The sequence below is a fragment of the Phyllostomus hastatus genome, unplaced genomic scaffold, assembly GCF_019186645.2.
Source record: "Phyllostomus hastatus isolate PE091 unplaced genomic scaffold, TTU_PhHast_1.1 phas_contig_283, whole genome shotgun sequence".
In the NCBI taxonomy this organism is placed as follows: domain Eukaryota; kingdom Metazoa; phylum Chordata; class Mammalia; order Chiroptera; family Phyllostomidae; genus Phyllostomus; species Phyllostomus hastatus.
The window spans coordinates 18,501,333-18,573,421 of NW_025333833.1; the positions used below are offsets into that span (position 1 = coordinate 18,501,333).

At 42.3% G+C, this 72,089-nt stretch overlaps 1 pseudogene; it reads right to left on the reverse strand.

Moving 5' to 3' along the window:
- Positions 1–9,137: 9,137 nt before the first annotated feature.
- Positions 9,138–40,218, reverse strand: LOC123818317 (annotated as a pseudogene).
- Between the last annotated feature and the right edge of the window lie 31,871 nt (positions 40,219–72,089).

The following is a 72,089-nucleotide window of genomic DNA, read 5'->3' on the forward strand; positions in this document are numbered from 1 at the left end:
CCATTCATTCTGTGACCCAGAGAATTAGGTGACATGAGGATCAAGGAGGCATCATTACATCTTTCATTGTAGTATGTGGGCCTGGTCAACTGGGGCTGGTAGTGTGGGCCACATCTTTTGTTGTTGTTGTTGTTGTTTAATTCTAATGTCTCAGTGCATTAATTGTCCTCTGGATGGGGAGCCAGCATGGAAAACCACGTGGGCTTAGCTGAGGAGGGAGGAGAGGGGACACTGATCGATTGGCCCTGCAGAATGTATGTTAGGAAATGCTGGAGACATAGCCTTTCAAAGGGGACTTTGTGTTTCCAGTATGGAAGTGCTCACTGCAAGTGCCTTATCAGCATGACTTTATAGACAACTATGCTTCTCACATGTGTCTCTTCCCTTCATCATGCAGGACCCTCAGCCTCTCTTCATTGCCTGAGATATGACAGCTGGGCTTGGACTTAGGAGACCTATATTTTAGTCCTAACTCTGTTTTTTTTTCTGGTGTTATTCCCTTGGGTTTCTCCACCTCTCTGGGCCTCAGTGCCCACACCTGTAATGCAGTATAGCAAACCTCACAGAGTTGTGAGGATGAATCTATGAAAACCCTTTTTGGCAATCATAAAATGCTAAAAAAAAACAAGGGATGTGTTTATATCAATTCTGACCTGTAAAAAAACACCCAGAGGTTGGCTTCAGCTGGACTTAGTAACAAGGTGGACCCAGAGGCTGCAAACACCCCTGTGAGATTTACAGCTAGTTTCTTGTGTCAACCTAAGCTCTTTCCTGGAGTCCAGGTTTCTTCAACATTGGGCATCCCTGTTGATGGTTCTTTAAAAGCCTTCACTAAGACTTGATCAACTAAACATTTAGATTTTTTAAAATTGCATTGTAGGAAATTGCAAAGACAGTAAAGTGATATCTAAAATAAAATAAAAAGTTGATTAAAAATGCAAAATTAAAGCCCTGGCTGGCGTAGCTCAGTGGATTGAGCATGGGCTGAGAACCAAAGTGTCGCAGGTTTGATTCCCAGTCAGGGTACATGCCTGGGCTGCAGGCCATGACCCCCAGCAACCGCACATTGATGTTTCTCTCTCTCTCTTTCTCCCTCCCTTCCCTCTCTAAAAATAAATAAATAAAATCTTTTAAAAAAAAGAGTTAAAATGCAAAATTAAAGGAAAAGGAAAGAGAAGAAAAATGGTTTTGCTCATCATGCTTTTGTCCTTAGAAAACCCCAGCAGCCCCTTCCTGCTGTGATTTTTTTTTAATTTGGGTCATAAATTGGGAGAGACAGGATCTTCAGTCAACTCTGAAAATGAACTTGCTATTTTTCTCTCTCATTCATTCATTGTTCCAGTGGCCACTTTCATAAAAAACTCTTCTTAGTAACATAAAAGTATGTTTGTGCTGTGGATGGGGATGTTTTGGGAAAATCTGTATGTTTCTGGTGCTTTTATGTTGACAGAAGAATTTAAGTATCATTTAGTGATAAGACCTTTAGGATTTTCTCTTAATTTCTCATTTCCTCTTTCCTCTTTGAAAGCCTGAGATCTTCCTCAGTCAAGCATAAACAAAGTTGAGTCCCAAAAGGGTGGGCTTGCTCTGACATCTAAGCACCTGGAGAAGAGGTGGGTTCAAAGTGTGGCGGGCAGCCTCTGGTCATGCACTGTGTGCCCCACTCTTCTCCCTTTTCCTCCTCTGCTCTGCCCCCACCTTCTCATTTCATCTCCCCTGCCGAGGGCCTTCTTTTAGGTGGCATCTACAGAGGCTCTGTGCCTTCAGGAAAACGATGCTTCCTTGGGGAACTCTGTGCTAGACTTGGAGAGACTCCTTGCTTATTGTGGTGGTATTGTCACGTGGATGGAGGAATGCCCAAGAGACATTGGGAAGATGCTAACGCTCTTGGGATGGAGTCAGGTCAACTTCCCTTAAAAATAATTAAAAAAATATTTACTCTTGTGCTAAGTTCCCAACCTGGGGCATCATTCTGGGGAAGCTGGTTTTGGCAGTGCTATTCAGCTGAGCCCAAGGGGCTTTGCTTGTAAAGCCTCCTTTACCATGCTCTTGTGGTATTTAAGAGGTCATACTATCATTGGCCAGGCCTATCAGGATGGGAAGGGAGACTTCGTGCAGCTGGATCTCTGCCCAAGGTTGTGTGCTTGTTACTGAATGATGCTGGCCCTCTTGGTCAACTAAAGCTGCCTTTTGTGACTTCATGGGATTTTCCTCAGTGATGCAGCATTTTTCTTTGAAATTTAGGCTAGTGATTAATTCCCAAAGCAGTGTGGGATTTTCATGTGGGTCTTCTCATTTCTTTGAGAGCTGGAAAGAGACATACACCTTCTCCAATCTTTTCTTTCTTTGCACTTAACAAATTGCCTGAATGCAGTGCCTCTCAAAGTTTGTGCCTTTAGCTCAGATTGATGGCCTAAGCATGACACCCATTTGTCCAACTTTCTCTTGAACATTTCCACTTAGATATCCCACATGTAATTTAAATTCCAACTGTCTGAAATTGAATTAATCAGAATTTTCCCCAAATTTGCTTCCTCAAACCCTTCTGTGTTCATTTTCAACTTTCACCCAGTTACTCATGCCAGAAATGTAGGTGTCACCCCTAATTCTTTTCTCCTCTTACTTTGCATCTTATCTGTTATCAAAACCTGAACAGGCCTTGGTCCAACCATGTTTGTCCATTCCCTTTGGTGCTGCAGTGGGACAGACCACAGATTCAAATCACGAACATCAGAATCAAAGGAGAAGGCTTCCCGTCTACCCCTCCCAGTTCCAAGCACAGAGACTGACACAATAGATGCTGAAAAAATGTTTGCTAAATTAGAAGATGGAGAAAGGAAGGGAAGACAAATGAAGCTATTACCAGTTGCTGCCTCCTGAAAAGGCCAGACTAGACACAGGAGAGAAATGAGAAACTTCAGATATGAAGACATCTGGATGAGATGCTTCATCACATTACCAGTAACTTTGTGATCTAACCCAGATCCCAACAGCTATAGTATAAATTCATTTTCATTGCCTCTGTCCTTAAGGAAGAAGAGCCAGCTCCATTTCTTCTCCATGTGGCAGAAGAAGCTTTGGGGATTATTCACCCTTTGTGCAAAGCCTGCTCCCAATCCAAGCAGCAGACCTGAATGCATTTGCTGGGAGAATAGCTGCCCCAGGGCTGGCTCTCTATGCCAGATAATTAGCAGAAAAACAAAATGATGTTGAAGTCTTCACGATAGCTATGTGCATTTCAGCTTTTTGCACACTTTTTCCCTTCACCCTTTTCTGTGTAGCCCCCAAATCCTTAGTAGTAGTTATCCCCTTCCTCCAAATCAGGAAGGAATGAGATAGCAATAAGAGAAGCCAAAAGTCTTAAAGCATCTCCACCCTGTGCAATGTGTTTGAATTCTATTCTCTCTCTGTCTCTACACTAGAACATGACATAGCATGTTTTGCTGATGCTATATCCTAGAACTGCTGGGAAAGGGAAGAAAGCTTGACAGAATGCATTGTTTTAAAAGTACTCCTTCCCCATTTTTACTCTCTTACAAGGAAAAATAAGGTGTCTTTAATTTTACAACCTTTTCTCTTTGTCTGGACTAGCCCAAAAGCTTTGGAAGGGTCCAGATATTTTTGCAGGAGGGTGGCCTTCTGCTTTGAGAGGAAAACACTTTCTGCACATGTTGGCTGCAGAGACCCCTGAATTGCACTAGAATAATTGTGCCAATTGCCACTGAGAGGAAGCCAGCTGGCCACAGCTCTGGCTCTCCTGGTTGGTAGTGGTGGTGATGGGGGTGAGGAAAGGGGTTGGTGTGTGGGGGAATGGGGCATAGGGAGGCAAGAAAGTATTTTAAAGGGAAGGAATAAAAAATAAGCCCCCTTGAAAAGCACAGTGTTGATGGACTAAATTATTTGCTCTGAGACAAAGCAAATATTCAGTCCTGAGCAGGAAAATTATTCTCCTGGATTTGGGGAAATTTTTTCTATTAGCAGGAGAATTTCAAGGTACGGTAGAGAATAAGAAAATTGTTAGGCTTTTAATCCTTTAAAACAAAAGAAAAATACATAGACTTAGCAGCTTGTTTTTCTTTATTGTGACACTAGAATAAGAGTTTGTCAACAATTTTCTTCATCAAGGCTCTTCATCCAATTGACTTAGTGATTAATTGTCTAGGTTTGTAATTAGTTACTCCTGCTGATTTTTAAAAATTGGATAATAATGTTGCATGTCTGCTGAAATAGGTCAGACTACCTTTACTTCATCCAGAAAATGAGTTTCAATAATATAATATGTTACTGACTAAAAGTGAACAGAAAGTTATTAATAATTTAGAACTCTAAAGTTTCTGTCTGCAAAGAATCATGGATCTAGAAATTCAGAGCTGGAAAGGACTTCAAAGATCATCTGTCAGTGAGTCTCATCCAGGGGCACTGGAAATATATATACATATGGTTGTCTTGGATTGACAAATAGCAATGAATAAGGGGTTCAATTGAATTAAGTGTCCTGAAATCATGATTCTGAGCATTCTATATGCTTACATGCTATATGGTTGATATAGTTCCACACAAAAGAGAATTGCCCTCTTCAAAGTGGCGGGAATGCCCCTGTTTAAAAGATTGAGTTCAACTCATTGTTTGAGTTATGAAGATACTAAGGTTTGATATTTTCCAGGTCAATAAAAAGGCAATAAATGAGGCTGATTTATGTGCGTATCTTGAAAGGAATCAAGTTTCTTTTTTTTCTTATGCCAATTTTAATAGTAGCTGCACAGGTGATGTGAAGAGACTTTTTCCAATATATAGAAGGAGAACCAATCAAAATCTGCTTTATGTTCTTGGTACGTGGATATCTACTTTACCCTTTTTCCTCTGAGCACTAGAAATCTTATTTTCCCAACCAACAAAATGGCTTAAAAATGAAAGAAGAGCAATGAAAATTAAAATTATAAAAAATAGATGCACGTATTGAAAGATGGAAGTCCAATGTGAGTTTAAGTTTAGCCTTCATCAAGAATAGCAAAGTCAAATAAGAGAGTTTAGAATATATGAGCCAAAGGTAGGTATGTGATATTAATATGTCATCATTTTGAGTCAGATCACAGTCTCCAAGTCCAGGTAGTTGTATCCTTCTGTATTAAAGATTTTTGCAGATTAAATCTTAAAATTCTTGTTTCAGCAATCATGAAGAATGGAAAAGTTCTCAGAATACTACAAATAGAAAAAGAAAACAGAGAAAAAATAGTTTTAGAAGCCACCTCCAAGGGAAGCTGACATTGGATCTGGCAAAGCCCTTTACCAGTACATTAAACTCATGTTTTATACATGCTTAGAAAATAATGAGGTATTCTCTAGCAGCCAGTATGGATACTGCTATCATAAACTGACCCATTATGGACCAACTACATTGGCAAATTGGTGAGGGTCCATTAGCCTCGCAGGTTTCTGCAACATGTTTGACAAGATCTTCTATGATATCCTAGTATATTAAGCTATATTGCAGTTAAGTGGTTTTCCAGTTGGTTGAATTTATGTATTTAAAGAGTGTTATAAGTGATAATCTGGAAGAAGAGGTCAGTGAAATTTATCTTTGATTTAACCATATTCTGTTCAAAATATATGAGGTCTGTCAGGAAAAGGTCCAGCCATTGTTAATATAACAAGAATGGTTTGTGGGACATCAGTATGAACTGGCAGCCAACGAGAGTGGACTGGAATGTGCGTGTGTGAACAATGACAACTTCACTGTGCTAGTTAGTGGGGTCAGTAGACATTATTGAGTGAGCATGTGTACTGTTTGGTTGTCCCATTCAAAATGACTGAGTAAGTAGAACAATGAATCTACATCCAATTTTGTGTTAAGCTTGAACATTCTTCTGCAGAAACTATTTGGATGATTCAGAAGGCCACAGGTATGGGCAACTGATGATGGGCAGATTCATTGCAACAATGCGCCCATTCATGCATCATGTCTTATGCAGAGTTTTTTGGTGAAACATCAAATCACCCAGGTGACTCAGCCTTCCTACGGTTCAGATTTGGTGCCCTGAGACTTCTGGCTTTCCCAAAATTAAAATGGCCTTTTTGAAAGAGAATAGATTTCAGACGTTGATGAGATCCAGGAAAATACAATGGAGCAGCTGATGGTGACTGAGAGAACTGTGTGGGGTCCCAAGGTACTTAATTTGAAGGGGACTAAGGCATCATTGTCCTATGTATAATGGTTCTTGTATCTTGTATCTTCTTCAATAAATGTCTCTATTTTTCATATTACATGGCTGGATACCTTATGAACAGACCTCATATATCAATACTTTGAAGGGACACAGTGACAAATATGATTTATAATTTCTTTGTATGACATAGAGTCATGTGTCTCTCAGTAGACTGGAAGTTTGGATCAATTCAAAAGGATGAGATTTAACACATATAAATGTTAGTCTGCTGCATTGAAACTCAAAATATCAACCACTCAGCCTCAGAATCAGGAGACCTGATTTTGCACATGTTAATATTAAAAGGGAGAGGGCTTTCTAGGTGAGGGTTTTTTACTGGACCATGAACAGAAGCTGAAACAATAGTGGGATACATTTTCCATAAAAGTCAATATAATCTGAGATGTATCCAGAGAAGCATGTTAGGGTGATGAGAGGCTCAGAAAACCCATCATATAAGGAATAGTTGAAATGACAAAAGACCTTATAATATCTGGGCTAAAGAAGAGGTAACTAAAATAACAAGGTTACCTTCCAATATCTGAGGTTTCCTTGTAAGGAAAGAGAGAAGGTTTACCTTGTAAGAACTTAAGGTAGTAGAATGAAGGCCAATGGGAAGAGGTTATATGGAGACAAATTTTAGTTGCATATAAGGAAAAACTTACTAATAGTTGAGAAGAAATGGGCTTATACCCATGTTCATAGCAACATTACTCACAATAGCCAAAAGGAAGAAGCAACTCAAGTACCCATCAATAGATGAATGGATTATGAAAGTGGGCTATATACATACAGTGGAATATTATTCAGCCTTAAAAATGAAGGAATTTCTGACACATGCTATAACATGGATGAACCTTGAAGACATGCTAAGTGAATAAGCTAGTCACAGAAGGACAAATATAGTATGATTCTACTTACATGAAGTACCTATGTAGTCAAAATTTATAGAGAGACAGAAAGTAGAAAGGTGGTTGCCAGGGGCTGAGAGAAGTGAGAAATGGAAAGATGTTGTTTAACAGGGAAGATGAAACAGTTTTCAAGATGGATGGTGGTGATGATTGTGGAACAATGTGAATGTACTTAGTGCCACAGGGCTGTACACTTAAAAATGGTGGTGATAGTAAACTTTTGTATTATGTATATTTTACTACATGTTAAAGCCAACAAATTAGGGGCTCCATATCTATAAAATCAACCCTAAAAAAAGAAGAAGAAATTGATGGCTATGAGAGGTATTGAATTTCCCATAACTGTAGGTAGCCGAGCAGGGGCAAGGTGGTCTCATGGTGGCTCTAAAGGGACTTTCAGAATTAAAAGAGAGTAATGCCAATGCTTTCAGGACTTCCGTGACTCTACATGGAAACAGAGGCTTACTTCATGCCACAGACTGAGGCAGACTGCATACATTCTTGATATTATATTACATACACAAGAGTGTATTCACACATATCATTCAAATGTAAGACTTTGTTTTATAATGAATATGCATTGCAATATATACTGTTTAATGAATATTTTTTAAAAAATGAATGCCTGTTTAGTCTCCATCCAGGTTCAATACTGGAACATTGCCAGTATCTTAGGAGTCCCAATCACATCTCTTCCCTCCGCCCTGAGATGTTTCTTCTCCAGATTTTGTGTCCTATTCCTTGTCTTTTTTGTCGTTGTTGTTAATAGCTTTAATATCTATTATGCATTCTTAAACAACATAGTTTGATTTTGATTGTTTTGAATGGTAAGTATATCATAAGGTATGTTTTCATTTGTTACTCCCTTCTTTAGTTCATTATGCTTATAAGATTCATTGATGCATGCAGCTAGAATTAATTAATTTTCAATAGATCAGACTGTTCCCTTGTGTGTATATGTCACAGTTATTTATCATTTCTACTGTTGATCAGCATTTGGACTGTTTCCAGCTTTTAGTTTTTAATAGGCACTGCTGCTAGGAATGTTCACATGCATGACCTCTGGTAACCATGTGTGAGAATTTCTCTGGAAAAGTACCGGGGAGTGGAAGCTGTGGGTTGTAGGTACACACATCGCCAAATGTTAAGATAATGCCAAACTGTTTTCCTAGTGAATGTATTAATTTATGTTGCCACCAGCAGTGTACGAGCATTCTCATTGCTCTGCATACTTGTCAGGCTCAGGCTACACTCTTTACCTAAGAATCAGAGAAGGTGCTGAGATTGGTAGCCTGACTCTAATATCTGATCATAAATTGGGAAAATGTACTTGAAATGCACCAATAAAAATTTAGTTTCCAAATCAAAATAGGTTCTTCTTTTTTAACATAAATATTTTATAATTTATTGTAAATACATTTTGCACACCACCACCACCATAAACACTGAACATGGTTTTATGAAAATTAGAACTTTATGATAAAAGTATTTCTTAAACACCAAGATAACGCACTTGTTTTCTTCTTAACCTATCGAGGATAACAGGGGAGACTAGGGTTATAATTTATCCCTAGCAGACATGAAAATTTGGTGTCTTGTTTTACAAATATAGCCTAATGAACCAGAATATTGACAAGCATTTCCATGTACTTCAGATGTACTGCCCAGATGTGGATAGCTAACAAGTTTAAAAGAAATATACGCATTTCTAAATAGAAATGTTACAGGTGCTAGCCAGAAATATTACAGTACAGCTGGTAAATTGTGACCACCAATCCAGAATTCTCAGACCTAAGGAAGTCAACCACAAAAAATTAAGACCTTTGGCATCAGGTGGATGACCTATAGGGTTAGGGGCTGACTTACTGTGTTTATGTACTGTACAACCTCCCATTGCCCTCAGCCTTGGAATTTCATTGCTAGAGAGTGTATAGTTCCAAACACTTGCATTGTCCTTTTCCTCACATGAGACCTCTGATCCTTTCCCAACTCTTGAAATCTTCTGGACTGACCTTCCAGGTTTTCACTCAACAGCACTGGGCCAAATCTCTTTTATGCAGGATCTCATTGTTCTCATGCCTCCTCTATTCACAGAGAGCCAGTGGAAGTCTTGGAGGTAGAAATGAGTTGCCAACTTATTTACCTTTTTCCTCAAGGTCCAAAATGCTGAAACAACTTGGAAAGTAAGGAACATAGTGAAGATGATATGTATCGCTTTTTTCCCAGGGCAGATTTGTTATGCCTTTGTTAAAGAACAAGAAAAGAATCCAAGGCAACTTCAACAGAAGGCTCAAAAGCCAAAAGCCAGCCCATCCCTGTAGCCAGGAACCTTTCCCTGTAGGCTATCCATCTAGCCCAAATAACATCTGATAGCTTCAGTTAAGGTTATTAGAATGAAATCAGTAACCACAGTGAATTTGTAGTAAAATTGGATGTTTCATTCAGGCAAAATTGGATACTTCTTTTGAAGTATCATAATACTGCTCACCCACCAAAGTGGTAAAAATGAGGCATTAAAATAAAGTGACATCTGCAATGCTGAACTGCAAACCATTTCATTGTGTGGACCTTTGCTGTACTCAGGTTGGCCTGGTTTGAGTAGCTGAAGATGGTGATGCTGAACTTTCCCAGTTGTAGACAGACTGGGCCCAGCAGTTCTATGCCCCAGCTTCAGCTTTGGTACCTATCATGGCTTGGTCTGGGGTTCTGATTGTATCTTAAGTATACAAAGGCAGGAAGTGCCATGCACCCTTTGGTTAGCTGGTTGTCCCCACTTTGCCCCTCAATCCTAGGTTTAGAGTGCCTGCTCATCAAATACTGAGGAACTTGTATTCAAAATGTAGTCTTTAAAGAAAGAAATTTCAAAGCAAGACACTGAAATATATCAATGTTACAGTTTGGTGAAGCTTATTGAATGAAGTTGAAATGAACTGGCCTTAAGAGGTTGTTGTGGGCCACACAACATTGTGTAGCTTTGGGCTCTGGAGCTGACGGCCTGAACTTGAACTGTAGCCCAGCCACTTTCCAGCTATGTAACATTGAGCAAGTTGGTTTGTCTCCTGACCTCAGTTGCCTCACCTGTAAAATGGATGGAGTAATAGGACCTACTGTGTGTGTTAGTCTGGGAAGAGGGGTGTTGTGAAGGTGAGGTAATTCACATAAAGTGCTAAGCTCAGTCCCTGGCATTTAGTATTCAATAAATGTTGCGCATATTAGAATCTATGCCTGTGAAGAAATACTTTATGACAGCTTCCTGGATATTATAAACATGAAAATTCTTGGAGAGAAGGGGCAGGACTTGACCTCTTAGGGCTATTTTTTTCCAGCCCCCCACACTGGTAATTTTCAGCAGTGAACATTTAGAATAAGCTCCAGTTTTACTCTCTATCAAACCAGAAGTGACAGCAAAAGGAGACATTTTTTCAGAAAGGAAATTAATCTCCTAAACAGGGTGATTTTACCCTTTTCTTTAAATACTTCTAAACTCATGAGGGAGAAGCACAGCGCACATTATCCATCAGAATGAAGCATCACCCAGCACTGCGGAGTTTCATTGACTTTAAGATTGCCCTCTGAGCTATCGGTGTTTTTTCCTTTCCCAGAGCACACTTAGCAGGAATATTTTTCTTTATATGACCCCATTTCATTTGCATTTTTAAGCTTTCACTGCAGAGTAGAAGCAGTTGTAAATGGTTCCAAGAAGGTGGCTGTGATTTCTTCAAACTCAGCGCTGCCTGCCTGAAGGTTCTGAAATTGAGTGTCAGCTTCCCTAAGAGTAGAAAGATATTACTTCATATTTGCGCACGCAGTTTGTGGCTCTGTTCTTGATTTGATGGTTTCATTTAGCCACAGGCATTTTCCAGCAGTGATTCGTTCTCCCCAATAAAATTAAATACCATCTTCCTCCTCTCCAGCCCACTCCCCTGTTTTTTAATATGACATTTTCTTGTTTAGGCTGAAGGTGAGAAACTGAGTTCTTCTCTGATTCTTTTTCTTGCTCTTTTTTTTTTGACAAGGAGAGGATAGCAAAAAAGGTAAAAGAGGAGAAAAATCTATTCAAAATGTAAATGGAAAGCCACCCCAATATCACTGATCAATTTGAGTTTGTTTAACATTCAATAGCAAGGTATTGAGAGGAAGGCCATAAAGAGAGTATGGAAGGTTTTACAGTGTTGTAGAATGAGGACCAATGGACCAACATTGCTCCATGTTGATTCTTGAGTTCACAATATTTACCCCAATAACCTCAGAGTTACAGACCAGTATGCAGTGAAACCCAGCAGGGCCACTCTATCTGTGGGATTCTGACACCTCTCAAGCCACTTCAGGAGGAGGCTAAGCTGAGTCCAGAAAGGGGTGAGCAAGCAGTTCTTTGTAAGATGAACAAACATCAGGGGAAGAGACTTTGCAGCTTAAAAAGAGAAGGAGGTCTTTGCTTTCATGAAGCCGTTGTTGTTGGAAGATGCAGTGCCTTGGCTGATAGGACCTGTGAACCAAACAAGTTACAACTTAACTCATTTTTCTCAAATCTGGTTTAATATATAGGTATTATTTTACCATACTGATGAGCTGTGTGTCTGAAGTTTATAACTTGGCTGTTTAGAACCCGAAACACAATTTATTTGAAAGTGGTCCTTTAATGGGATCATTGGGTTTCTTGGCCTGCTCACAAAAATCCATTTAAGACATATAATTTTGGCCAAAATGTATTGCTAAGAGTTTTACTGGGACGGGAACAGGAATTCATGTGGTGAGGGAAGAGGAGGTAGAAGAAAGAGTTCCCATTCCTTTTTCCAGAGATAGAATCAAGCTCTGGTGAAATTTTAAAGTAGACCTGGCAAGATTTGGTATCTGCCCTTTCTGCTTATTCCCCCCTAGTTATCAGCATTCTGTGTTGCTCTCACAGCTATCAGGGACGTTATAAAGAAGATTTTTGCTTTGCATAATGGGTGTGTGAGCCAGGTGAGGTTCAAATTCTGTAGGGGAAATAGAGTGCAGAAAAAGAGAATTAGAAATTCAGTCTGGGAACGTCTGATCAAGATGGAGGCATAGATAACATGGATAACCTCCTCTTACAACTACATAAAATGACGACTAAATTGTAGAAAAACCATCACTCAGAACTGTCAGAAACTGAGTTGAATGGAAGTCCAACAACTATAGAATAAAAGAAACCATATCCATTCAGAATGGTAGCGGGGAGGAGACATGGAATAGGCTGGTCCCATATCCACATGTGGTAGATAAAAATTCAGGAGAGATATTTTGGCAGTGGAGGGTCCCAGCCCCACACAAGACCCCAAGCCCAGGGTTCTGGTGCCAGGAAGATAAGTCATCATATCTCCTGGCTACAAAAACTAGCGAGACTGAATCGGTGGAAGAAAATTCTGGAGCCCCAAGCAGTTCCTCTTAAAAAACACATACACAGACTTACCTACTTAGGCTCACTCCCTCTGAGCTCTAGCACCAGGGTAACAGCTTGACAGGGTAACTAGTGGCATATAGAGAGGAACTAAAATATCTGGCATCAAGGCAAGAAGAGCTGAGGGACAACTTTCTTCCAGACAGAAATGTGGTCAGAGGCCTGTGTCCCTTTACTGAGCCCTCTCCCCACAGAGCCACAGAGCTGGCAGGCAGGTACCATATCTGATACTCTATCAACCTGGCAAACACTGTTTGCTCCATCCTGGAGATCCCCTAAGATTCCGTCCCACCCAACTTATGGGCCTACTCAAGCTGTTAACAGAGACTTTTCCATATGAATGGCTGGTCTTAGCTCATGCTTTACAACTTTCAAAATCCTCTCAAACAAGCAACAGCTGGCCTGAGTGAGCCCCCAGCCCCTGTACCTCTTGCTAAGGGGTTCCAGGCCCAGTACTAGTAACAGTCAGCATAGATTTACAGTTGGCTTCCACTGGAAATCTCCAAGCCCAGCAGAAGTAGTGGCCATATCAGATTGCTTTATGGCCAAGGCAGGGTGGCTTTGGGAAAAAGACAGGTGGCAGCTGACTTTGGCCTGAACTACCTGGGAAACCCCAGAGCCTGCTCACCCAGTAGACAACTACAGACCATGTCTAGCACCACCACCCTGCCCCTGCACAGCTGATCCATGGAAGCTATAGGTTGGTGGTCAGTGGTCACAGCAAATCCTTGCAGCTGACTGGCCTGGGTCAATCCCTCCCATTGACCTGCCAACAACAATCAAGGCTCAACTACAGGAGGAGGGTCTACTCTGTACACATGAAGGATGCACCTCAAATACCCAATGTGGGTGATAAGGGGCTGTGTCACTGCCCCCTTCAGGACACCACTACATTAGGCCACACTACCAAGACAGGGAGCCACAGCAGCTCTACCTAATACATAGAAACAAACACAGGGAGGCTCCCAAAATGAGCAGACAAAGAAACATGGCCCAAATGAAAGAACAGATCAGAATTCCTGAAAAAGAACTAAACAAAATGGAGATAAGCAACTAATCAGATGCACAGTTGAAAATACTGTTTATAAGGATACTCAAGGAACTTAATGAGGAACTCAACAGCATAAAAAAGATCCAGTCAGAAACAAAGGATTCACTAATCAATATAAGGAATAATTTACAGGGAAGGACAGTAGTGTGGATGAAGCTGAGAATCAAATCAATGATTTGGAACATAAGGAAGCAAAAGGAACCAATCATAACAACAAGAAGAAAAGAATCCAAACAAATGAGGATAGTGTAAGCAGCCTATGGGACAACTTCAAAAGGTCCAACATTTGCATCGTAGGGGTGCCAGAAAGAGAAGAAAAAGGGCAAGAAATTGGAAATCTACTTGAAAAAATAATAAAAGAAAAAAATCCCTAATTTGGTGAAGGAAATGGACATGCAAGTCCAGGAAGCACAGAGAGTCCCAAACAAGATGGATGCAAAGAGGCCTACTTCAAGACATATCATAATTAAAATGGCAAAGGTTTAAAATAAAGAGAAAATCTTAAAAACAGCAAGAGAAAAGAAGTTAGCTACCTGCAGGGGAGTTCCCTTAAGATTGTCAGATGATTTCTCAAAAGAAAATTTGCAGGCTACAAGAGAGTAGAAGAAATATTCAAAGACATGAAAAACAGGGACCTACAGCCAAGATTGCTCTATCCAGTGAAGATACCATTTAGAATCAAAGAGTAGGTAAAAAGCTTCCCAGACCAAAAAAAAACAACCCCAAAACAAAGAACCTAAATGAGTTCATCTTAAGCAAACCATTATTATATGAAATGTCAAAGGAACTTATTTAAGAACAAGAATATCAAAACTATGAACAATAAAATGGAAATAAATGCATATCTATCAATAGTTGAAACTAAAAAACAAACTAAGCAAACAAGAAGAAAAGACATAGAATCATGGATATAGAGATTGTTTTTATGGTTGCCAGATGGGAGGGGGGTGTGGCGGAGAATGAGTGAAGAGGTGAGGGGATTAAGAAGTACAAATAGGTAGTTACAGAACAGCCATGGGGATGTAAATTATAGTATAGGAAATGGAGTAGCCAAAGAACCTATAGGCATGACCTATGGATATGAACAATGGTGTGGGGATTGCCTGAGGGAGTGGGGGGTGCTGGTTTGCAGGGGGGTATAGGGGAGAAAACTGGGACAACTCTAATAGGATAATCAATAAAATATAATTTTAAAAAAAGAAATTCAGTCTGGCCCTGGCCAGTGTGGCTCAGTTGGTTGGGCATTGTCCTGCAAAGAGAAAGGTCACCAGTTCAATTCCTATCAGGGCACATGCCTGGGTTGCAGGTTTGGTCCCCAGTAGGGGCACGTATGAGAGGCAACCTTCCAATGTTTCTCACATCGATGCTTCTCTCCCCCTCTTTTTCCCTCCCTTCCCTGATCTCTGAAAATAAAATAAATAAAATCTTTGAAAAAAAAAAGAAATTCAGTCTGATTCACTACTTAGTGATTTAGTATCAGGGTTATTCTTAAGTATCCCTTATCCATCCTTAGGGTCTTTGCCAAGCTGACTTGAGTGCCCAGGGTCTAGATAAGTTACTCCACCCTGACCACCAGGCTTCTCCCAACAATAATTAAAAATTTTTGAGGTTTCACATCTCAAATATCTGTTTTTTCAGGTGACTTCTTGCCCTGCTTTTTCCTGTCCTTTGCTATTTCTCTGTGTTTCCTCTCACCTGGCCCTCCTCCTCACCAAAACTTTTATGTCTGTTCTCTGGAATTTCCACATTCAGTACATCCATTCATAACCTAGGACTTCTCACTGACTATTCCCTCCACCTTTTTATCTAAAGATGTCCCTTCCTTCTCAAGGGGAGCTGCTCATTCTTTCACACCTCAGGGTCAGCAGGTGGCATTGGCATCATCTCTGCTCCCCACTTACCTCCCCAAAATAACTCATATAAAAATGCCTGCCCCTTTAAGGCTCATTCTCTTTAGCATTGCCTGCCCTCCCTTAGAGTTACTGAAGAATGTCCACAAGAGCAGGCCAGTATCTTTAACTGAGTGAAGTGAGTCTGTGGGGTCTGGTGTGAATTGGAAGCTGCAAGATATTCTAGCAGGGGTGTCCAATCTGCAGCCCAGTATCCGCATGTAGACTAGGATGACCGTGAATGCAACCCAATACCAAATCATAAATTTACTTAAAACATGAGATTTTTTTGTGATTATGTATTGCAATGTATTTAATGTGTGGCCCAAGATAACTCTTCTAAGTCCAGTGTGGCCCAGGGATGCCAAAAAGTTGGACACCCCCGGAAGGGGGCATAATTATGACTTAACTGTGGAGGTCACAGTGGAGGGAGGAGGCCCATGTTACCAGATCTACATAGTTTTTAAGAGCAGCCTTCCAAAGAATCCAGATTTCTATATCAACCCTCCTAATATTTAAATGATGGGGAATAATTCAACATAAAACAAATAAGGAACAAACCCTGAGGAAGCCAAATAAAATCTAACGGTTGGTCCGACTTGGTCCATAAGCTTCTGATTTGTGATTTCTACTCTATATTTCTTGGACACTATGTACCACTGTCTTAGTCATCCTCTGCCTTTCAGTGAGACACCAGCATGTGGCACACTCTTTCTCTGCCTCTGAATCCCCAGCCTCTTCCTGGGTTACCTGTGTTCATGGGGGTGTCCCAATAACACTCTGACTTCTGCATTCCCAGATCTTCTCACAGACAGTGACCTTCACTTTGCCACTCATATGCAGGACCTCACCCTGAACCTTGTCATCTCTTAGGTCACATCCTAATTTCTGACCATAACTCCCTATGTTTCTACTTTTTCTTTTACTCAATAATTTACGCTATTTCTATCTTTCAAATTGGAGGCTCTCAGACCATTGATCTCTATGTATATTCTTCACATCTGGAAGCCCCTCCTCATTCCTTCTCTAGATTCATGTTACTTCACCCACTGTCTAGCCAATATCACTACTCCATTGGCTTTCTTTCATACTTGTCTGGCAAAATCTCAACCCTGGATCTGATTACCTGATATTCTTCTCTGCCAGTGTTGCTATGGGTTGTAGAGAAGCTCACACAGATCTGCAGACTAATTTCATGGCTGCTTCATGGTTCTCACACACTGCTGGCCCTCCATGGCTACCCTGTAATCATTCTGTGGTTCCTTAGTCCTCTCTCCAGTTCTTTAGACTAGCTTTTTCATGCTTTCTTCACTCCCCTTCTGTCTCCTCAAATGTTTGAGTTGCACAAGTTAAACATTTGGCATTGCTTCCTACTTCACAGAGAAAATAGAAGCTAAAGATGGGAACCATCCCCCTACCCCACCACCAACTCTCCCTTAACTTATTGCCATGAAACCTACAAATTAGCTATAAAAAAAAACTACCTGCATGCCTCCCTCTTTCACTTCTGTTATAATGGAAGAGTAGCATCCCCATCTGTGCTGATCCCTACACTTGTCCTCTGGAGCTCTCCTCTCCTAGTTCTTAGCAGCCTGGTTTGATCAGTATTCCCTCTCTTTTTCCTATAGAGTCACCTTGTCCCTTTCCCTTTTGGCCTCTTCCTACCACCAATTGAATATGTGCAAGTCTTTCATCCTGAATATCCAATTCCTTTCAGGCACCATGGCACCTTTCAGCCACTGCTCTTTTTTTATTTTAAAGAGACATACCCTTGTATATTCTGCTTCTCTGCTTCTTTACTTCCCATTCTCTATTCTGCCCACTGCAATCTGGCTTCTGCCCTTATCACTCTACTGAAAGTGCTGTCAGCAGGGTCATCTATGTCTAATTATGGCTGAAACCAATGGAAACTTTTAAGTCATCACCTTCATTGACCTCCTTGTAGTAGCTGACACTGTTGGTCCTTCCTTGCATGTTGAAAGCTCATTTCCTGGACCTCTATGATCACACACAGCAGCTGAATACCCTACCTCATCAGACTCCTCACTAGGTTACTTCCCTCTTCTCACTCTTAAGTATTAGAGTGGGTTCTGCTGAAGATCCTCTTCTGGTCTTACTCTTCTGCTCCTGAGGTTACAAGTTATCTCGTAACTTATCTGGGGAAACTGAGAAAGAGCAGGAGGGGCAGGGTGCAGATTTTGTGATGGGGAATAGTGGAAATGAGGTTGGTCAAGCATGATGGTGCTAGAAGATGAAGAGACTATTTCTGGAAGGAAATGTTTGGCTTGCTGAAGTTGGCAACAAATGAACAAGTATTGGATCTAGAGTGTCAATGTCAAGTGTTTTAGGTGTTGGAAACTTCTCTTTTGTTTTATAATAAAGTGTATGTCAGGACTTTGTGCTGGGTTCCTTGGATGGAGCTCTTAAACCCTTGGAATTTCCAAAATAATAGAAATGTCTGTGCTGTTCATGATGGGCCCTTAGGATCACAGTTGAATTTATGCTAATAAAGTAACTGTAGTGAGCCTATGTAGGTAGATTTAGGGCTGGGGATGGCCATGCTGGAAAGATCATCCATGCATGGTGGCTTTGAACCACATGACATTGCTCCAGACTTCAGGAGTGGAAGGCAGCTGGAGAATAAGTTTAACTACATGGCCAATCATTTCATTAATGGTGCCTACATAATGCAATGCCAGTGAAAACTGGATACCAAGGTTTGATTGAGCTTCCAGGTTGATGAACACATCAATGTACCATGACAGTGGTGCATTCTGATTCCCTCAGGATAGGACACAAAAGCTTCACATTAAGCACCCTCCCAGGCCTTGCCCTATGCATCTTTTCATTTGACTGGCCCAGGGGTTTGAGTATAGCACATTCTTCAGTTCTGTCAGTTATTCTGAATTATTAAACCTGAGGGAGCTGTGGGAACTCCTAAATGTGCAGCCTGTTGGTCAGAAGTGCAGGTGGCCCAGGACCCCTGAACTTGTGGTGCCGTCTGATGTGAGGGCAGGCTTGTTGGAGACTGTCTGTAACTTGTGAAGTCTGATCTGATTCTGGGTAGTCAGTGTCGGAACTGGACTGCAATACTGCACCTCCCAGGGAGAGGGTGTGGACTCACTGAGGAAGTGAGTGCCTCATCAGTAGAAGAGATCTGTTATCAAATGGAGAGGAATATTGAGGACTAATAGTCACAGGAGATTGGAAAAAAAACTGACTTTATTTGGAAGCCATGTCTCTAGGTTTTTGGGTAGGAAAGCAATAAGGAGATATTTTTAAAAAGCAGAAAGATTATTCACTTAAAGTCTGGTCTTACTTTCCTTTAATAGCTTTTGTGCTTGTGAGTTCTTGGATCTGTCCCTCAAAAGTTCTAGAATACTGTATATTTCCAGGTTAAAAAATATGACTTTTTTCTCTCATCCCCCAGAGAAAGCAGAGAGCAATCACTGGGGACAATAATGACACCACTTATGCTGTGCTCTCTTGTAGTTAAAATTGTGTCATCCATTGTGATCCCTGGTGGGATTTATGGTGGCTTAGATCTCTGTTGGAGAAATGAACTACAGGCAGTAGGCAGGAGGAAAAGGTCTTAGGCTTGGAGCACATTATTTTGGTGAAATGGGAAAAAAAGTCACTTGAGCTTTTTTTCTTATTTTTTTAGCTGTAAAATCTGACTGTCCATATTTTCTGCCCCATCTGCCCCTGATCTCACTGGGCTCTCTTGCATGCTAGGTGATTCTATTCTTAATAATAATATGAACTCTTATAATGTCCTATTATGTGTCACCAAGTCAGCTACTTATAGACCCTTACTAAATTCCTCTCTCCAACGTTTGCAAATCAGAATTGTCTTCATTTTACAGATGAGAAAACTGTAGCTTAAATAGTTTAGTCGTTTTGTAAATGGTACCTACTTAGAGTGCCACAGTGATTGGAGTTCAGGTCTACCCAACTCTATTGTCTAGTGTCTCTTATGGGTGAAACAGGCACTGAAGCTGGAGCTAGAGAAAAATAATGATTAAGACCATTCTTATCCCTAAGGAACTTGCAGTTGAATCAAAGAGACTGACCATTATTTTCTGACCAAGGTCTTTGTTTGGGGCAAGAGATTGTGGAATAAAGATCTTAGTTAAATCTGTGGCCTGTTGTTAAGACTTAAAACACAGGTGGCAAACACAAGGCCCATGGGCTGAATCCAGCTCTCCACTTTGTTTTATCTGGCCTGGCACCTTGTTAGTGGCACCAGTTTGGAGTCAACCATGAGGCTGATGTGGCCCCTGGTGAAAATGAGTTTGACACCCCTGATCACCAAGAAGGTGATCACCAAGATCACCCTTCACCAAGAAGGATCCCTAGCAGCAGCTTGGTTCAGAAACAGCTTGCCTCTCCTTGAGCTTTGCCATGATCATTGCATGTATATAGTTGACCCTTGAATAACATGGATTTGAACTATACAGGTCCACTTATATGTGGATTTTTTTTCTATAAATGCCTGTACTGTTTTCCATCCATCACAGTAGGGACTCTGAGGATGCAGAAGGCTGGTGCATGCATTAATTTACCTTTTGTATAGGGGACTTGAACACCGCAGATTTTGGTAGCTGCAGGGATCCTAGAACAAATTCCCCACAGACATCAGGGATGCCAAGGGACAACTTAGGTTTTGGGAGTCAAAAGTTACACAGTTGACCCTTGAGAAACGTGGGCTTTTTCAGTTTAGCTGCGCAGTTCAAACCTACATTGTTCAAGGGTCAGAGGGCAGTTGAGGATCTGCATACACAGAGGGCCAACTTAAGTCATGAGGTGTTTGGTAGATGTTGTTAAGGGTCAACTGTACTTGAATTTGAACTGTTTTGTCTTTCTTTTGTAACCATGCCAAATCCCACTCATAATAGTCCATGTAGATGGAAGACAATACTGGTTTTAAAATTTCCAGGTCAGGAGACAGAAAGTAATATTTACTGACATTTACTACATTGAGAGACTTCATACACTTTAAAATTTTTTAATCCTTTTAGAGATCAAGATTCCGAAGCTCTGTGTTCAGCTTCCCTAAAATTTTACAGCTTTTAAGAATGAATCCATGAGTCAACCTGACTCGAAGGAAATGCTAGTCACTCATCTCAAGGTTTTCCTTTTTTATAATGCCTGGATAGTAATCCTATAATGTCAATGGCACTTTTAACTTTTGCAAGCATTTTCCACTGTTCTGTTCTCATTAAATCTAAAAGCCCCAGCTTTACGAGGACGTAGGGACCCATGTCTCCATTTGATTGAGGAAACTGAAGTGGATGTATATGTAGTGTTTAGTGACTTGGGAGAGACCACTAAACTACTAAGAGGACAATACAAGTCTTTCTACCCCAACAACTTTAAAGAGGACCTCCTGTTTCAATTAAAGATGAAAGAGAGGAAGAGAGCACCTAAAAACCTAGAGGAGCCAGTCACTGCACTAGGCATTTTTAATTTACTTATTACAACAACCATTTAAGTTGAGGGTGAGTGTCCTCACTTTGTTGATGAGAACTGAGGCAGAGAGGTTACAAATGGTCCCCAAGTCCCACAGTAAGTTCAGGTCTGCCCTTTTATTCCAGCACACTGTCTCACATATCTAATTTTTTTCTATAGGATCTTCTAGTTGGACATGGTAAAAAACCTGTTCAAGTCTAACTCATCTTTAAAAAAACATCTAACCCTCCCTTAGCCCCATACACTCTTCTCAGCACCATCTCACCTGCTCTTTCACAGGTAAGCCTCCTGACAGGTGAATATACTTGGGTAGCCTGCCCCTTCCACTCCTGAGTTCACTACCATCGTGTTTCTCCTTTAGCTCCCATGTGAAATGGGTCTTGTTAATGACCTCTGGACCACCTTGTTGCTGTCTGGTAGTTGACTTTTGCCATGTTTCCTTAACTTTGCCGACTTCAACACTAATCCTGTTTCTGAAAACTCAGTCTTCTGTTGGTTTCTGGGCCACCAGTCTTGTCCTTATCTCGCATCTCTTTGACTGTGCCCTCTCACTCTCTTTGTAGGTTCTCTTATGTAACCTTTAAGAGTGTGTGTCCTCTGCTTGCATTGATTTATCCAACCAATAATTATTTCATGTTTACCATGTGTCAGGTCTTGTGCTAGGTGCTGGGGATCAGAGCCAAGTGAGCAGTGGTCTGCAGTGTGGGAAGTCTGCCATGCTCTGGTCCCTCTGTGCTGACCGCCCAGCCGGTTCACTGCCCCCTCTTCTGTCTGCACAAGTGCTGCACTTTCCGGAACTCAGTGAGCTTTCTCTTGCCTCTGGGCTTTTCCAGGGGTAGTTCCCTCAGCTAGCAATGTCCTCTGCAACTCTTTGTTTGCTTAGCTTTTTACCATCTTTTAGGATGTGGCTCATGCATCATCTCCTCTAAGAAGTCTTTTCTGACTCACCAGGTGGGCCTGGAGCCCGCCTCTGTACTCAAGTTCATCGCAGAACATACGTACAGCATAACTGAGCTTGTCTCATATTCTGTCCACTCTGTGATGACAAGAGTCAGGTCTTAGGCTCCTTTGTATGCCCAGCACCTAACACAGTTCTTGATATGTAGCTCTTTGCAGAATGAATGAATCAAGTTTGCCATGACTGCTTCCTGCCCCTTTCCAACCTGGATTCCTGTACCTCCTCCACCTACATTATTCACTGTTGTCCACCTTGATTGCACTTTAGATTCAATTTTCAAAAAAGAAAAGACTTGAACCCTATCCCATTTCATTTGAATTAAACTATCCAGTGGTGGGACACAGACATTCCCATTATTTAAACACCCCCCCCAGGTGATTCTTGTAAATAGAAAATTATCACATGCAGGACATGTCTTGGTATTTTAGTGACTTGTGCAATGCTTTGCACACAGTAGGTATTCAATAAAGATTTCTATAATAATTGAGTGGATGCCTAACAGCCTAACTTTTACAAATTCAATTTAAGCCAAATGTTTGAGCACCCACACCCAGAAAGCTGATTTTCTAGCAAGTTTTGCTTTGGAAATATTTACCTTCCAAAATGTGTTACTTAGTTTTTAGTCCTCATTTTACAAAATAAAATTTTCAAAGCCCAAATTGGCTGTTCATTTGTGTAACTAAGTGACACGTAGTTTTTGTTTTAACCTCCAGAAAAACAGTAGTCAAAGAGGTGGGGTTTGAGTAAAAAAAGGAGGATATAGAGATTCCTCGCTTTCATTATATACGAATTCATAAAATTTGCCATGGTTTCTGGTAAATGCTGGCAAAAGCTTGTTTGGCCCTGGGCCCTAAAAGCACTAAGATACTTCCTTTCTGATGTTTCTAGACTTTCTTTGGCAGCAGGAGAGCAAGACATAGTCAAGTCTGTCAGGACTTGAGTAGGGCAGAGACAGGGTGGGTGCAGGGGACTGGTGACGCCACCCAGCTCTCTTCATCTTATTTTCACAGGTCATAGCTGGACTTGCCAACTCTTTGAAAGCAAGGTCTCATTGATCTCTATTGCACTGTGACTCAAAACTCTGAGGGCAGACATTTGTACACCTTCCCCTTACTTTCTATTGCTGCCCCTGCCCCCAAATTCATAGGACAGCGCTCAGATATCTGGAGGCTTAATCACTGTCACTAACTGCAACAGGTGCAACATGTACTCTCCAGGGCAAGTTCATGACCATAAACTTATGTAACCTTCACAGGAACACTACAAGAAGGTTTTACTCCATTTTATAGACAGCAAACTGAGCCTCAGAGAAGTTCAGTGACAGTGGTCAGCTACTCAGTGTCTGGATGCACGAGCATCCTGACTTTCCAGCTGGGATCACTGCACTCCCATGAAGGTGACCGACCTGAGCTGGGGCAAGACAGCGGGGCTCAGGCTACTGTCCAGGAGACAATTTTTGGAGTGAGCTGATGAGGTTGAGATGAAACATTGGAGCAGAGGTGCTGAGGGGGTTGCGGCCTCTGGACAGGCTGAAGAGGAGGATATTCTGGAGCCAGTTCTATTGGGCAAAGAGGCGAGAGTCTGCCACTGGGTGCACTGACAGCCTCATCCCACTCCAGGAGACCTGGCAGAGAAGCCTTTAGGCTTCTTCGCTCTTAGGAGTTTGGGAAAATCTCAAAGTGAACAGGCACATAAAACCTACCTTAACTGGTCATCATAACCCCATACAAAGTTAAGAAACAGTTGACAGATGGGAAGAGAGAAATCAAGAGACCTCTCAGAGTAGTCGGCTTGTTTACCTCTGGCTTTTTATTTATTGGTGCCGAGTCTTCCATTTGTCAGGCTCTAACGATAGCAGCTTTTATGAGTAAGCAATTTTTAAATGAACGTGTTCCAAATGTGTGTTCCGTTCCTGGAACTCTCTGTGCTCTGAAGCAGCTTTATAATTATTGCCTCCTGTGGAATAGCCAGGCTCTATCTAGCTTTTATGTAAGTAATTTCACTTGGTTTGCCTCTTCCTATTTTAGCTTCAACTAAGGAAGATGAAAGGGTAGAAAAATATAATAATAGCTTTTTAAAGTGCCTATTATTAGGCATTGTTCTAGATGTAATGCATTTATCTTTTTATTGTATCCTAACATTACTTGGGTCTAAGGTATTTTTATAGCCCCCATTTTACAGATGAGGACACTGTGGCTCAGAGACATTGAGCAAAGTGTCTAAAGTTGCTCAGGTAGTAAGTGGTAGGGACAAGATCTGAGCACAGGTCTGTCTGAGCACAGCCTATGCTCCCACCCCACTGCTGTGTGAGTGGACCTGCAGGACTGCTTATACCAGCAAATGCCGAGGTGGAACTGGGGGTGGGAGGAAGACCTTAGGACACTTGCTACTGCTATAAGTCATTTGCCATATTGGCCCATGCAAGAACTGTTGTAATTCAGTGCTGATGGCTCTGTAATTATGGACAATTTCTGGTCTTTTGATTTTATAAAAGAAAATAGAAGAGTTTAGAGAGCTCCCTAAAACTTGTTGCTGCTCATAATAATGCTACCTTCTGTCTTGGTGAATGGTTGCATCATTTATCCCAAAGCTGAAAAAATTATCATATTGTAAACTGGCTTCTTTACTGAGACACGATCTGTTACCATCTCATCTAAAACCCCGAGCCTGCCCAAATGGGCTGAAGCTGTTGTGAGTTCCCTTCCTCACCATCCTGCACTCTGCTCCCAGTGGACAAGACAAAGAGCTTTCTTATCACATCCATTGGCTCCATGAGTGATGCCGGCCATGGAAGACAAGCTGTGGGGTCAGCTGCAGCTCAGATTTCCTTCTGCTCCACCACTTTCTTGCTCTGTGATTTTTGACCAATCTCCTTGTGCTTCTGTTTCCTCATCAGTAAAATAGGAATACTAATAAGAAGAATGTCTACCTTAGAGGGCTGTGGTGAGGGTTAAATGAAATGATGCATGTGAAATGATTGGTTCAGTGAGCACTGCTATTCTCTTAGCTCCCACCTAAACCCCGCAGTTAAATATTGGGAGCCACTATTAAATCACTGTTAGTATTTTGCGTTTTATCAACAAAGGTACACAGAGTGCCAGGAGCTAGGCTCTCTCTAGGACCCTGTTTCTTGATGCTTTGTTATTTTCATTATCTCTTTATAAGGTGAGAAATTACAGGAGCAGAGTTTGCTTTGGAGAATGCCCCTCGTCTCCCATTCCTGATATCTTCCTCCTTGTTGCACAAGCTCCCCTTTCCCACACCTGGTACCCTCCCTCTGACCCTGGGCTCCCCAGAGCTCCACAATGGAACACCCAGGCACCTGGGCCATTACCTTTTGATTAAGACAGAGCCAGGTCCTTTACAGAGAGGGATAAATTTGCTTGATTTGACCCAGAAGTGGATTTGTTTCCCTCCAATTAGTTGGCAAATCGAACTTGATCTATGAAGAAGGCAGATTTATAGCCTGAGCTGATACATGACTGCCCTGGTTTTGTTGTAATAAAAGATGAAATCTCTCCAATGGGGGCTTGGGTGGACTTCTGGCTGGGTTTCTAACGACTGCTCCCTCTAATATTCGGAGCCTGAATGACACTGGCCGGGATGATCAAATAGCCCTTCATAGTAGATAAAAAATAATTTGGGGAACTGGAGAGGAAGAAGGTTGGAGTGTTTGCTTTCTTTTTTTCCTGAGCTTTAATCATATTCCTCGAGATGTGGGAAATAGAACCGTTCTAGCTAATTTTCAGCCGAAGTCCGAGGAGACTACATGTCCTCAGGGCAGATGGCTGCCAGCATGGTCTCTGCTCTGTATTAAGGCTGTCTCTCTCCACTTGGCCTCTGTTCTTCCCTTTTTCTGCCTCTTTAGCTGTTGATTTACTTTCGTTCTGATTGCTGCATTATGCTTTCTGCTCCTATCTTTTGCTCCTTGTTTCTTGCTATCATCTTCCTGTTTCCCTCCCTCTCTCCTTTTCTCTCTGTTCCTCTTCCCCTCTCATCCTTTCTACCAGCGAACCTCATCTTTGGGTTTCCTTTTGGCACTCCTCTTTACCTCTTTTTCTCCCTCTGATTCAGGTTCTTAATATCTTGAGAGAGCATTTGATAACGCTTGCCTGACCCTGCCTGACATCCGGTGAGCAATTCTCCTCAGGCAGCGTTTGATGTGGTCTGTGTGTGATTGATGAAAGCTGCTCCATTTGCTCTTCAAAGCTCTGTTTACAGGAGCTTGGATGCATCTTCTCGGCATTTCACCCTTTCTCTCTCCAGCAACAAGTCCAAATTATAGGACAAAACCATGCCACTTCCCAATTTGTCCGTCATCCTCACAGATCCCTTAATGCTTAGAGGAGCAGGACCACGTTGTACAAATCCACTTAAAAAAAAACCTGACATAAAAAAATGTTCTTATTCCTAGGGTCCTCATGTCAGAGATATTATCCACAAAGGAGGTTGCTTGGGTGACTTTCAATTTGAATACAGCCACTTTCAACCCGAATGAGGACACTTTGATTTGGACACTGGGTAATAAAACAGAAGAAAAATGCTATCAATGTTAATATCAGAATCTAAGCATATTTGGTACCTGGCTGCTTAGGACATGGTCAGTCAGAGGAGCTGAAATTGGAAGGACAGTGGGGTCACGTCCTTTCAGTACTGATCACTCTGGATCCCCAAAACATATGAGAAGATGAGGTGTTTTTTTCACCTGGATCGGGTTTCTATTTCTGTTTTTCAATCTAAGATTAGGAACCACGCTCCTGTGCCAGAGGGCTTACACATTTGGCTGCTTGAAGAAAGAGGGATGGACAGAATAGTCTGTAAAACATCTTTCTAGCTCACAGACTCTCCAATTTTGAGAATCTAATACTTTATGTATGATAAATATAGATGCATAGAAAAGATTACTGCGTTTTGCACTAGAATACTTAAATTTAAATGAAGATTTGGCAATGATGAGTTGAATGATCTTCAATACATTTAAATTTTTTTTCAGTTTTTTTAACAGCTTTACTAAGGGGTAATTTATATAGCATAAAATTCAGCCATTGTTAGTGGGTACTTCAGTGATTTTTAGTAAATTTATAGAGTTGTGCAACCATCATCACAATGCAATTTTATAACATTTTCAATAAGTCTTTTAACCTCTCTCCATTTTCTTTCTTCACCTTAAAATTGGACTTATGTGGTGGATTGATTGTAAAAATGACCACAATCTTTCAACATACTGCAACGTGACTTTGTTACCCCTTCCATGGAGAGGTGGAATTGATTTCTCCAGCCCTTGGATCTGGGGCTGGCCTCGTGACTCCCTTTGACAAATGAAGTGTGGTAAAAGTGACGGTGTAGCAGCCGTAAGCCTAGACTTTAAGAAGCCTTGCTGGCTTCTGCTTGCTCTTATGGAAACCTGCTCCCTCTACCGTGAGTACAAGGCTGGGCCCCTCTGCTGGAAAAGGAAAAGCTCTGTGGAGAGAAGCCGCAGTCGTTAGTGCCACCCCAGGTTAGGCCATCTTACATCACTTCCCCCCAGTTGCCCTCTAGCTGAATGTAGGTACATGAACACACTCCATTGAGACTGGCCAAGTCTAGCCTAGATCAGCAGAATTGGTGAACCAACCTGCAGACACACAAGAAACAATAGAAGGGGATAATACTAAGCTTTTAGGGTGGTTTGCAAAACATCATTACTGTGGCAATCAATAACTGATATAGGGTGGTCATGAGAATCAATTTTTTTAAAAGCTAAGAAAACATCTGCTGCTCTGCCTATTACATAGTACACTACCACTATATTTAAAAAATATTCAACTAAAACATTTATAGAAATCCTCATATATGAACAGCACTATGTTTCAGATTGTGAGGGGGATGCAGAATTTGATAAAGATGTGATGTAAACTTTCCAGGAGTCAGTTCTAGGGGGGAAAACAGAATTACAGTTACAATATAGGGCAGCCTGTCTCTCTATTCCAATATTTATGTCCAAGTGGTTCCTCTATTGTCTGCAAACAGCTATGTTCTTCTTTCCTTGATATTTCACTTTGCTTGAAAATGTTTTCAAGGGATATGGTTTATGGGAAAAAAACCAAACCTGAACAGCACATTGACCAAAATTAAGTTTTATTGGTGTCCAATACCTTGTTTGCATGTATAGGATGTAGCCCAGATGGAAGCTTGGCCATGTGAAATACCTCATGTAGCCAGGGAAACAGAAAGGCAGGTGTGGAATCAGAGCCAGGGTTGGGAGGAGAATGAGTCGTGGAAAGAGAGGTGGGTGGGAAAATCTTAATTTCTAAAATGACCAGGAGCTTTAATTCCAAGAGTGTCTGAGGAACAGAGAACTGCCTGCCAGATTTGTTTTCTTTTTTTAAAAGAGGGCTCTAGAGTCAGGAGATACTGGGAGAACCTGATTTCTTTCTTTTTTTTTTTCAATCTTTACCTGAGGATACGTTTATTGATTTTAGAGAGAGGGAAGGAGAGAGAGAAAGAGGGAGAGAGAAACATCGATGTGAAAGGAAACATCGATCAATTGCCTCTTACACGTGCCCTGACTGGGGATTGAACCCACAATATTTTGGTGTAGGAGATGATCTTGCAATCAACTAAGCCAAAGGCCTGCTAGACTTTTTCGCTTGCCTCCAAATATTCTACATGTTGGGAGGCTGGGATTGCAGTTGGGAGTTGAGGAGGAAGACAAGACCTCTGATACCCAGCTCCTGCAGTTGGCTGAGCTCAAGCAGATTCTCTGAGTTCATACTCGCCAGGAAGCAGACCCTCTGGGAAGTGTAACAGCACAGTGCAAAGAGCCTGACAGGGACACTAGTTCTAGTCCTAGCTCAGACACTAAAGAATTCTTGCTGTGTGACCATGGACAATTCACTTTCCCTTCCCAGCTGATTTCTAAGGTCATGTCTAGTTCAAAGAATCTGTAACTTCAGGTCTAATTCACCCACTGAGTTGAAGGAAAAGCTTGAAATCAAAGCAGACAGAGGCAGATGGTAAGGCTTTCTGACAACATGCATGAACCCTTAGAAAATGAGACTATTCAGAAAATCAAAACAGAGGTCAGTTGGTGAGCTGTAGAGATCTGGAAACTCTCTTCCTTTCTTTATTGAATGTGTACAAGTAGAGTTCTCACCATGCCTGACCTTAAGGACTCCTGCATACTCCTCAACCTGGGACCGTGCTGCTGGGTGAGCCTCAGGCTCCTGGCCTGGAGCTGTTGATGTCAGCTTCTCTCTCCTCCTGCAGCAAGGATGTCAAAAGGGGTTTCTTAAAATGAACTTGGGCTCTAATAAGGGGCTATGTAGACACGGATAAATATTCCTAGCTGTCTGGTGGGAGTGAAAAGATAACCTTTTCAGCGCAAAGAGGTGCTGAAGCTAGTTGTAATCAGGGCTCTTGGTGCTGTTTAGGGTCTTTTAGGATGACAACTGTCAACTGTCTCAGGGGTAACTGGACAAATTCTGGATGCTTCTGGGGAGACACAGTCCTTGAAACCTGAAGCACCACTGAGTGGTGGTAAGGAAAGAAGTAGCAGAAGTCCCCAGCTTCAGAAGCCCCTGCCTGGATCTGAATCCCCAGGATGTGACATCTTTCTCCTGTTGTGAGGGACTAATTTTTCACTGCCACCTTTCAAATCAGGTCCACTGATGTCCTACAGAGAAGTCATTTGGATTCCTACCACAAGGGGCCCTCTGAGGTGCAGGAGGCTTGAGTAGAGTGGCAGTGAGGGAGGGGCCATGCTCTAGGAGTCTGTGGACCACCTGGTGAGACTGTGGAAGGTCCACTGCAAAGCCAGGCCACCAGAAGCAAGGCTTAAGGTTTGTGATTATATTAGGTTTCTTTTTCACCTCAAAAAAGAAAGCAGTGTATATGCAGCATTGTTCAAGTTGTTGTCCTTCTCCCATAGTGTCATTATCTCTTTGTGCATTCCATTCCTCTCTCTCTTTTTTTTTTATAACACTGCTCATTCTCCCCTCCAGGATGATTGGATCACTCAAGCCCTGCCACTTGCTACAAATCACCCAAAATTAGTGGTCTGCAATGATCATTTCATTCTGCTCGCAGATTTGGTGGGCCAGGGTTTGAACGGGGCGTGGTGGGGACTGCTTTTCTGTGCTCCACTATGTCTGGAGCCTCAGCTGGGGCTCCAGCCGGGGATGATTTAAGGCTGTGGGGCTGGGGCTGTCAGGAGTTTCATCCATTCACGAGTCTGGCAGGTGGTGCTGGCTGTTGGCTGGGACCTCGGTGTGCTGTCAGCCAGATCCACACATGGCCATGCACATGCTTGAGCTTCTTCACAGCATGGCGACCTCAGGGTGGTCTTACTCATGGATTGGGGTTCAGAGCCCAAGTGCACATGTTCCAGGGAACAAGATGGAAGCTGTGAGGCCTTTCTTCATTCAGCTTTGGAAGTCATGAAACTTCACTTTGGCCACATTCAGTTTATGACAAACAAGTCAGAAGCCCACCCAGATTCAAGGGGAGGGTTGATAGACCTTCCTCTCCTTGGAAAGATTGCATATTTTACGATATATTTAAAAGCCTTTACAATAGACTGTTACCAAATCCGAACTAGGGCCCTCCATCATCATTTTCCCTGAGAAGCTCCTTCTTCTTTGCTTCTCAGATCCTAGGAGGCTTTGGAGGTGACCATAGGGAAGTTGCTCAAATGCTTCTTCGTTCTTGGCCATAGTTTAAAGGTGACAGAAATACTGTGGGAAACCCTCCTTCCTTTTGTTCTTACCCCAATCCTTGACCCTCCTCTGCTAACTTGCCACTACACCCAGGCTCCATTCCACTTTGATGGATGTTTTGTGGGTTCCTGGGAGTTTGGAACCTTCTTGCATGTTCTTCAGACTGGAGTGAATAGTGATCCTTGCCTCACCACACTTTGTGACTAAAATGGTTTCTTCTTTGAGGGGTGGCTTGGGGAGAAAGGCTCTGAAGCATATTCTGCAAGGCATTGGTCTCAAGTGCACAGCACAGAGCTTGGCACTAGGAACTTTCTTAATAAATGATTGTTGAATAAATTAACCTTGGCTTGCATGTACTCTAGATGACTGACTAATGGGATCTGATTCAGCTTGATGAATCAGAGGATTTGGGGGGCTTTGACCCATAGAAATCCCTGTCTGTTACCAGAGGGAAGGCAGTGTATGTTTGAGGGTGGGAGTGGGGGGATGGGTGAGTAGGTGGCTGCTCCTGTGCATGTGCGTTTGGAGGAAAACGGGGGTATGTGGGATAGTCCTGTGGTATGGTATTGTTCATGGGCTGGGGCCAGCAGCACTTGCTGCCCTGACTTCTGCTAAGCCGCCCCTGCTTCCTTATCTCCTTTATTTGGAAACTTTCTTACTTTCCTTATTTGGAAGCAATCCCTCCAAGTATCAGGCTCCTAGTCAAGTTTGCAGGGGGCTCAGGCCACTGGTGCTTCCTCTTTGTCCCTGCAAAGTGTTTGAACAAATCACCAGAACTTCTCTGGTTAAGCTTGACCTCACTTGAAAAGACCTATTTATAATAAAGTAGTGTGTGTGGGGGGAGGGTGGTCTAGGTTTTTAGGGCCCTGTGTTAGTGGGAGAAATGACAAGAGTAACTATGCTAATCAATCAATTAACCCAGCTAGAGATGCTGCACTTCCAGCAAACTTTAGGAATGATCTGCTATGTGTTTCTCATTGAACAAAAAAAAACCAAACAAACAAAAAAGAAAACAAATAAAGACTTCCAGGTTTCTTTCTTGCAATGAGGGATCTGCTGGTTGGGACAAATATATCCATGAAAAAGGGGGCTGCAAACTGACTACAGAGGTCTTCCTTGCTCTAAAATGAACTTGCTATTTTATTTTTGCTTTCTTTTTCATCATTCCCTGTGCAAGCTGTCACCCTATGTGCATTAATTCTCCATGCCTGTGTGTCATATTGTACTAGGCCTTGACATATGTTACCTCTTAAGCTGATCAATATCCCAATGGGAGATAGAGTGTTATCGCCAATCTACAGATGAGAAAATGGAGGCCCAGACAAGTGAGTTATGCTGCCTAGAACGCACTGCTAGTAAGTGGACAAACTAGATCATTTATTCATTCAATTAAGCTATGGAAAGAAAAAAGTAAATTTCTTTTCTGGTCGACAAGAAATTCACAGTCTAGGAGAGTAAGACAGCAAACACCTATACAACCATGTACTAATACACAGACACTAGGTTAAGCACCAAGAAGGGTGTCTAATGCAGCTGTGGATGGTCAGGGAAGACTTTCTGGAGGAGGTGATGTTTGAGCTGAGTGCTAAGGATAAGCAGAAGTTAGCTCAGGGAAGGAAAACTCTGGAGTGGGGCAGAGCATTTCAGAATGAGTAGACAGCATGAGAAAAGCATGGAATTAAAACAAAACAGCAAGTTTTGGAACTACAAGCAGTCTCTCCAACTGTGGTTGGTTCAATGGGTTTATCTGACTTCAAATGTAAGCACTCTTCCCACTGTGCTTGGTCTCCTCAACTGGCTCATTTTGAAGGGTATGGCATGTGTTTTGCCATGGGGGTTTTGAATGCCTGGTTTTTATTCTTCAATAAAAAGTGTTATGGAATTGACAGACTGTGGGAGGTGTTTCCTGGAACTTCTACCTTGTGACTTCTCTGGAGGGCTTAAAGGGGATCAGATGGTGGCAGTGCCAAAGGCCACTAACTAACTAAAGGAAAGTCAATCCCCTCTCCCCACCCCCTTCACCCCATTGCTTCATGACTGTTCCCAAGGCATTTTGGAAGAAGTAGGCCAGAGGTCATCAGGAAACAATGGCTCCTGGGTTCACTACCACAAAGCAAGCTGTGATGAATCAGAATGAATCAATGGCTACATACACCAACAGGTCCAGTGGGCTGCAGATAAAGATATTACCTCAGTGAAAGACCAGGCTGGAAATGGGTGGGGTCTAACTGTGCTGAAGATCTGCACCCACCTTTCTTTCTTTTTTTCTTTCTTTCTTTCTTTCTTTCTTTCTTTCTTTCTTTCTTTCTTTCTTTCTTTCTTTCTTTCTTTCTTTCTTTCTTTCTTTCTTTCTTTTTTCTTTCATGGTGGGAGTGGGGTGGTGGGGAAGGAAGTGGGGAGACATATGATACATGTATGAAATAAACCGATCCTTTTCCTATAGGCAACTCCCAAAGGGGTCCTCACCATTTGACTTTTCGATCTCCTTTCTTAAATAGGTCTTCTTATGGGGTCACTTGTGGAGAACTAGCAGATGCTCTTGGGCTCTGTAAGGAAATATCTTATCCCACAACCCAGGCCTAATGCAAATAGGTAGATTTTTGGTTCCCCTGTGAGAAGTTCTAAAGGACACAAAATTGTGACCACATACATTCAGGGAAGCTTTATAAGAAAAACATCCTTTCTGGTAGGGGACCTTGAATCATAGTATTAGGAGCTGGAAATAACCTTTGCCATTTTATAGGTCAGGAAACAGTGTTGAAGAGAAAAGAGAAGTGGTTTGCCAAAAATAAGCCTCGAATTAGGTATAGAACTGGGATAAAGTCCAGCCACTGGGATCAAACCTTGTGCTCCTTGCTCACATTGGCCTGTCCCCACGCTGCTGGTCTAACCACAAAGCATAAAGTCTGTTCAACCATCTTTTAAATGAATATTGCTGTGTATTAAAAGAAGCCATTTAGAAACCATATTTTAGTGGGATTTGTAACTTCAGTGCCCATCACATTATCTAAGACAGAATTATCACTAAAAATGTCCCTCTAATATTTCTGCCCTTGACTATGCAAACAGAGACACTACTGGGGACTCAGATTTGGTGGATTATTTTCATTTAAATGGGACCTCACGTTTAACAGGTCTTCCTGTCCATTATCTTGCCTGGCTGATGTTCAAATACAGCTATATTTTGGGGGTTATTTTTTGCATTCATAATTCTTGACAGGAAAATCCTCTCATATAAGCTTTACTTTATTTCTTTGTTTCAACAGATTACCTTGCGTGTCTAATGGAGCAGCAAGTCACGTCCCGTGGCTCCAGGCTTTCTATTTCACAGCATACCAAACTCAACCACAAGACTTTGCCTCCGACCTCACCCAAGTTAAGGGTGGAGGTGGGGTAGCTCTTTGCCCGCTGGGGAGGTGAAATGGGTATGTTATTTCCTGATTTCACCAGGTTCCCCAGAGTGGTAGCATGTGATCTTGCTATTTAATTGATTCACTCAGTATACAAAAGACATTTCTTGGGAATAATTTAGGTCAGTGGTGTCCAACCTTTTTTAGTATGGAGAGCACATTTTAATCTTAAAAATTTATAGATCTGCAGATAAAGATACTTAACACATTGGAAATGCATTGATAGAGCAAATGCTTAATATTAGAGGCTATCACCTTTAAAGGAATTTGAATGTCATTAATCACAACCTTATGTATATAACATCCCAAGTCTGAGTTACTGCTTTCACTCTGTTTCTGCAGATCTCTGTGCCTGTCTTCACCAATGGACTGGGAACTGCACAAAGCCAGAGTTGTTCTGGCTTGTTCATTATCTATTGTACACTCAGCATCTAGCACAGTTCCTGGCACAAATGTACCTTATGACTCTGTAGAATGAATAAATAAATACATCAGAATGTACACGAGTCACGCTATTTAGCCAATGTACTGATTCATGCAAATATGGTGTTTCCATGGGATCCCAAGGCTAATAGACTGGAAGCCATGGATGTAGATTTACATCCTCGTGTCTTGTATTTTGTTCTATTTACTCCATAGGCTGCTTAATGTGCAGTAGACCACAAACACTGGTCTCTGGGTTTAGAGGCAAATGATAACTAAGGGTGGGAGCCCATGCCAGTAGACCTTTTGAAGTCCTGTCCAAAATGGAAAGTCCATGATGAGGACAGAACGTGCAGCTAAAGACACTGCAACTTCCCAACACCCACAGAAACAGGGAGGTTGATGACAGCTTCCCTCAAGAGTCAACATTTGTAAGAACAAATTCTAAGCTAATCTCTGGGAGCCTCTAGGCATTCTAGTTGTTATTTCAACCCCAAAGAGGCTTGCAAAGGTACTTTGCCTATTTCCTCTGTCAACCTCTTTGTGTGGGGTGTTGATAACTGAAGTGACAGTACATTTTCTTTATCTTGCAAGACTTTGGCTGGGGGTGGAGATGAGCAGGGAAGTAGAGGAGTTAAAAGAAAGCATGCTTGGTTTAAAATATGTATATGTGTGCATGTCTGACAGAGTGTGTGCATTAATATTTAAATACTGACATCTCCCTTTTCTCTTTAGACAACAGCTTATTCTCTTGATTCTCCCTGCTCCTTTCCATACTTTCCAAACAAAGAGAGAGTGATATTCCAGGTGTGAACAAATCAGGGAGGTTTACTGCTTAAAATTCAGAAATTCATAGCCTGAGGAAGTAAGTAAAAGAGAGGAGTGGAGAGAGCAAGGGAGATGAAAAACAGACTCTTCCCCACCTGCTATTTAGTGATTAGCTCCCAGATAAGAAAGGCAAAGATGGCATTCCAGGAGATCAGAACTTGCCCAGACGGAACTCAAAGGAAAGGAAGGCTTGGAGAATAGCGTAGCCAGAAGTTGGAGGGGAAGCTGGGCTGCTGAAAGCACCATCTATCAATTTTCTCTCCAAGCCCCTGCATTTCATGCAGCTCTTTAAATCTTTGGTTTTACCCTCTTTTCATTCACCCCTAACTCATGTGCTTTTGTTTATGGAAAAGAATCTTGTGCAGACTAGCTCTGCCACTGACTGTGGGACCCTGGGGAAATCATTTACCTTCTTACAGGTCTAGTGAATGTTATCTCTTGAGTTTAAATAACTAAATCCAAAATATAGGAAAAGAAGTCAACAATAACAACGGAGCAAACAAACAAAAATCCCCTAATGCTGTGCAGGAAAAGTCTGGGTGAGTTTGTAGGCAAGCAGCCTCTCTTCCAGTTCTTACTTGCACGCACACCACGCTGTTTGACTAAACCACATGAAAAACAAGTACTTATTCATTCCCTCACTGAGGAGCAGGCTGCTCAGTTAGGGTGTTTTTCTTTCTCAGTAGGAAGGGGTGAAAATGATTTCTGCACTGCCTCCCCTTCAGCACCTAGCACCTATGGCCACAAATGTGACCCAGGTTCTAAGCGGGGAGCGAGGGGAGGGCAAGGATGCTGTGTTCTTGTCTGAGTGAATGGCCTCTTTCCTCATTAGCCTTTCCAGCTCCCTTTCTTCTTATGACTGAGAGTGTCTTGTCCTTGACAACAGCAATGTGTTCAATTTTTCCAGCAGGGTGAGGTCAGCACACTGGCTTTTAGCTTCTAGAGCAGGTAAGAGCCATCAAGCCCTGACAGATACAAGATCAAGTTACTAATTCACCCTGATTTTCATTTTACACTGCTCCCATAAAAAATAAATGTGGAACCATAAACAATTATGCTACGGTAGAAAATAAATACTCTGGTGACTAAAAACTGGAAATCACTAGCTTTGAAAGGTCTCCAAAAACACAGCCCCAGATGTCATGCAAACTCCAACCAAACATGGGCTGTAAAAATCAAACTGTAGACATTGCCCTGTAAAGTGTTCACAGATGTAACAGCAGCAATTCTTGCAGCCTGGAAAAGCAAGACTTCAGCTTTTCTCCTTTCTTTCTGTCTTATTTGGGGGTGGGGAAGTTGTTCATCAAACTGTTCATTTCGATATGCAATTTGCTTCAAAGACTTTCTGACTTAATTTATTTTCTCACCAACCTAAATCCAATTCAGAAAACATTTATTGAAACCCAGACAATCTACTTTTGGTTGATGAGTGCTAATAGGTGCAATGTTACCCCTGTCAACTTACAAGATTACATACTGAGCTTGGAGCTAAACAGGAAAAAGGAAATTAAACTGGGGTTTGAATTTGTTTCCTTCTAAATTCTCTGCCATAGTTGGATTTGTACAGTGTTTAATGGGAAACAAAATGCATTGTGAACATTTCTTTATTAAAAAATATTTCTTTTTTTAAAGTTGGAAGATGTTCATATCTAATGTCAGGTGTACCTCTAATGCAGAAAAAAATATCTGTATGAAAAAAAATAATATCAAAAAGTCTCTGGTTTCAGCATTTTTTGCCAGTTCTTGGGCTAAATAAATATTTCTCATGAAGAAATGATATATATGATTGTTTTGGGGCTCTATTTTTCCCAGTAGACCAACCTCTCTGATTGCTTGGGTTCCGTGGATAGGTGGATTCCCCTGAGAAACTTAAAAACATCATGTCATGTTTAGTTTGAGAGCTCTTGTTGGAGTATCCAATAGGAAGGAGGCAGCAGGAGTATTTGAGTGTATGTGTGAGAGTGTGGGTGCGTGTGTGGGTGCACCTGTGACTCCCTGCATGCATGTGTATATTGCCAGCAACAATGTGTCCCTGTGGGACTAAAATTCCATACCAGCTTTTTAAATAAATCAGTTTGGTCAAAATGGTTGGCCCAACATTATCTTCCCTGCCCTTGATTTGTAGTTAACTACGAGAATGTGGCCATTAATATTAATATTCTAGACCTCACTTGTTTGTGGGGTCCATATCAAATATCATCTCCTTCTTCCCTCTGGGTGCAGACTGCTCTGCTTATCTGTAAGGGTCAGCCAGAGTTGAACTCTTTTTCAGTTCATTCACTTGCTTATATGATAAGGAATAACCAATGCCAACTCCATACCAGGCAGTCTTCTAGGTGCTGGAGATACTACAGAGAATTAGACAGAGACAGTCAGTCCTTAACCTCATGGGGCTTACATTCTGGTATAAGGAGACAGCCAATAACATCAATAAGTATCATTGTCTCAGGCCATGATAATTACCATGGTGGTTGAAAAATAAGGAGATAGAACTGGAAACCATTATGCTAAGTGAAATAAGCTAAGTGGTGAAAGACAGATACCATAGGACAAGAACCTAATCAACAAAACAAGCAGACAAGTAAACTATAACCAAAGATACTGAAATTGAGAACAGGTTGACAGTGACCAGAGGGGAGAGGGGAGGAATTCCAGGGGAAATGGGTGAAAGATTTGCAGGAACAAGTATAAAGGACACATGGACAATAACAAGGAGGGAGGTGGAAATGGGAGGGAGGTGGGGAGGGTTAGGGGGGTGGGCTGGGATGGGGGAAAAGCAGAAAACTGTACTTGAACAAATATTAAAATAAACATTTTTAAAAAAGAAAAACAAGGAGATATGATAGTTGATGCGTATGTGTGGAGGAGGCACTATTTGGATAGGGATATCAGAGAAATGCTCTCTGCGAAGGCAATGCGTGAAGACAGCCAGGTGGAGGCAGGTAGCACACAGGGAGGAGTGTTGCATGCAGAAGAAGCAGTGAAGGTATAGCATCTCGGCAAGACAAGTTTGGTTTGTTCAAGTGAGCAATCCCTGCACTGCATTCTTCCAAAGGGTATTTTTGGACCCATTTGTAAAGCAGGTGGGAAGTTGTACTTTGGTAGGGATAGATGTGAAGACTTGGGATACTTCATTCAGGGAAACTGAAGTGTTGCTTTGCTGAGAGAGGGAGGGCTTGCGAGAGAAGTTGGAAAACTTCAGAAACCTAGTCCTGCTTTTGAGGCAGTCCCTTCTCCTCTCTGACTTCAGTTTCTCTCTGAAGTAAGAATATTAGATTGGGAGATCTCCATTCCCTTTCAGCACAGACAATTACTAAGCCCTCCAAGAACAAAAGCTGAAATTGCATTTTCTTCTTTGAGAATATCCTGTTAATATGGACTCACTCACTGTGAGTTCAAAGTCAAGCTCTGGGTAAAACCAAGCATATAAACGAGTTACACCTGACCAATTCCTCCTAGAGTACAAAGGAGGCATGTTCAGACTCTAGACATTCTTTTAAAAAATTATTTTAGAGAGAGAAGAAGGGAGGAAGGTAGAGGGAGAGAGAGAAACATCAAAGTGAGAGAAATATGGATCAGTTGCCTCAACTGGGGACTGAACAGGCAACATGGGTCTGTGTCCTGATCAGGGATGGAACCTGAAAAACTTTGACGTATGGGATGATGCTCCAACCAACTGAGTCACCCAGCCAGGGTGATACTTGATATCCTTTAATCTCCTTGATTTGATCTGCATTACAACTATAGCCAGTAGGGAGCCCACACAACAGACAAGCAATAGAGAGACTTCTTTGGCCAGAAGACTTCTATAGGCCAGATCTCCCAGTGCACACTGAGATGAAGCATCCTGTCCATGTGCAACTGCATGAGAAAGGGCAGGTCTGACAACAGAGAAAGATCAGACAGCGATCCCAGGTTCTTAACCTTCAATAACATATGATCTTAAAGGTAACTCTTTACTGCAATCGTTTTGCCTGCTAACATGGAAGCAGTCTTTTTAAAATCCTGCTCTAATGAGCAGGGAATCCCATGGCTATTTCTTCCTCTTTGGGGCTGTTTCACAGTATTCTGTAAGTTCAGGGTAAGTAACATCTTAAAGCCCTGTAAAGGTATAGGATGAGGGGATATCATTTATCCATGTGTTTCAAATATTTTTATCACATGGAAGAAGGTATCTTGAGAGACACATCATGAATCAAATGTAATTCTTGACCTCAAAGAACCTCCTCAACATAGCCCCGTAAGCAGATACCTAACACTAACATAGGTCAGAAAAAAGGAAGTGATGGATATAATGAAGAGGGTGTGTGGATGAGCTGACAGTTGGAATCAGTCCTCGGGGATAATTAGGATTTCAAGGTAAGAGACAGGGGCACAGAAGGACATTCCTGGCCAAGGGAACAGAATGAGTAAAAGCTGGACACAGCAGAGAAATTCCAGGAAGAACATCAATTTATTTGGACTTCAAGGTGAGGGACCCTGAGAAGTTAAAATTTAAGCTCCAAAGCTTAGCACAAAGGAAGCCAGAACTCTGCCCCTTTGAAATGAAGCTATTTTGAGTCCTGGCATTTCCAGTTCCTTTTCCAGAAGAAGCACGGAACTCTCCTTCCCTCCTCTTCTCCCCTGAACACCTACCACATACACAAGGAACCTGAAAGGAGGGCAGGGCTGGTTTTCTGTAACTAAACTTGCATTATTTGTGATCTGGGAGATATTTTAAAATTCCAGTGCATTTTGGCGTTCTTATGATTTGCTTCAGAATCAACTTTAGTCTTAAGGTTCTTCATTATTCCTTTGTTCTGGTTTTGAAATGCCACCTTCGCCTCACCTTCCTCCATCCAGATGTGCTTCATCTCAGATACAAGTGTTTGGAAACTTCCCTTTTCCTCTTTGATTTCATTCTCCAGATCTACAAAGACAGTCACCTGTCTGTATTTCCACTCACCAACCTTCATCGTTCAGATGTCTCTGAGAAACAAGACCACCTACTTCCCTGGTGGAAATCCTGGTCATTGGCACCTCACCATGGCTCTGTCCCAGCTTAATTCTTTTTTTGTCATCTACTTCAATATTATTTTCAGCTCAGTGTGTGTCAAACAATGGGTTTATATTTACTCTTGACACACATTTGATGATCACATAGAAATTTACCAGCTAGTTGTTTTCTGGCCTACTTAGTTTGTGTTCTCCATGTTCCTCTTCCTTCTCTTAACAGTGGTGATGTTGCTGAAGTTATCTTTTATTATCATACTCTTGCCTACCTGGTAACAATAACAATATAACAAGGAGTAACTTTTGTCATGCGGTGCTTTTATAGAAGGCTATCACCTCCTTAATACTCAAGGCAGCCTGTGGAAAAAAATTCATTCCCATTTTATAAATGAGGAAACTGAGGGCTAGGGGGATGAAGTGACTTGTTTGAGGTCACTCTGGTGGTAAGAAATAGGAAGGGCTCAAATTCAGGAGTTCTGAATGGAGCTGGTAGTTCTCGAGCTATTCCAACTATTCTTCTCAGGGACCTTCCAAACCAGAGGTTCTCAAACACCAGTGGGGTTAAAAAGTTACTAGGGGGGCTTGTCTAAAATGCAGAATCCTCCCCCTCTTCCCCATACCCATTCTGATTCTGATGTGATAGACCCCTAGAATTTGCATCAGTAACATGGACTACTGATGTATCAATGCAGGAGCTCGTGGTGAGAAATTTTGAGCAAAGTAGAGAGGCTTCAGTCTAATAGACTAAAAATATGCCCTTCTTTTCATTTACCCTTTATTGTATGCAAATTTAAGCTCATTCAGGGAAAGATCGTTTGTATTCTGCTTTAGTTCTTATAAAATATCATTTTAATCTTATTTTAAATGACTGCATTTCTGAAAAAGACCATTTTATCCCAAAGAGAATTTCATTCCTGATCATTTGAGATAGGTGTCTTATTTTAATTCTCCTTTCCCTTCTTTTAATATGACATCATAATCCTCTTTACGTCTCGATTTTGTGCTATATTGGTGTTCTTTTTTTTAGTGGAACATTGTCAGCACTGACATTAATGATGGAATTGTCAGAATTGTATGCTAAATGAGAATAAAATTCAAATAAGGGTCCAAATGGAAAATATGTCTATAAATAATTTTTAAAATCTCTCTCTCTTTTGGCAGTTTTTTTCCCTTTTAGCAAAGAAAATGTTGATTTATATGGGTAGCTTAGGGAATGCCTTTTACTATTTTATGTACCATCTAAAGAAATATTCAGCTAAATTCTGCTTGTCAGAACACCGATAGAAGTCAAACCACAGGGTAAAAAAAATGAGCCCAGCTTTGATTTCCTTATGTAAATGTTTTCTCTAGGTATGCCCATCATGCCAAATTTAATGTTTCTAATAACCACTCCAGACCCATCTAATTCAATTTAATCCTTCCTGGTCAAAAAATGCAAAACAACTATTTGAAAGGAAGAGGATAGCTCTATTCTACCACTAAAGGAAATGAGAAAGGCATTAAAGATATGAGCCCTCAGACGGAGCTTCAGTATTGGTCTCGTCTCCCCTTAGTTTGATCTTGTGCACATTACATAGAGTGAGATTAAGGATGAAAACATGCACTCTGGAGGCCCAAAGAAACAAACAAATCATCCACCGTCATCCCTTCTTTGGCAGGATATTCCTTTTTCTTGGGATCAATGCAAAGGTTTGGGCTCAGGTCTCTCAAGACTTCAGATCATTGCCTCATAGCCATATTTTTTCACAACCTATGGCTTTGCCATCTTGCCCACTGAGATAAGAGTGAATATTTTGCATAAATATATTTTTTCTAAGAAACAAAATGTAAACTCTCTCTTTACAGATTTAGTTCTGTCTTAAGAAAACTAAAGACACTGTGTTTTGGACAATGAGTTTCAAGCCTCTGTACAGGCTAACAGAAGAGATCCTTTGGTCATTCACACTCCGGCTTTATATTGATACTCTCTTCTCACCCCCTACCAGGCTTAAACCATCTTACAGATATTTGTGGCACAGATTCTTCCCACCCTTCCCCTTTGTTGGCTCCACCCATAATGAACTGATGTAGGAACTTATATATTTGTGTCTCCTGGGGGACTGAGTTCTTCAAGCAAAGGCAGGAAGTTTAGTGGCATTAATGAAAGCTCTTAGTGTGTGGGCCTGATGCTGGGAGCCCAGAGGGGCAGGAGATGTGCTCTCCTTTCTCTATTCAAAATGATTATGCTCTAGTTAGAGGTAATGGACCTAACAATTAAAATAGCTCTACTTTATCGAGCACTTGCTTTGTGCCACCCACTGAGCTAAATCATTTTCCAAATGCAATAAATTTTTGGCCTCACCACAGCCCAATGTGTTAGGTGCTGTATTCCATTTTACAGATGAGTAAATTCAGGCTCTAAGTTGCTTCAGTCCATGATAAGGATGTGTCAGACTTGACATCTGAACCCTCATCTTTTGGACATCAAAGCCTCTTCACTATATATATGCTACACTGGCTGAAAATATAAATAATGGTCAATAACTGAGGACCAGGAAAGGTCAATGGAAAAAAAATTCATCTTCAGGGTCAGAGGGATTAGAAACTAGAAGGTTTTATCCATTCCAGTGTGGCAGAGCCTTCTCTTTTAATGACTTCCCCTTGTAGGAGAAATTCTCCAGAAGGATGCTGTTGACAGCCTTCAATGCATCATAAATAATGTCCCAGGTGCTCCAACCCCCTTTCAGTCACCATCCACTAGAGAAGTGCAGTATTAACCCACTCTCCACTGACATTCTTTCTCATTCCCTGTCCCCATGTTGAACTCAGTGTCATTTGTCATTTGATGATGGCTTTGTAAGTGCTCTTAAATATTTTTGGTAGGGAAATTTTAGCTCAAATGAGGGTCCCCTCCACAGACCCAGGATCTGTTTTTTCTATGTAGTTAGTATCTAACAATTCTGCAAACATTTTGTTTGTTTTTTGGTGGGAGAGAAAGACCACCTAAATTGCAGGTTGTTTGAAGGCTGCTGGGGCTGGTTGTACAAGTTTTTTTGTTTTGTTTTCTCCTTGGTCCCTCACCAAATAGGGTCCAGGACATGCGCTCAGATAGATTTGATGAACTAAATCAAATAAAGAACTAATTGTCCAAAGCTCTGTGATGGGGAAATATAGATGATCCTCAGATAAGCTACATTTTAGTGAGGAAAGGCTGGAGTGCTGGGATCCATTAAAATAAGTATACATAGAACTATAAGACAAAGCAGAAAAAGATCAAGTATGATAACAAGAATACAAAGTACCAGGGCACTTCAGAGATTGGAGATACCTACTTATCTAAATTGGGGGCATCAGAAGGCTTTAGGTGTCCACTAAACTGATCACAACTCTTACACTTGGCACCTTGGAGATCCCAGTTGTTGTTCCTAGTGGTGGTAGAAGGTTCAACATGGGCAAACTTTTTACTTTACACTTTCCTAGTATGAATGAATGTTTTTATAGTACATTCATTCTTCTTGCAATAAAAATAAAAAGTGAAAGGACTTCATCATGAAGACAGCATGAGACTGGGTTTGGAAAGCTCTGTGGGTGGGCTGAAGGGTGGGAAGAAGGATTCCAGGCTGAGGACAGAGCATCCAGGACAAGCACAGAGGCAGGAAAACATTGAGAAGGTTCAGGGAACCACAAGTAGGAAGGTTGGACTGGAGGGCTGGACATAGGCAGGGGCATAGATGGCAGCAGATAAGATCAGAAGGAAAAGTGAGGATCATGTTGTGAGGGTCAGAGAGGCTAGCACTGAATTCATTTGGCCAAAGAAGCCCCTGCAGTCTCCTGAGTTGTGCAAAGCTTGGTCATGGCTGGGCTTTGGAGGAATCATTCTGGACTCTGTTTGGGACCTAGACATGCACTGAAGGAGTCCTTTGTGACCCTACTGGCCTGGAGCTCCTAATGCCCTGATCTGGGCAGATCTCTGTTCCATATGCCAGCCATCTTGTGTGATGGCCCAAAGGAATGTCTATTTTTGTCTATTTCTCCCAAGAAATATGACTGGAAGAGAAGGAAGATGGTAGGCATCTTCACAGCACCCCTCAAAATACTCCTAAGTCCTCTCTTTTACTGGTCATGGAAAGTCAAGGTGGACATAGAGATTTCCTCAGTTTTATTTGTTATTCTTCATTTTAAGATAATAAATCTTTATTAAATACTTATATTCTTGGCCTCTCCTTATTCCTCTCTTTTTCGTTTAAGTATGTCTCAAATATTAAAAAAATAGGTATCTACTCACATACTCAGCATATTCAGTCACTCACTACACCTCTTCCCCTGCTGCCTGGGTTGCATTGGGAGCAATGAGGGCAGAAACTCGATTTCTTTGAAATATTCATCTACTGTTGTAGTCAGTAGGTGACTTTTCATCTGTCAGCATTCTCTATCAGCCACCTCCTGTGGCTCTAATCATCTCCTATCATTTCAGTCTGTTTCATGCTGGCCAGTCTGAAGGTCCCCTCCTCCTCCCCTTGCTTTGATTTTAATTTCCTTTGAGTCTGAAATGAAAACCCATTACCTGTTCCTTGAGCCTGACCCCTTCACTGATGAACTTATTTTTTATATTTCAGAGTATTTCAAAGTGTTTGTTTGAGTAATCAGTTTGTTTTATCAAAAAGAGGACCCCAAAAGAATATGTCTCTATTGCTGAATAACACACTGAAGGTGTTTGTGGGGGTTAATTTTACGTGTCAAAGTGGCTAGACCAGGATGACCAGGTATTTGGTCAAACACATGTGGATGTTTCCATGAAGATATTTTTTAGATGAGTTTAATGTTCCAATACCAGTGGACTTTGAATAAAGTGAATTACCATGCATAATGTGGGAGGCCCTCATCCAATCTGTTGAATACCTTAAGAGAAAGGCTGACCTCTTCTGAGAAAGAATGAATTCTCCAGGCAGTGACAGATTGCCTTTGGACTCAAGTAGCAATATCGTCTCTTCTCTGGACCTCCAACCTGCAGGCCTACTGTGCAGATTTTAGACTTCCCAGCCTGTACAATGGTATGAGTCAATTCCTTAAAAAGCTGTCTATCTACCTACCTACCTATCTACCTACCTACATATCTAACCATCTATTTATACATACACACACACATCCTATTGGTTATATTTCTCTGGAGAACCCTGACTCAGTCTTTCCATTCATATTTCTCCAGCAAGATTACTTATTGCATAGCTGCAAGGTGCAAATAATACAGCCCTTTTAAAACTGACAATACCCTCTGTCCATCTCCTCCATAAATTTTTCCTGCATGAAAATCTACACACACACACACACACACACACACACACACACAACCACTGCAGAGTCACTTCCTGCCATACCATATTTCTTGCTAATGAGTACAGGACTCTAAAGTGAATTTCTTATCTTCTCTCTTGGTCTGAAGATTCTCCTAAGCAACCAGTTTGGTTGAACCACTGCTGTCTGGAGAGAGGTTCAGGTGTTCCTTCACTATTTTGACAGACACCCCAACTAACCTCTCTACCCCTGATCATGCAGGGACCCTGGACAGACTCATCCTCTAGCTACCTGATACGTTTGCCAAGTAACTCCATCTTAAAATGGAGGGTAGCTTGGAAGTCTTGCACACCTGTCAGACTGCTAAGCCTGCCTGTCCAAACAAACCTACTCTTCTGTGACTTTATTCCCCTGGCATGTTGCTACATGTGTTTCTCCCACTCAGGCTTAGGGCCCAAGCATGTCTGAGAAATTGAACGGCAGCAAGTTTTCCTGCCAAACCAATAGCAAACATCCCTGGAAACAAGGAAAGGGAGAGCCTTATTATGAAGTCTCCTGTCCTGACTTCTATGTGGATTTTCTGCCAGAGGATTCCAGAAACTTACTTTGGACACAGAAACCCTCCAGTTCCTTTAAATGCTCAACAGTAGTCTATGCCACAGTCAAAGGCACAATCCCAACAGAGAAAAAATGTGTGTAAATGTACAGGGGTCCCTTATGCTGGCTCTCCTCCAGTTTACTGTATGCCCTTGAAGAGACATAACATATTATGTTGAAAGAGCACAGGATTGGGATTCTGAAAGCCTGGCTGCTGGTTACAACTCCCACACAATCTAGGTCAGTCTTGGGAAAGTCACTTAACCTCTCTGAGCCTCTCTACTGTAAGATGGGAGTCCATTTGCTCACCCACCTTTCCATGTATGCATTCATCTATCCATTCATCCAACTCAATATTTAGTAAATGTGCAGCTTTCTAGGTTCTGGGCACACAAAGATGAGCAAGACATGGCTTTCCTGCCAAAAGAGTTCATCTCCTACCTGACAACATCATAGTAAATATCGCAGTGTTAATAAATATGATGGTACTTGAGAAAGTATAGAGCTAGTCATACAGTTGTAACTTATTTTTGAGTAACAGCTTCAGGAAGCTCAATTTCCCCTCCACTAAAGAGGGAACCCCAAATGCTCCAAAGGGAGTCAATGGAGAAACAAGCATGGAGTTAGTGAACTGTCTCCTAGCTGTAGCTGGATCACAGATGCAGCACCAGGTGGTGAATGTGGACCCGCTCTAGGAGTCTCATTCTGTGAGCATGTACTGAGAAGCACCTTAAAACTCTCCATCCTCAGGGCTCCTGCCCAGGCTCACAATCTAATGGGACCCACAGGCGACAGACTTCTATCCTTATGATTGGGAGATGCTGCTGTCAGCCTGGAGAGAAATTTCAATATTTTATTGAAAACATTTTGCAGTGGGAACTTTTTTTTTCTACTGCCAGCATAATTTAACTATGATTTAACAGTTTCTTCCATTTACATGTTAAATTATGCCTCTCCATCACTTTCCCTTTGGATTTTCCCGCCTTTTGGTCCTACAACCTCCCATTTTTTATTAATGCCCCATAATACATGATTGAGGCAGGCAGAAAGCCGCCATTTCACAATGATTTAGGAGGCTCCTGGCAGTGGGACAACATGAAAAGGAGCATATGTTCTGAGAGTCTCCCCTGTACTTGTCTTCTTGGAACAGAGCTGGGTAGTGCTTAGCCATCGTCTATGTGGGTCCTCCCTTGCCCTCCCCATCTCACCCCCCGGCCATTTTCCTGCCCTGAGCAAATTCAAAATACTTGGCTTAAAATGATGGGTGAGTCACAGCTCATGTTTTTTCCAAGTGCCAACTGCTAGAATGAGCATGAGCCTCAAGCTGTGTTTAACTCAAAGAGACACTAGGATGTAATTTGGTTTTCCCTCCAAGGGAGGAGCCCCATGTGGGATTAGGACAGGTAGGTTGGGCCATTTCTGGATGTTCATCACAGTTGGATACCCCCAGGCATTTGTGAGTGGCCTATTCATTCACTTCTCTGATCCAAGGTTTCTTTCCCTCCTCTCTTCCCCTGTGCTTTGGACTAGGCTAGGCTGTGATTTGGGGGGTGACACAGGGAAGTTTTACTGGTGACAGGGGCAGAATGCCACCTGGAGAAGTGCAGTGACCAACTTAGTTGAAAAGCAGCAAAACCAGAATTAGAGGCAAGCTTTTTATTGACTATGAACTTTTATTGAGGTTTGCTAGTATGTAATCTTTGGGAGATAACATATACAAGTTCTTAGCTTAATGCCTGGCATTTAATGCATCTGCCTTCCTTTACTAAGGACTTAACATGAGGGGCAGTGTGTATGGACATGGGCTTTCACTTACTGACTTGGCAAGTGTGGGTGGGCTGCACTGCCTCCCCGAACCTCAGTTTTCTCAGCTGTAAAATCAGAAGATTGGGTTTGGTAGTCCTTGAGATAATTTCCTGCTGTGGCTTTGTTCCTTAGTCTGCCTTAGTTGAGGATATGAGGGACTTAGAGCCTGTTTGGGGATTCCAGTGCGTGGGGAACCAGTTACCCAAAATGGAGTAAGGAAGTCATGCCAAACTCAGAGTATTTGGGGTTTTATGCTTGTTGCATTGGGTGATGGTTAATGACAGCAAGAGAATTTATTCTACTTCTTAGTAGTTCATCCTGTTTCTCTTCTCCAGGTCCTAGTTGCCACTTGGCATTTACTGCACTGTGTCTTCACTGATTTCCTTTCCAGCGCCTGGAGGACAATGGTTGCCCTAAAGGTTGGGCATGCTTGCGATTCCTCCTTCCTCCTCGAGTACACTCACCTTGTTCACCCCTCCAGATGGCAGCAAGGGGCTTGAAGACCACCCCCTGAGGATATGTTCTGACTGTCCCCTGGGCCCCAGGCAGTCCTTCCCCAGCTGGTGGTCTAGAATCAAAGCCCAAGAGCAGGAGAGGAGATCTGAGAGAAAATCACTGCTGGACTAGCAATCCTGCTCTGTCTGCCCCTCCATGATGTTACGCCATGCTTCCCGCCCTGCCTTGCAGAGGGTGGCAAATGGAGTAGCTGAGTCCAGAGACTGGAGCTCGGGGTCTCTCTTTCATCCCAAGTTCTCTTCCATGCAGCAGCCTCTCTGGGTGGTGATTTCTGCAGTCCCTCTGCATTTCTGAAGTGCCCCAGGTTTGCAATGACAGGCTTCATTCCTCCCCAAGTTCTCATTCCTGTGGTGCTGCTGCTGGGAAACTTCAGAGGGCCAGGCGGCTCCGTAACTACCATCAATTTGGAATCTGCCTAAACCTTGACTAATGTATTCCTTGAATTATTAAACACAGATTAAATATAGATGGATATTTAAATGTAATGTGTTATTTTCCTAAATCTGGCTTTACTTGATATTCCTTTGACTTATGCCTTTTCATTGCTCATAATTGTCTCAGGGATCATGAATTACAGACAGGAAAGGGCTGGAGCTCCCTCGGCACCAAAGAGCTTGCCATCCCATTACATTTTCCCAAGAGATGCAGCAGCACTTCTCCTGCCCAGAAAATTACTGCTGGTTTTTCACATGGAAATTTTTTTCCTTCCTAGAGAGAGCTTATTCCTTACCAATGATTCAAAGGCTAAGGCAGCCAGAGCCTGGCAGACTTGTGGGTTTGTTTGTGTTCTGGGAGAAAGCCTGTGTCCAGAGCAAGCAATGGAATAACAAACTCAGACCCTGTCTGGGTTTCAAGCTGGTGGCACCTTCATCCATTTGCCGTCAGCAGTGCAGCCAGTCAGTTGTTCTCGGTGGGCGCTTGCAGGGCCCCAGGGAATTCTGGTTGGTTTTTGTTTTTAATAATCCAGTTTATTTGAAAGTTCTTGCTCAATACTCCAGTCTAATGAGAAGGAAAATGAAACCATCAGGGAAAATGGTATGTTTGAAGCAGAGGCTACCTAAATCGCTCCATGCCTGCATGCCCCAGGTCCTCTTCTGTGTGGGGTGGGAGGGGATGTTGGTCTTGATTGGCCCCAAGGTCTCCGCAAGCTCTGACCTCCCATGTTTCTCTGTATTTCTGAGAAACCAGAAGGGAAAATACAGATACTGTTCTCAGTTTCTGCTTAGCTGTGCAGCCATTTTTCTTGCTCCCCCTACAACATGTCCCCTCTCTGGGTTTTGCTTGAAGATTTTCCACCTGATGCCAAGCAGTTAATTAGTCAGGAGAGTCTGCCTCTGTGTCCTGTGTTAATTAGATTACAAGCCGTTGGCATTCTGGGGTCAGTTTGTGTTAGCAAGCAAGAGCTGATTGTGCTCATTTTCTCCCAACTCCTCATGTTGGCACCTTATAATCAACAATTGTGGTAGCATTTACATCCTACCCCCACCAGGAGAACAGGTTGTTCAAAGTTGTAAGTGCACCACTGCTATAAGCTCCCTGAGGGCATGGATCAATTCCTACGGCTCTCCCTATATTACTAAACATGTATGGGAGTTTACTGGAAGTTTTTAAAGGTGAGCACCGAAGACGTCAAGTCATGGATCTTTCTCAGTTTGACTATCAATAAGTTCTAAGCTCAGTGAAGTGTCACACACAGTCTACCGACCTGGCCTCCTCCCTCTAGGATCTGATTATTGGTGTTATGTTTTCTCAGTGGGGAGCGATGCTTCTTTCCACCACCCATGCCTGCCTGCGTAGATTCTCCCTCTCCTGAGTATGCTGACCACACCTCCCTGAATTAAAAATCAAAGGGGCTATTTAAGGAAGAAAGTTTGATTTCCATTTTGTCCTGGACCCAAGACAATTATTGGTAATCTCCCTCTTTTGACAGGAGAGTTACTAGAGCGAGGCAACCTAAGCCTTGTCCAAGATGAATGAAAAGGAGTAGATGTTGGGATTATTGGTGAGGAAGAGAGACACTTGTCTGGACTGACTCCAGCAGGCAGGCCCATTGTCAGCCGGACTCATGAAAACCCCAAGAAGAAAAGGAAAAGACCACGTTCCACATACACAATGTACAGTGCTCACGATGTTTGTCACACAATCAGCAGCCCTTGAACCCTAATTTTTCTTGTGCCTGACTTGGAAGTCCTTAACAACAGCTTGACCATGGTCATCCCTGCTAAATACCTAGTCTAAAGCCTGAAACATAATAGGCATTCAATACACATTTATTGAATTAGTGAATAATTTTATTTGACATCCATGGCTTACAAGGTTTGGAAAATGAACATGGCTTGTGGTTGGGAGGTGGGGAAGGTGGCAAGGGGATTTGTCCTCTTCCTGAACCCTGCCTTATTCTTTATGCTTCAGTCAACATGGTAACTGGGCCCCTCAAAGGAGGTAATTTTCAAGATGTGAGGATACAAACATGAGAGAGAAAGGCTGGGGTAGGAGAAAGGCTGGGCCTTTGTGCATGGCCGCTTCTAACTTTAAGGGGCCTTTCAACAAAAAAAACGTCTGGAGCCCAGGTAAGCAGGGAGTTAAGGTCTGAGGAGAATGGAATTTTCCTTGTGGTCGTACAGACTTGTTTTAACCACAGGAATGAACACAAGATTTGACTTGTTCCCTCAGCTATTGTCTGGAACTCTTTTCCCTCCAGCCGCTGGCAGCTGGAGCTTTTAATGTGACATTTTTCTAAGTATTATGATTGCTCTCTGGCCTTCTCTTTGTAGTTTTTTTTTGCTCCCCCCTTTCATTCGCTCACCCCCCCATACCAGCCTTCAAATGTTCTCCAATAAGCAAGTGCTCTCCTCTCAGCCACCTAGCCAGGGGAAGACATCTGGGGATGGTTTATTTACTTTATAAAGATGTGTGTCTCCTCTCCTTCCTGAACCTCCACCCTGCAACTCCTCCTTGAAACCACAAACCACCACTCGTCCCAGTGCCCAAGTCCCGGAGCAGAACTCAGGATGCTAAACTCAACTCATCTGCTGGTTGAGCTGATTTAGCAAGTGTTTCCAACAACCTCATCAACAGAGAAAGGATAGCACACTTTTTCTCAATTAAGTGTTGTTGCCAGGACCCATGCATTTAGTTAGAAGCCTCACTGAGCCTTAGTTAGAGGTCTTATTTCATGAGTCTTGCTCTAGATGTTCTAGTCTGTGTGTGGCCCCCTCTGAGGCTTCTACCCAATCCCAACCCATCTTCATCCATTCATCTTTAACTGAAGGGGAGCTCAAAGAAGTCACCCCCAAACAGGTTGACAAATTGGGGATGGGGGAGATAGATTATTTCACAGATCCTCTTCCTTGATTGCCTTGATATTTTCATGGCATCAATTTCATCTTTTTGCCTGGTGTCTGAGCTCTCCCTGCATCCAGGGATGACAAATGGCAAGAGAAAAGTCAGCACGCCTTGGAACCTCAAGCAAGCTGAAAGCTTGGGGCTCACCTTCTCTCTGCCAGTATTGCAGTGGAAAAGCATTCCTGCAGACAATTATGCTTTTTATTTTGTTTTAAAGCAGCACTAGAGAGATCGGAACAGATCTTTTCAAAGCATTCCCCTTTGATGAGGTGCAAAGAGGTTAAACAAAAAGCCAAACTTTGGTTTCAAATATAAGACACCTTTATTCTAATTATAATTATAATGATCCAGTGTGTTAGGGATTTAATTATTTGGAATTAGAATTAAAAAAAAGACATCCTGTAATTACCATTGAACTTATCTTGAGGCATAAATCTAATAATTAAATACTTTCAGATTTTACCCAGTAAGTAATTAAAATTTTTTTAAAAATGCTGTGGCTTCTTCTCCACCTCTGTAAGGAAAGTTCTAAAATTATCAATGGATTTCAATGAAAAGATCTGAATATTATTGAGTTGAAACACAATCTTAACAAAATTATAATTTCAGTTATTTATGGTTCCCTCCCCTAGTGATCAGGGCGTTTGAGCAGGTGAGAAATGACAGAGTTAGGATTTAGATCTGAATGAAAAATATTTCCTTCAAGAAAGATAGCTCCCCAAGCTCGAGCTTCATTTTTATTGTCAGTAAGAAAAGGGAAGCAAGTAGGATGCAACTTTTATGAGAACTAAGTTCTGTTTTCTGATCAGTTTTGGCAAAAAATAACAGTCCATATGCTTTCCGCTCCTGGAAATGGAGCTGGGAGTGAGGTTTGGCAGGGGCAGATGACTGTGAATTCCAAGAGGAGGTCTTGGTGGAGGGTGTGCTCAAGGGAATTTCGTCCTTTTCCTGGGACTAGGCCCCAAGCATGAACAAACCAGATGCATCAGCTCCCAGTAGGGAAGGGCAAGAGCTGGCTAGTGAGGGGAAAATGTCTGCGTAGATGCCATAGTCTCTGGAAGCTGAGATCTAAGTGTGCTGCCCCTCACTCACCCACCAACTCCATACTGGGAATGGACGTAATGACATGGGGATTGTTTGAAGGGCAGATCAGAAAGAAAAAGGAATCAGAGCTCAGACCATCTCAGAGATCAGCAGCCTGGCTCATCTAACCAGGTTGTCTCTTCCTATGTTTTCAAACCTCTTTGACATTCCATCACTAGCGAGTCCCCTGCAAAGTGCTGCTTCCCTTGGCATGGGCGGTGAACACGACAGGCAAGCAATACCTGAGAGCTTGGACTTAACAGAGGGGAATCTGGAATTGACTCAGGGAGAAGGGGGAGCTCAAGGGAAGGTGGGAGAGTGCCTATCAACAACAGCAATAACAGTTATAGCACATAGGAGCTTTACCTTGGTTTCCTTACTTGCCCTTTATACTGACCCCGCTGGGTAAGTAGTCACCTGAACTGAAGAAAAGGTACTAACCCAAGAGGTTAAGCAATTAGTCCATGTGTTCTCAACACTGATGTCAGATTTTCTATTAATCACTGTAGTATAATATGTAGCAGGGGTCTTAGATTGGGTGCTTCCAGAATCACCCATAGAGCTTCAAAAAATAAACATGTTAGGATCTTACTGTAACTACACTGACGACTCACTAGAGGCAGGCCAACAAAGAAGTTAGAGTTTGATTTTTGGAGCTAGGCAAACTGGGTTTGTTTAGTAACTCTTACTAAACCTTAGCAAATTATTAAAGCTCACTGAATCTTAATCCCTCATCTGTGAAATGGGTATAATTAATGTACTTACAGTTTATAATTATGAGAAAGAGATAATACATATAAAATACTTAGCACAGTGACTGGCAACCAGTATGTGTTTAATAAGTTAAAGCTAATAACAATTGTTTTGTGTAAGAACCTTGAAAAATGATTGTAACTTAAATGAAGGGAATCTCAGAGAACATTTTAGATTAAGGGAAAATATCATATGCAGATGTGATATTGCTTTATCCTGGTCTTACTTGCTGTTTCTATTCCCGTAATTGTAGACATTATTTATGGTTCTGTTCTTGGTGCTCTATTATTCCTATATTCTATCTTTGGGCATCTCATCCATTCATACAATCTTTGTTATGTCTTTGATGTGGATAAACCTTAATGCTTTCTCTTTGGTGGTAATCATTTTCTTAACCTCCATTCTCCTGCTTCTAACTCCGACTGGGTGGTTCTCCCTGGGCTCTCCAGCCCGTCATGTCAAAAAGTGTTCCTCTAAGGGTTTCTGTTTCCCTCAATGGGCCCACCATACTCTAAGTCACTGAGACTAAGTCCTCTTGGATATATCCATTCCCTTTTTCATATCCAATCAAATTGCAATTTAGATCCATTTTATTGGGTCCAGAATCAAGGCCATTCTTTTCAATACAGATTATTGTATTATGTTCTCAACTGGCTGATGAATCCCTTCTAAACTGTACTGTACACGATTACCAAGTTGATTTTTCTAAAGATAATTCTAATGATACAAGTCCATGCTCAGAAAACTTCATTTCTGAAGCTTTAAAACTAAAAAATAGCCCAATTTGTTAGATCATTCTCTCAATAGGCCAAGGTTGCGGGTCTGATCTTCAGTCAGGGCACATATAAGAGCTGACCAGTGAATGCATAAAAAGTAGAACAAATTGATCCTCTCTCTCTTTCTCTCTTTCATTCTCCCTTCCTCTCTCTAAAATCAATAAATAAAAATAAAAACTAAAGAAATTAAAAAACAATAAAACAATCTGTTTTTTAAATGGCTCTGGTGGAACCTGCTATTTTTTCTTCTCATAGCCTGCCTTTCCCTCCGTTGTCTTTGGCTCACTGAGTTTGCTCAGTCAGACCTGTCCTTCCCCCGAGTAACAAGCATTACTCGGTAGACTTTTACCCCTTCTTCAAGAAGCTTGATGCCCCTTCCAGTTACTTTTTCTGAACATTTCATGTTGACAAGACCTTCTTTTTCTCTGTACTGCTGAAGCATTCTGTATCCCTTTTATGATAGTGATATTGTCTTGTGTTATGGTTTTAACCAATTGATATAACCACCTGGAAGCCAGATGTCTCCTTTTATTCATCTCATGGGTGATCTTTTTTTAATCTGCTAAGCAACATCCTTATGAAGGTTAGTATACTTTCATCTTAGAGATAAAGATGCTGAGGCTCAAAGCTGTTAAGTCACTATTCCAAAGGTTCCAATGGACCAAGTGATTAGGTGGAAGAATCAGTTCAAACCCAAGTCCATTTGGTTCCAAAGCCACTATACAATACTGCTGGGTCAATGGAGTTGAAGGGAGGAAGAAGAAAGAAGAACAAGAGGGTTTGAAATATGTTGATGAAGGCTTTAAATTGGAGGCAGATACTGAGTTGGGCCTTGGTAATTATGACTTCACTAGGTGGGTGTTGAGGAAAGCATGCTGGGCAGAGGGAACAGCATCAAGAGAGGTATGAAAGTAGGTCCTCAATCACTGCTTGTTGGGTAAATGAACTAAAAAACAGGTGTGGTCTGCTTTTCTCCTTTAATGAGGAAGACTGTTAGCAATGGGCCTTTGTCCTTTTTGTCCTAGTGGATTCTCTACTCCCACATACTTTTGTAGGTGTAGGGAGAGGGGAAGGCTGTTTTGCATTCTTTCTATTCAGTGGCAAGCACTGGTACTAAGATTTTCAGGAAAATAGAAGTACTTTCATCTACATCTTTAGGTTTGCAGAGTACAGGGAAACCTGTCTGGCTGGTAAGTAGAGCCCCTCCATGCCAGCTTAGGTTTCCTGCTCCCACCTGTGCTCAAACTCAGCAGGAAACACTGGCTGAATGGGTCCTCAGCTATCCCTCTAGGTAAGGTCAGAACCAAGAAATATTTCCCCTGAGAGGTGAGTTTCCCTGAGAGGTGAATTCCCCTGAGAGGTGAGCTCATGGGTCTTTTGTGGTAATTCTTTAAGATCTACTTTCTGAAACCCTTCACTCCGATTCCCCTTGGCTGTAGCCTAGAGCAACACAACCAGAGCCAAGAGCTCCACAATCTTGGAGCTCATCTCATGAAATTTATGCCCACACCTTAGCAGTCCAAAGAGCAGGGGAAGTAAGTGACAAGGAAAGTTAGATTAAATTGCTCCACTGTGACAAGCAAGGGCTGGGTCATACTTACGTCAACTGAATAGAAAGAGGTGGTAGGTAGGGCCTCCCTCTGAAAGCTCTTCACTTGGCTTGAAAATCACAATGAATTAAGAGCTCAGGTGTAACCCTGATTAGAGACACTGCTGCCGAGCCTTTGGACACAGCCACATGACGGGCCGTTATTTAGAGCCTGGTGCCGACCCCACAGGGAGCAGCATCTCTGTGTTTCAAGTGGCTGCCTCACAGAATTCTTTTAGCTAATGCCACTAACATTTTAGGCAAAACAATCATGATGGATTGATAACCCCACCGGAAAATATTTATATATTAGAGTGGGTGAGGCCTGTGATACCACAATACCATGATACTAAGCATGAGACTAAAGGCAGACACTATAAATAAAAACACTGATGGGCCCTGGCTTGTGTGGCTCAGTGGATTGAGCGCAGGCTTGAAAACCAAAGGGTCACCAGTTCAATTTCCAGTCAGAGCACATGCTTGGGTCCAGGTCTCCAGTAGGGGGCGTTCGAGAGGCAACCACACATTGATGTTTCTCTCGCTCTCTTTCTCCCTCTCTTCCCGTCTAAAAATCAAATAAAATACAATCTTAAAAAAATAAAAACACTAATAGATATAACTACAAGAGTGAAACCTCTGTATAATAAAAACTGAATTACAAAACAGCAAACTGAGAAAATTATTTGTGGCAAATATGACATAGGTTAACAAAAGATTGATGAACACTTATTAAAAAACTCTAAGCACTTTAACATAGAAAAAGGATATAATAAAAGAACTGTAAGAGCCCTGGCTGGCATAGCTCAGTGGACTGAGTGCGGGCTGTGAACCAAAGTGTCACAGGTTCAATTCCCAGTCAGGGTACATGCCTGGGTTGCAGGCCATGACCCCCAGCAACCACACACTGATGTTTCTCTCTCTCTCTATCTCCCTCCCTTCCCTCTCTAAAAATAAATAAATAAATTTAAAAAAATAAAAATAAAATTAAAAAGAACTAAGTATTATAGAAAATAAATATATAAAAAGTTTAATCTTACTTGTTACGAAAGGACTATGAATTGAACCAATTACGAGATTTCAGTGGATGAAAGTCTGATGCTGGCCAGGGTTTGGGGCAGGAGGGTGCAGATCTGCTCTGCAGGGGAGTTTGACTGGGTGCTGACCTCCTGCAGGGCATTTTTGCCAAATGCATTTCAAACCTTAAAAGCAGCCATAGCCATTACGTTTGTGGGACTTACCCTCAGAAAATATCAGGCAAGTATACAAATATGCATTAACAAAAAGGTTAAGACATAATTATCGGTATGTACAGAAGACTGGAAACGACCTACCTGTTCAAAAACCGTCGGGCAGTATCAGAACACTGGACGGTCGTTCAAGTGCTGGCAAATCAGAGTTGCAGCTGGTGACATGGAAGGTGGTCGCATTGCATGGTGGCATGGGAAAAGTGCACTGGAGACTACTTAGTAGGTTTTCTTTACAGAACAAAATAGACATATTTTCAAAGTGGTTGTGTTCTCCATTTTCTAATGTTAAACTTTTCTGTAAATTTCATTTTTTCTATAATGAACAGAGATGATTTGTGTTAAAAGAAATGACACCCGTGGGAGGCAAAATAAACCCCCCTCCTCAAAATGTTCATGTCCTAATTCCCAAAACCTGTACACATGAGACGTTACGTGGCAGAGGGGGCTTTGCAGGTGTGGTTAAGTTAAGGATCCTGAGATGGAAAGATTGTCCTGGATTATCTGGGTGGGCCCAGTGTAATCATTATGGTTCCTGTTAGGCGGAGGCAGGATGGTGAGAGCCATAAAGACCTGAAGGTGCTGTGTGGTCGGTTTTGAAGACGGGGGAAGAGGCCATGAGCCAAAGGATACAGGAGGCTTCCAGAAACTGGAGACGACAAGGAAACAAATTCTCCCTTGGACCTTCTGGGAGGAACATGGCCCCACTGACCCTGCTTTTATTAGCCCAGTGAGACTTCTGACCTCCAGAGCTGTGAGCCAATTCATTTGTGTTGTTTTTTGTGGTCCTCTGTTACAGCAGCCCTAGGGAATGAGTGTAATCTGTAAAACTACTGCCCACAGTCTGGCCCACCTAGGTGAAGGGGTGATATGATGTGGTGTGGAAGAGCTTTTGGTTTAGGGACAATCCTCCTCAGGCCACAGTTGAAGTTGGGAAGAGTGTGTGATTATGTGCAGACTGTCTTCCCTGGTTTCATCCCTGCACTTCAGCACCAAGGGTCACCTAACACCCAACCAGAGACACGGTCCAGCGGGAGAAGCAGGGGGTTGATATTTGTATATTGTGTCTCTGCTGCAGGAGCTGTGTGAGGGGATTTACCACTTATCTCAGGTCATTGAAAATCTCTCCACCCTCAGGAGGGCTTCAGAGACTCGGGAGCACGGTGTTGCATTCTGGCTACTTGCCTGTTAAACCCATCGCTGTGGGAAAGCATGGGATTTATTTGGTAATTGCATCCGGCAGCACACCTGACCAAGGGTTTTTTTCTTTTTGTTACTTAAACAACGAAATCCGAGTACTAATGTGTGATAGATCCTGGCCACGATGTGCCTATGATTTTTCTGGATAAATTCAGCAGACCAAGACTCTGGCTTTACGTAGAAATAACAAAAGGACTAATACTTGTAGTGCACAGGCTGTCAGAGGTGACCAGATCCAATATTCCCGTGTTTTCTCTTCTTTGCTACACCTGTTTTCATGCCTGTCCACAGTAGCAGGTACTGAGTACACTGAGCCCAGGGCCTAGAAGCTTTACAAATATTTCTGATTTAGAGTAATTCTTAAGAGCCCCCTTCTCCCCAGAAGCTCCCACACTTGATCCATAATTCAAAAACAAAATTGCAAAATCAAAACAAATGTTTAACTAAACTTCTACAAAATATAGCATGTCAACCCACTCAAAAACAACCGAACTCGTCTTAATTACAGGTTGATGAAATAAATATGTGGGATGTGGGCACACTTTTACATCTTTGAGGTGATGTAGGACGTGACCTCTAAAATGAGCTTGCCAGGGGCCCGTGAACACTTTGCACCATCCTTCTCTGCAGCTTTGGGATGCTCCCACCCCTGCCGAGCCCGAGATGTTCACCCACCCTTCTTCGGCAGCTCCTCCTGGGCCTGTTCTCTGAACACTGGGTGGCAGCACGGATCTTCCTAAGCTTTCTCCAGAGTCTGAGTGTGAACCTGAGTGATTCCACCTTAAGAAGGGACATGTACAGAACCAATCAAAAAGTGCGGTAATTCTTGGATGTGGCTAATCTCTATAATTCACCTGATTGCAGATACAAGTGACAGCTGTGGTAGGAGTGATGTTCTCTCATTCACTGTGTCACCAGGATGCTATTTCGAATCTTCCTGAGATGAGAAAAAGGGCTACAATTGCCCCCAGGGCCTTGCCTTGTAATTTTTATTAGTCTTGATCCATGAGTTCCCCCAGGCAGTGCGTGTGTGTGTGTGTGTGTGTGTGTGTGTGTGTCATGAGCAGGCCCATGATGGGATGTAAGGCTTCTAAGGACCACATGGTCCATTTTCCTACTACTGGACTATATTTCCAGATTTGCCCCTTACTCCAAGACTCTTGCCTTGTCACTTTTGTTTTGGAGTCTCTGGAGCAGGGACAGCTTCATGGACATACAACCTGTATGTCTGAATAGGGCCTAGTGCTCAGAAGGTCTCTGTCTTTGGTTTAATTCTCTGCTATCACTGTCTCAAAACTCTTAGTAAGTTTTGAACATGGGTCCCTGTATTTCACTTTGCAATGGGTCCCGAACATCAAGTAGCCAGTCCTTCTATGGAGAAGTATGGACAGAGGCAGATTTCTCTTTAAGACTTGACCCCATTCTTTCTCAGCCTCATTTGACTTAGACTTTGGCTTGACTTAGAATTGAGCATGCTAAAAAGCAGGGGCCTTTTGAGACATAACTGGGTGCAGTTGGGAGTCTGCCACTCACCACCTGTGTGACCTGGAGCACCTTTGTTAATCTCTGCAAGGCCTTCTCAAGTGCTAGAAGGCTGCGACTCTCCTTAACTTTAAAGGGTGTGGTGAGTATTCAGTGCTAGGATATATGCAAAATGGCTTGGCACATTGCAGACATTCAACAAACATGGCTTGTGCCCTTGTCCCCATCACTCCTGGAAGTCAGCATCAGTTCTTTCCATGTCATCTTCCTTGCCAAGAATAACCTGCTTTAGTTGGAGTTCAAGCTTGCTTTTGTCAATGGAGCAGGTATAAGTTAAATGTTCCATCCACAACCCAACTCCCTGTGAGGTGAAAGCAATTTCTCATTGTGTTCAGGTCTCTGTTCCGAGGAAGAGATGCACGACCAATCTTGGTTATGACTTCTGCACCGCAGGAAAAACTGGCTTTACAGAGCCACCTACTGTTTGGGGAGCCGCTGGAGGGAGCTTCTGACTGAAATGCCGTCCTCAAGGAATCTCCCCTGTACTAGTCAGCTTACAAATATGCTGCATGTTTACAAGGCCTTTTTCTCCAAGGATCTGTGGACACTTGGCAAACAACCATTACTCTCAGGCTCCTGCCTCGATGTCAGATAACTGCCATGGACACATTTGTCTCCCCACCTGGGTGGGGAGGTGGGAGGCTCTGGGTCCTAGACCACCTCTGCTCAGGACTTTTGTGTGGTTTGCAACAACTATTTTTGCATCTCAGTTACTCCAGGTGTCAGTTGAGGTTTATAATTTCTTTTGGATCACAGAAACAGCTCCCAAGTGGAAATAGTCTTTAAAGAGTAGAAATAACTTCACAATGTGAGAGACTGCAATATTACAGTTTTGACAGTTAAGTTCAAGTACTATAATCCAGTACTATACCAAACAATATGTTTGTAGGCATTGAAATTTCCAGTTGCCAAAACCGAGGTGAGGTGTCCAAGAGGCACATGGGGAATTTCTTAGAACACTGAGATGTAGTCAGCTTTATAACAATGTTCTACCAGAAGTCCTTCTGCCCATAGCTAACAGAGTCCTGAGCAGATACTTTAGGCTCATAGTATTCCCACTGGACCTCTTCACAACTTCCTTAATCATCTGTACATCCCAGTGATTTTCCCCTCTTCCGAGGTTTTATAACTTCCTACTTCCGTGGCAATGAGGTCAAGCTAACTTGGGTTGCCACTTGTGACTGGAGACATCGCCTTGTCATCTCATCTTGACGGTGAGTTCCCTGAGGGAGAGTGTGGGGTAAAGTAGACATTTGCCCCCTGATATGCAGCATGGTGCTTTGCACTAGTAAGTCCTGGGTAATTCTTGTCAGTAGTAGAGAGAATGGCTGAGTTTGTCTGCCCCTTCCAATTTTTTAGGCTCCACAAATGCCCAGAAGTTGTATAAGAACAAAACAAAACCTTTTGGTAGTGACTCTGTGTGGTTTGAGCTAAAGTCTCCCGTCCAAGAATGTCTTTCCTGCACCAGGGTGATGCTAACTTAGCCTTTACTCTGCAAGGTGAAAATGCAGTCACTTCTGACTGTTTACTTAGTCATATAAAAGATTTTTGGTGACTTGTGTAGGTAAGTTTATCAAAATTATACCCCTATAAAAGCCCAAATGCTATTGTACTATTAAAAAAATCAGAAGGCTATCTGATGGGAGAATTGAGAGAATAAGGATGCAGTTATGAAGTACCTGGATCTTGTTGGTGTTAAAACAAATGCCAGGTAAGATTCAGACTGCTTTGTCATTACAATTCATCCTGCTAAGTACACCTACAGTTTTTTCCATATTCTTGTACATTTATAATGTTCTTAAAATTTTTTAGTTTATGCTTTCCTACCAGCTTGCACAGTCCTTTCTATAGATGTCACACAAGGAATGATACTGGCATTGTATATGGCTGATTGTTAAAGATTGGTTCCATCTCATTTAATAAAAGGAGATAACTATTTACAATACTGACCAATGATAAACTTGGTGTGTAAGTTACAGGACCGTAGGGACTAGACCTCAAGCCATCTGTCCCTGACTAACCAATCTGTTATAATAATTAAAGCTGGAGTGTTTTTTTCTCTTTTCTCTTTCTTTTCTTTTCTCTTCTTTTTTTTCTCTTCTTTTCTTTTTTCTTTAACTTGGCCGCTAACGGTGGCCAGGAATCTCATGGCATTAAATGGCCTCTGAGGCAAAAGGCCAATTTCTTCTAGTCCCAAATCATGAACTCCCTTTGGTATTATAACTCTAATTCCTCATCCAAATTGTCTTCCTTCCTGGCAGAAGAAGGCTGACCCTTAACCTGTTTCATAGCTCTGAATATGTCATTGAAACCTTTCACTGGGGCCGGGGAGGAATAAGCACTCTGTATTTTAAGCTGAAGTTTTCTGAAAACTATAAAGCTAATAATCTCTAGTAGCAGCTTAACTTCACTCCCAAGCTTTGAATAATCTACTTCTGGTGGTAAAAGGGAACCACAGTAAATCATTTAGTCCATTCCCTTGTCTCCGGGCTGTATTATGTATTAAAAGTCCCAGAAAGGTGGAGGCATAGCAATCCTTATGCTTGATAGCACTTTAGTGTTTACCAAGTGTCTTATATATGTCATTTCATTTCATGCTTTCCCCCAAATATTTCAAGTTAGTTATTACTGTCTCCATTTTACAAAGCCAAGTGAAGGTCAGAGAGGTGGATACTTGCCGAGGGTCATGCTGCTGGTAAATGCCAGTGCCTGGACATGGACCAGTCAAATGTCCTTTCTGCAGCTTTACTGCCCCAATGTACCAAGCCATCTGGTACATTTAGGTTTTCTGCAAGGGATTTCTACCATTTCCTTCCAGGTCCGAAAGCCCTTGGAGATAACTAGTATCCATTCCTCCTGCACCCAAACCTATATCCTTTGTTTTTTATTTTCTGACCTAATGCAAATAAGTGGGTTCTTGTTCTTTAAGGAAGTCCTAAAGTTTATAAGAGCTGTCCTTTTAGTCCACCTTCTGAAGGCTGACTACACTAAGCTTCTTCAGCTTCTTTCACTGGTCTGGGAGTTAACCAGTTCTGCCACTGGACAAGTCATTTATCTGACATATATTTTTCTTACCTGTAATAAGGGGAAAATGTCACTTATCTCACAGGGTTATTATCAGGATTAACTCATGAGATACATATAAAGTGTGCATGTGAGATGCACGACAAATCAATACATTTACAATTTCCCCCCTTCCTACCTCTCTTTGACCTTCTTCTCTGGCTTTTTCATTGTCCTGGTAGATCCCCGGAGCGAGGGCACACTCCCCATTTGTGGGCATAGATTGGTAGCCTGGCACTTTCCTAAGAAAGAGATTCTCCTTTTGATAACTCTGCCTAAACAAATCATGGAGAGAATCCTAGAAATACTTGAGGGGCATATTAGAGGTAAGCAGTCTCTCTGCTGACTCAATGCCTTTTCTTCTTGTATTATCCATGTGCACCAATTACAGGCCTAAAACATAGCCAGGAGGCGCCACCTAACAGCATTTGATTTATTAGTTTTATTAAACACAGATGCCTTTAATGTGGAGTTGTTTGTAGCCTGTGCTGCATTTCTAGCTACTTTATCGCATCTATTGGCCAATGTATGAGTTATCTTCAAAGGACACGGCTTTTGCTTTTTATCACACTTTCTCTTCAACTACCAAGGAAGAGGTCACTTGGGAGACACATCCTTTCATGGTAAGAAAGTAGCCTCATAGATCAAACGTGCATTTGTTCTGGAATGGCGAAGCAGCCAGGCCGGGCCTGGAGAAGAGGCTGGCGTTGCTCAGAAATCCTCATCAATCACCCAGCAAGTGGCACCCATGGGTAAAGGCTTAGCTGGGAGATGAGTCCGGGGAATGGAGAGAGTGGGGGGAGGGGGTGTGCACAGTGGGTAGTGAATCTGCTTTGAGGCCAAAGAGGGTTTCAAATCTTGCATTTGGTAATTATGGCCTCACCTGAGGGGCGTAACCGTGAGGGGTGGTGGTGGTGAAGGAGAGCTTGCTTGGTGGGAGGGCCACAAGTCTTTGTCCCATCCTTGCAGTCTATGTTTGCATTGTGCCAGTTCAAAAAAAGCCTTTCTCTGACTTTTATCGATGTTCATCCTTCCATCTTTCCCTATTGTGTTTAAACTGCATGAAAATGCTGCCCCTGTGTTTATTCATTGCTGACTTTCACCCAGCACCTGGCACGTGCAGGGCAGGTGGTCAGAAAATGTTTATGAGATGCAGTCCAATGGCCTTTTATGTTTGTTTGTTTGTATTTCTGAGATTATTTTCTTTCATTTCTGTCTGAACTAGCAGACTCAGGAAGAGGATTCTGAGGGCGATGGCCACTGGTAGTAGTAGCTCCTGAGCAGTGGAGAATCAAGAGACTCGACTTCACGGGGGCAGGCTTGAGTTCTCACTCTGAGCGAGCTTGGGAAAGTTACTTAACCTCTCTGGGCCTTAGTTCCCTCACCCATGAAATGGGGATAATAACAGTATCTACTTTACAGGGTTATGGTGTAAATTAAATAAATACTATTGTTTTATTTTGTATTTAAGTGACAGGCTAAAAAGTAGAGTTCCTTTTGCTAAGCCATGTCTCCAAACCAAAACTTAATAACTAACCTAATTGCCATTTCAAACTGCCTCAGGAGTGGAGTTTTAAACCAATCAGCCTGGAATTTCCTGATCAATATTAGTGAGATAATCTGCTTGATAAGACCTGCTGTCTTCCCTAAGAAAAAGTGTCCCTGACTGAAATTATCCACTCTTACTTCTACCCTCTTTCTGACTAGAAAATTTTCCATTTTGTACAACTCATCTTGTCTAGTTGTTAAATGGGATACCACCAGATCCACGAATCATTTAATAAAGCCAGTTAGATCTTCAAATTTACTCAGTTGAGTTTTGTTCTTTAACAGTGTATTTAAAACCTGATAATAGTGTCTGGCTATAGTGAATGCTATCTGTACGTGCTGTTGTTATTATTACTACTACCACTATCTGTAACTAGCAGTGTGTTGAACAGCGCTCAACTCCTTTCCAGCTGTAATATCTGTGACTTTGATGAGTCCAGAGGGAATAAAAAGGTGTGAGCAATGGGAGAGCAAGAGAAGGCAGAGCCTGTGTGGGGGTGGCCTGAAGCTGAGTCTATCACTGGTGCTGGGCTCTGAGCCAGAGTGCATGTGAGTTCATGACATCACCTAGGGGACACTTGTCCAGGTGGTTGCTTTTCCCCTGTGTTGGATGCTGAGGTGAATAGGCTGAGTCCTATGATACACTTTGCATATAAACTTTCCCAGCCTATAAAAGCCTAAGCTCATAAATACTGGAAAAAATTCCAGCCCTCTGAAACTGGCAGTGAACCTCAAAAATGAGAGTCAAGGTGGGAGCTTCTATCCCAGGAATGTTCTAGAAAGTCACAAATCTGGAGGCTGAGGCTTAAACTTGTGGCTAGAATTATTCAGGTTTTATTATTCCAAACAGACTTCTACCTCAAGGGGAGAATGGAGCGGCAACTGATGAGTGGGCTTAGCTGTCATTTTTGGCCTTTAGCGTATTCTGTCATCAAATACTTAATACTTTGGTAAATATGATGCGTTGGATTAGGTCATGGGGGCAGGTGGGGTTGACGAAGCTTCTTGCTTCAAGCAACAGCTGTCATTGGGATGGATGGACTCTCAGAGAAATAGCCGAACTTGATACCTGCCGCGGAGTTGTGGAATGCAGCCCCAGGAGAAACACCTACCAAGAAGAGAAGCATTTGCAACTTTTGTGGGGTGGGGCAGGAATGGGGTAATTTATTGCTGATAAAGGAATGTTTTCCTTCCATCAGAAATAGAATTTATTGTCTGTATAACATGTGGTATCCTCAGACTGGAAGAGCTACATTTTGTTAGAGGTGTTTGCCTGGTGCATCTGCCCCAGACACCAGAATTATTTTAAGAATCAAAATAAACATTTTTCTTTAAAATGAATGCATACTAGTGTAAAAAATTCATGCATGGAAACAGGAAACTTAAAATCTTTTATAATCTATCAAAGATCACCAATTAGCATTTTGTCATAATTCTATGTATTGTTTGTACTTTTTAAACATGGTTCAAAGTGGTACACACACTTTTTAATTCTAACTTTTGAATTTAACAGTTAAGCGTAAGCACTTCCATGTTATTAGAAAAGTTCATAAAATGTGCTGAGGTTATACGGTTCTGTTTGTTTCTGTACTAGCATTTATTAACCATGATAATGTTGGCAAGTGCTTCATGTCACTTCTATGTTGCAGATACTGTTCCAAGTTTTTTATATACACTAACTCATTTAATCCCAAAACAACACTATCAGGATGACACTGTTAACATCCCCTATTTTCCACATGAAGAGATTGAGAGGTTAAGTCGCTAGAGGTCGCTCAGCTGTTCAGTGATGGGGCCAAGAATTGAACACAGGCAGTGGTGCAGCAGCTGGTCCTAGCTCCTCTGCGTTACTCAGACACTCTACCGCTGTAGGCCCCCAGATTAGAGCTTCTCTGAAGGAGGTGCCCTCTTGTTCTGACACTTGAGACCTTGGGCACTGGACGTAGGCGGGCTCTTGGGGGTGAGTCAATCTGGTTGCATGGCTGCTTGGCCATTCGAGAGACAGAATTCTGGGGACAAACCAATCATTGGTGACAGTCAGAATTAGAATCCCATTTTCGGACTCTTTCCTACTTTATTTTTCTTTCTACTACTTTGTGTGAAAAGACACACAAATATTTTGAATAAGAAAAGAATGACATCTTTTAAAAGACGAATGTCGGTGATGAGGCTTTTGTGAGTTCTATAGCTTATTACTTGCGGTTTATTATTTTCTCCCAATTTTTATATCTATGTATTGGCTTAGCAGGAAGTGAGTTTTTTTTAGCTTTTTCAGTATTGGGAAGGGCATTTGCACCCTGTTCTTTGCGATGGATAATGGGAGCAGGATGACCTACTGACTGGGGAGACTGGATGAAGAGCAGGGGACAAGCGTGGCTCAACTCCTCCCCCCACCCCAGCCGGCCTTCTCACCACGAAGGCTCACCTTTCCTCCTGCTCCTGCCCCCATGAAAGACGGTCTAGACTGCTGGGATCTTGATTCCTTCAGGCTCCGTGGGAAGTGTGGCAGGCCAGGTCCTCCAGGAGGCCAGCAGGGTTAGGTCTGCTCTTGGGACCCCATCTCCCTCATCCGAGCCCTAGGGACTAAGTGTGACGGAAAACAGTCAGAAGCCTGATTCTGCAGGTCTGAGGTTCTGCAGCCCACATCCACCAACAGATACTTTTATATGGTATTTGGATCTCCTTGAAATTATAATGCTATTTCTCAATTGGTTTAGAATCCGTAGGGAGAGAGAGATGTGTGATTAAAACTCCTTTTAAAACTCAACCTTGGTTTTTGTGTAGTGGAGACAAAAAGTATTAATGTGAGAATCACATTTCTCCCCACAGCCCTAAACTCTTAGGAAACGCAGTTTGTCACGCCCAGCTTCTCCTCATCTACCATTCTCTATGAGGAATTCTACCTTGGGGAGCAAATTACTGAATCTCTCTGAGGCTCAGTTCTAGGACTTCAGCGACACAGAATTCCAACAGTGTGTATGAGAGGCAGAAAAGAGAAGCAAGGATGGAGGAGTTGCATAGAAAAGGACAGAAATTTACTCTGGGGGCGATTAAAATAATAGAGGTGGAAGAATAGGGGGAGAAGAAGGAAAGCTAGGAACTTATGCAAATAGCCTCAGGGCCCTTCGGGGAAGCATTCGGATCAGCTGGGAGTCCCAGGGATGTCTGTGGTCACATGGATAAAGAAGCATAGAAACACTCTCCTGCGATTGACCTCGAACAGGCTAAGAGTCTGGGAAACACAGCTAAGCTTTTACTTCTATTCACCCTCTTTACACAGGGTCAGAGAAACCTGACATCTCGATGGGTAGGAGATAGAAACTTTCAAATAGGTGTCAGATGCACAGCAAAAAGTTTTGAAGCATTTTGGCAGGAACCCTGTCAGCGGTTACATCTGTGTTCCTGGTATCAGGTCTGTGATACTTGGATTCTAGTTCTCGGCAGATGGACCGTTTGCCACGTGTCTGCTTTTCTTGGCTCCTGTTTTCCAACAGCCCTTGCTAACTTGGATCAGGCTATTAGCACATCTGACTCCTATGCACTCAGCACTTTGCACACATATGCGTCCTCACACACACAGCTTTCTGGTGGTCAGTATAAGGACATGAACGGGTAGAGGAATGAGGTCCTTACTCTCTAACTTAGTATGGGGTCCTTCTGCCTGCCTACAGTGGGCTTGGCTCTGCACTGGAGCTACTGACACAGATTCTCTGTTGGGCTCTCAGTGCTATGTGGGCAGTTAACAGTGCATTTGAGGGAAATTGGGGGAAACAATATAAATCAAAGATGTATACCTTGATCTATAGGAGCCAGATGTCACAGGTGGAATTGGGGAGTAAGAAAGGATGGTCATGGAAAGGCCTTGAGTCCATTATGTCCAAAGCCACAGGCAAAAATCCAAATACAGATGGTGTATACTGGCTGTGAGGGGGACCTTACTGGTGGGAAGTACATTTCTTTCTAAAGAGTTAGTGGCTCGGTTAATGTTAATGTGAACAAAGCTAATGTGAACAAAGACACACATGTGTAAGTTAAATTTCCATAGGATCTTTCCAATTAGCCAGCCCTGACAGCAGGTTCCACAGGTCTCTTTGGTCACTTCACAAAGGGACTAGGTCCTAGAGTATCTGGGCCAAACCTGGCTTCGAAGGGTCATCCTCTTAATAGACCAGGTGCACAACCAATATGTCTCTATTGGGGTTGGGTAATTATTGAGACTCTACTCATATGGCTATAGACAAGTACCCAGTTGTTTTATGCTACCAATTCTGTATAAAGAAACAGCATGAAACTGAATAGAAAGGTAAACCTCACTCACTGGCTTCTAGGTTCTCGATATTATTGCTTGAGTGAGTACCCACTGGCAGCACAATTTGAGAGGGAGGGCTCAGCTCTCATGAGTGCCTGCTAAAGGCAGTTGCAGGAAAATCAGTTCCTGTGTAGCATGGTCTTAGAATTCCATTTCTACCCCGGAGGCTCGGGTCAGAGGAGAAGCATTCAACTTCATCCTCTGCACTTTGCTCCACAGAGGAGTTACAGGATAGATGTGCTTTTAAAACATGAAAATCAAAATGTGGAATAAGGAGGGATTGGGAGAATTTAGCTTCGATTGCATGAACCGTCTAGTGGAGAGTTTCAGATTCTAAAATAGAGGGGAGTTTATGCTTTGCTTAAGTTTGGGGGAAGAAGTATAGCCTCCTGGGTTTCTAAAAAGAGAAAAAGAAAAAGAGTTGCAGAATTTCACAAGCTGACTTTACATCAACATTTGGAGTTGTGAGAATGAGTCAGACAAACACAAAGCAAATGTTCCTAGAAAAGCAGAGGGGCTGAAAATGGATCTGCAAAGTGTTTTGGCAGTTTGAGATTTTGGAATATTATTAGCAGCCTCCCACCCCAAACACCACCAGACAATTCACTGGCTGCATTTGGCTGATACATTTGCCTCTGAGACAAGTGACTTTGAAGCCTTTTGTAAGACACATGTTTCCCTTGAAATTTTATCTATCTATCTATCTATCTAACTATCTATGTAAAGTATAAATCAGATAGAGTTTAGTCCGTTTGCACAGTGATTTTGGTTTTAAATTTTTACAGATGCTAGCCCCAGAATAGATGCTCCCAAGAAAGGGGCCATGGTTGTGATAGACAAGCCTCATCGCCCAGCTTCAGTACAAGGGCAGAGATGTGCAGGAGCCAGGAAATTCAACGGGCTGCTCACATCAGCAGGTTATTGATTTTTCACCCCCCAGAAGATAACTCGCGATCTGGGAACCTGCGGGAACTGTATTTACTTTAACATCTACGGTAATGCAACTTTGAGTCAACTGAGCCTGTTGAGCTTATTTTCTCCCTTATTCTAAGAAAGCAAGAGTGGGGCCAATCTAAGGCCAGGTGATCAATGCTATTCCATTAGCTGAATGGATCTCACAAAGTGCCTGATGCTAAGTACCCTAGAGCGGGAAGAAAACCCCAAGAAGGTCTGAGAGGGAAGATTTCTGGTTGCAATGGGAGTGGAATGAAAACTGGGAATGGGGTACCACAGCTTCAGGGGCAAAGCACAGGACATGAATCTTTCACTACTAAACCTGCAGTCTTCTCCCGCCGCTGCAATGGGACACTGTTGACTCAATCAGGCCATCTAGTGGTCAGGCGCAGCCATCACCACTAGCATTCTTCAGGGGTGGGCCTGGGTGGGTGCAGGGAAAGGGGTGCTTTTGGCAACTTACCCGTTTCCCTGTTTAATTTTCTCTCTTTCTCCCACCCTATTTCCTACCTTCTCCAATTTCCTTTAGGAAACTGAGACCACTGTCTCCACCTCTTCTCAGCTCCTTGGCCCTGTCCTTCTGAGGTTTTGGACCTGTGTAGATTTCTCTTTTCCGTTTGGAAGTCGCACATTATTGCTATCTACACGTTGTCACCAAAACCAATTTGTGCAAACTAACAGGCTTATCAGTGCTGCTGAAATGAGATTAAAACTGCTTCCAATGAGACAGATAAAAACCAGATGAATGAAGCTCTCTAATAAGACATTAAAGATAATGACAAGAATGATTAACTAGCATGATATATTGAGCAGTTACGAGGATTTGGGGGCCCAGGATCAGTAAACTAATAAAAAAAGAATCCACCTTTAATTCCCTTTAGTCAGTGAAATATAATCACAGCAACATTATAATGTTTTGTTTATTATTTATTTGTGAGAGCAATAGCACACTTCTCCTCCAAATTGCTAAAAGCTTATTAGCAAGAGAGAGAGAGATAGAGAGAGCAAGCGAGCACACGCTTTGGGGGGAGAACTCTTCTCATTTCAGCTCTTTAAGAATAAAAAGGACTGCTTAATACTCTGCTTGCGTTTACACACCTATTATGCAGACACGCTCTCATTTCTGTTTCATCTTGGAGAGTGGCCTATTCATAGCCAGACTGTTTTACATTATACAATCAGTTCGTCAATTATTGCACGATCAAGTCACATCAAGACAATCTGAAAATTACATCTCTACTGAGTAATATCACAGGGGCTGGCTGCGGTGGCAACCTTAGAGCTCTCAGTTGCCGGGAGCCCCTCTGGCCATGCTTTTGCTGTGTTTACCTTCCTGCCTTGTTGGGTTTGAGTTCATGAAGGAAGGGACATGAGGGAAAGGGAGTCATAAATTGTTTATTTTGAATTTTTTGAGTCCTACTATGTGACAGGCCCAGTGCTGGGCTCCAGGGAGACAGCTGAGGAAGGGCTTGGCTGTGTCCTCAGGGAGCCCACAGTGTAGTGGGGGGTGGGGGTGGGCAAGGGGACAGGAAGGCAAGACAGCAAAGCCCTGTGACAAGTGACTCTATAGCTAATGCATGGCACCATGGATCCCTTGGGGGGAAATAACTCTGAAGAAGCTAGTGGGAGCCCTTTGATTTAGATATATAAGGAAGATTGGGGTTTTGCTAGAGAGAGAATTAGAATAGGGCAGAGATGAATTATGTGCACCAGCAGCCGCGCCGAAGCCTGCTGTGCGGTGAGAATAAATGTGTGGTGGGGAATGGCGGTCTGGCAAGGGATCCTGGGACGGTCAAGAGGGACCCTCTATTCCATGCTGGGCTTTGCACATTTTATCCTAAGAGCTGAGGTGATGCATTAATACATTATAAGAGTAGCTATATAGTGAAGACTGTATAACTTTGGGGAGCTGTGGAGAATGAGTTAAAGGCAGAAGAGAAATGAGTCGAGCAAACTCTGCTAGTCATGAAACAGTGAGCAAAACGCAGACAGGACCATGACAGGTATACATTTGTACCTGAACATAGCTACTAACCAGACCTGTGATCTCGGGCAAAATTGCCACCGAATCACAAACTTCTCATCTGTAAATCAAAGATAGCAGTATCTACTTCCTGAGGTTACTGGTAAGATCAGAAATAATATAGAATAAGGTCTGGGTATCCACCACATGATAAGCACATACATAACACACTCAGTAATAATAATTTTTCATTAAGCACTGCTAGGGGGTGAAGAA